We start from the raw sequence: 70,434 nt of genomic DNA, 5'->3' as shown, positions 1-70,434 counted from the left end.
TCTCCCTGTTAAAATTCATCTTGTTTGTTTTGGCCCAGTTCTCTAATCTGTCAAGGTCGTTTTGAAGTGTGATCCTGTCCTCTGGGGTGTTAGCCACCCCTCCCAGTTTGGTGTCATCTGCAAATTTGATCAGGATGCCCTTGAGTCCATCATCCAAGTCGTTGATAAAGATGTTGAATAAGACCGGGCCCAAGACAGAACCCTGTGGCACCCCACTAGTCACTCTTCTCCAGGATGAAGAGGAACCATTGATGAGCACCCTTTGGGTTCGGTCAGTCAGCCAGTTACAAATCCACTGAGTGGTAGCATAGTCAAGACCGCATTTTACCAGCTTCTTTACAAGAATATCATGGGGCACCTTGTCAAATGCCTTGCTGAAATCAAGGTAGGCTACATCCACTGCGTTCCCTTCATCTACCAGGCTTGTAATTCTGTCAAAAAATGAGATCAGGTTCGTCTGACATGACTTATTTTTCAGAAATCCATGCTGACTATTGGTGATCACAGCATTCCTTTCTAGGTGCTCACAGACTGTTTGCTTAATGATCTGCTCCAGAATCTTCCCTGGTATTGATGTCAGACTGACTGGGCGGTAATTATTTGGGTCCTCTCTTTTCCCCTTTTTGAAAATAGGGACAACATTTGCCCTCCTCCAGTCTGCCGGGACTTCGCCTGTTCTCCAGGAATTCTCAAAGATGACTGCCAGTGGTTCTGAAATCACATCTGCCAGTTCTTTTAATACTCTTGGATGCAGTTCATCTGGCCCTGGAGACTTGAATACATCTAGACTAGCCAAGTATTCTTGTACTATCTCCTTAGTTATTCTGGGCTGTGTTTCCTCTGCTGAATCATTTGCTCCAAATTCTTCAGGTCGGGCATTGTTTTCTTTATCGGAGAAGACTGAGGCAAAGAAGGCATTGAGGAGTTCAGCCCTTTCTGTGTCCCCTGTTTGCATTTCACCATCTTCTCCTCTGAGTGACCCCACTGTTTCTTTGTTCTTCCTTTTGCTACGAACATACCCATAAAAGCCTTTTTTGTTGCTTTTAACCTCTCTAGCAAGCCTGAGTTCATTCTGTGCTTTAGCTTTTCTGACTTTGTGTCTACACGTGCTGGCTATTTGTTTGAATTCCTCTTTGGTGGTTTCCCCCCTTTTCCATTTTTTGTACACATCCTTTTTTAATCTTAACTCAGTTAAAAGTTCTTTAGATAGCCACCCTGGCTTCTTTAGGCACCTTCCATGTTTCCGTCTCATTGGTATTGCCTGAAGTTGTGCTTTTACTATCTCCCTCTTAACAAACTCCCAGCCATCATGAACTCCCTTTCCTTTTAGTATTACTGTCCATGGGATCTCACCCAGCACTTCCCTAAGTTTTATGAAGTCGGCTTTCTTAAAGTCGAGAAATTGAGTCCTAGTATGCTTGGCTGCTCCTTTCCGCTGTATAGTAAACTTCAGAAGAGCATGATCACTCGCACCTAATGATCCTTCCACTTCTACCCCACTAACCAGGTCATCAACATTGGTTAGGACCAGATCTAAAATGGCTGTTCCTCTTGTTGCTTCTCCCACTTTCTGGACAATGAAGTTGTCTGCAAGGCCAGTGAGGAATCTGTTTGACCTTATGCTCTTGGCTGAGTTTGACATCCAACAAATATCCGGGTAATTGAAGTCCCCCATTACTACTATCTCCCTTCCTTTTGCATGCTTGGCCATCTGTTCCAGGAAGGCATCATCTATGTCCTCCGTTTGGCTTGGGGATCTATAGTAAACTCCCACAATGAGGTCACTGTTATTCTTCTCTCCCTTAATTTTGACCCAAATGCTCTCACTTTGGCTTTGAGGTTCTAAATCTTGGATCTCTTGAAAACGCCGTTTACCTTCCCGCCGGAGCGGTACCTATTTGTCTACTTGCACTCTGACATGCTTTCAAACTGCTAGGTGGGCAGGAGCAGGGACCGAGCAACAGGAGCTCACCCCATCATGGGGATTCGAACCGCCAACCTTCTGATCAGCAAGTCCTAGGCTCTGTGGTTTAAGCCACAGCACCACCCATGTTTTAGGATAGCTTGATCCGAAAATTGTTTGTTCAGAGTGAAGTTCCATTCATTTCTATCCAATCTTTTCAAGCCACAAGCATAGCTGGGATTGTAAGATGAAACGGCTGCTACTGGTAATTCTGTGTTATTTAACTATAGTACCCACTCTTATGTGGGTGTTCGGTTCCAAGGGTTCCGCTTATACATTAAAATCCTGTATATTTAAACCCTTGGAGTTGCTCCACAGCTAGTGGGGTGGGGGGAGAGAATCCCCAGTACCTCCAGAGTCTGTGTGCCTAGTGGGCCTTGCCCAGCAACAGAGAAGAGTTGTTCTATGACATGGGCGTTTTTCTGGTATAAAATAAAGAGCACACAAAGCTTAAAAGAAATTAAATAAGAAACTTGTTCTTCTGCAAACAATGCACTGGGTAGTGCCATAAGCATAGAACAGTTAAAATAATTGCACAGTTAACCACAGAGTAATGATCTCCATTTGGTAACGGCACCATGTTAGAGTCAAGAAAACAATATTGTTTGAGCACGAGGTATAGAAACATTGACATATTCAAACACAACCTTTATTACTTTGTTTCAGCAATGCTCTGCAAGCTGTGCTATATTAGCATATTCAGTAACTCCAGAAGTGTCAAGCTGATTTAGGCAGAAATCCTAACCCCACCCAATAGGCATGGGAATAAGTCCCATTGAATGTAGAGGGACTTCCTTCTGAGTGATCTGTTTTAGGATTGCAATATGAGTGAAGATAAGAAGGGATAGTCTGTGAAGCGCATCTAGTGTTGTGCACTGTTTCAGTTTTTTACTCTGAAATAATGAAAGTATTTTAATATTTATGCTTTAAACAAAGGACCGAAGGTGGCAAGTGTTGATTTTGAAAGCCGCTAGAGCTGAATGGTTACTTGTTGGCTTCATCAGTGTAAAAGTTAAAAGGCATGATTATTGATATTTCATTTTTCACTTAGGGGACTGTCTATCTTTAGAGTTATGTTGGCATGTAATGCCAGTGCTATGGTCTTAAGGCCCATAATATAGCAACCTTGGTGGAGCTAATCAGATCTGCATATGGAAACCCTTACACATATCACATTTAACTCTATTGGAGAAAGGTGCCTGATATTGCCATGAAATAAACGAAGACTCCAGATGGATTTGGTGCTTTTCCAAGAGAGGAAAGTGGTACCTCAGGTTACATATGCTTCAGGTTACATACGCTTCAGGTTACATACTCCGCTAACCCAGAAATAGTGCTTCAGGTTAAGAACTTTGCTTCAGGTTGAGGACAGAAATCGTGCTCTGGTGGCGCGGCAGCAGCAGGAGGCCCCATTAGCTAAAGTGGTGCTTCAAGTTAAGAACAGTTTCAGGTTAAGAATGGACCTCCAGAACGAATTAAGTTCTTAACCTGAGGTACCACTGTACACTCAGCTTTTGTCTTTCTCACTACCAGCCAGGTGAGTGAGGGGGTCCACCCATTTGCTCTCTGGCTCAGAGTCACTTCTTTTGTTATACTAATGACAGTCCTCAGGACCATTTACTCACAAAAAAACTAGCCCGACTAGTTCAGTAATGAAATCCTCCATTACATTTTAACCCTTGCTGGATCCAGGACCCCAGGAATGAGAAGGGATTCAGGCATCATACAGATTGACACCCTGCCCACAAAAAACTCCCAACAATATGTTATTGCCCCGAAGATCTTATAGCTGAATTTCTATGAACCTGTAATGGAGAAATTGCAGCTATCATAACTACAGAATGACTTTTCACTGATTTGGCTAGTGGAATTCTGTTCAAATTGCAACATACCACCTTACCTTAACCACGTCTCTTATTACTTGGTTCTAACATGACACAAGTGCTATATTTGACTACACACAAATACACACAAAGTTTTTCCACCATTGTGGTTCTGTGATTGCAAAACTCTTTTCTGTTTTTAGGCCCTGTCATAACCTGCCTTGTACAAATATTTTCTTAATGGTAGGATATGAATAAGTAGAATAAATGTGTACGTACCAGCTCTTCTTTCTAAAAATGATATCTAGCTCACCAGCTACTAAATAGTAATCATATTTGCAAGTGAAAGCTGCTAAAATGTCACTCCCCCTCCTCCAGTCTACTCTACTCTTGCTGGGGTACTGCTCCCATCATATGCAACCATTGGCCATGCTGATTAGTGCTGATGGGAGCTGAGTCCAACAACTTCTAGAGGGCCAGTGGCGTAGCGTGGGGGGTGCAGGGGGGGCCGGCCGCACCGGGCGCAACATCTGGGGTTAGGGCAAATCCATGGGTTAGGGGGCGCAAATCCACGGGTTAGGGGGCGCAAATTACTTGCCTTGCCCCGGGTGCTGACAACCCACGCTACGCCACTGTAGAGGGCAAAAGGTTCCCCACCACTGGTGTTGTCCAACACTAGCCATTTACCTAGTTAATCTGAGAATCTAGGGAATGGAGGGTAAAATTATAAATAGTATAATAAGCTATTTGGTTTTTCCTCCTGACCACACTTCACTTATTGTTGACATTTGAGTCTTCCAAAGGCAACTTGCAAAACAGGTCTCACCATGCTTCAAAGGGCTGTTTCTGGGGTTTGTGCCATCCATTCAGGTGGAAAATTACTGTCGTGCTGTTGGAGTTAAGGCCTTACAGTGTGAGAGACAGACTTTTGGATATTATTTGCAAACAGACGGGCAAGGAAACAAGATGGTTGTTGGAAATCTTGGAAGCCAAGACTCAAGTTTGGGGCAAGTACTCTTTGGTGAGAGAACCCCAGCAGAGATTTAACATTGCAAAACATGCAGTATAGAAAAGCATAGAAATATAGGATGTAAAACCTTAAAATTGACCCCATTTCAGTGAACTTCCATATCCCCAGACCACACATTTAATAAGTTATAGAATGGTTTACTTACAAAACCCTTCAAATGTCAGATTCAGGTGCTTTTCCATACAGGAGTCTGAATAAGTTGCACAGGCAGTAAAATGTAGCTTAGTTACAAAATGGTACAAGTTTCTAAACTATTGGTAGGAAAACTTTAGTTTCAGACTCCATTCTTGTCTGAAACAAAAAAGGCTGACATAATGTTTCATGAACAGTTCATCAAAGGCATTAAGTGCAATCCTAAATTGGCAGGCATTGGGGGAGGAAGAATAAAGAGGAGTGAGATTTGGGAGAAATTAAGTGTGAAGCAAAGCAAGATAAAACCTACGGTGATAATTACATAAAAGCAAAATAGTTATAGTGACAATTGACACAATAATTGTTGGTGATAATGCAAACATTACACTTTATGAATCTGGTGAGAGGAAGTGGGGGGTGGGGGAAACTCGACAACCAGTTCTTAAGTCACCTCCAGACTGTCATTATTTTGCAGGAGGGATTAGAACATACCCATTGAAGCAAATAAAGTGGATGAAAGTACTCCATTGCTCAACTCATTAAAAAACAACTTTCTACAGTTAGGAAAGAAATGCAGTGAAAAATGCAGAAAAGCACATAATGAACAAGAGGACATATAAGCATCAGGCAAGCAAAAACAAGGATGAATGCTCATTGCTGTAAAGGTAAAAAAGGTAAAGGACCCCTGGATGGTTAAGTCCAGTCAAAGGCGCTCATCTTGCTTTCAGGCTGAGGGAGCCAGCCTTTGTCCACAGATAGCTTTCCGGATCATGTGGCCAGCATGACTGAACCGCTTCTGGTGCAACAGAACACCATGACGGAAGTTGGAGCACATGGAAACACTGTTTACCTTCCCGCCACAGCAGTACCTATTTATCTACTTGCACTGATGTGCTTTCGAACTGCTAGGTTGGCAGGAGCTGGGATGGAGCAATGGGAGCTCACTCCGTCGTGGGAATTCAAACTGCTGACCTTGTGATCGGCAAGCCCAAGAGGCTCAGTGGTTTAGACCACAGCACCACCCGTGTATAACCTCTCAGCAAACAAATCTGTACAAATGCTCAGTAAAGGGTGGACATAGCTTAACCTCCAAATAAGTGTTGTGCTAGCCAACTAGGATGAATGTTCAAATAAACAGGTTGTCTAGAGGAGAGCTATTAAATGTTAAATAGCAGTTCTTATAATGACCAGCTGAAATTGAACAGTTAGAGACAGAAGCTAGTTCTTTCAGCAGATGCTTCCTATCTCTTTCACTGCCACAACTTAGTTTTATAGTAAGAAAAATAGCCCATGGGTGGTGGTGGGAGGTACCGGTAAATCCCTCTCTTCCACATGAATTTCCAAGTCTGATTTCAACCTCTGCCCCCCTCTGGGATAACAGTAATACAGCTGAGCATGATGTGCACTTTGGCTCTTAGATTACCAAGTTAAAGTGCAAGGGGATGGCATTTCATTTGGAATATGTCCCAGAGATACAAAAAGTTGGACAAAGGTTTCTAACAGAGTAAAGTTCAAGTGTGTTCAGCTCCATCCTGCTGGCTCGGTTTTTAACACTGAGATCAATGTCCAGCTTAGAGTACACAGGGCATTTCCTCCCTCACCGATAGTTTGGTTATTGATAATCAAGGCTTTGGCCACAAAGAGGAAGGGTGGGTGGAAGGGAGGGAGGGAGGGAGAAAAGCTTAGTCTCTTTCACCCATGCACTGTTAATCCTCCATATTTAGATATCTTGGCAATTCCCTTATGGTAGGAAAAGTAATCAGAAACTTGAAAAAGTAGACACTGATAGACGTGTATGCCTTTCTGCTACCACCAATTTGGCAGTGACCTAGACATTTATAATGGCACCTCCCCTTCTCTGCTGGGTCAGGTCATAGAAGAATCTCTTGACAAGATGCCATTCAGACTCTTCTGATGTATCAGTGCTGAGTTCACCCATCATTTGAGCTAGCAATTTTGGGATGGCTTAATAACTGTACATATATAACCACAAAACTAGGTAAAAGTCCACCAGTCTGATAAGCAGAGTAGGCTGTGCTTAGAGAAAGCTCTTGCTGTACTTCATACTCTCCTGACCACTCCAGATCTGCCCATCCTCCATTTCAATTTCCTGCCTCGCATCCCTGCTGGTTCTTCACTTGTTATTGTTGAGCTCAAGCTAGGGACAGTTAACTGAGTACAATAGAAGTGAAGAAATTGTCTTCTTGTAACTTAGTTATCTGTTCTGAACTCAGTCAAGAGGCTGATGCACTTAAGCCAACATTCTTCTCACACCAGGTCTGGGACCTTGTGAGACTTGTCACACATTTAAAAGATTAGGCTAGTTGATGCTCACACTGGTATCTTGTTCCAGGAAGCCGCCCATCACTGTAACCCATATTCATGTAGACTAGTAAAACATTTCTGGTTAACCCCCAAAAGGGATGATCTCATGATTCTTGTGGTTTTAGAAGCTGCCCCAAGCATTTTATTTGCACCAAATCAGGCACAGATTTTAGACCAGTCATTGTGAGGAAGGAAAGTGGGCATGAACAGTAGAGTTAACGATCATAAACAATGTAAGAGTTTTGTGCTCCATAAAAGACTTGTTTTATTTTTATAAATGTGTGGAAATGATATAGAAATTGTTCCTGTTCCCAGAATTTGAAACTATGGTGGCCAAGTGTGTGTGTATCTGTAGGGGGGGGTAAGTAATTTCCCCTTACATGTTTATTGTGGTAGGTTTATCTCAACGAATGGAGTTGACAATACAGGCTAATCTTGGACACAAACTGCTCACCTTAAAGCTTGAAGATATTAATAATTATCCACTGCCATTTTTCTTAAATGCTGGTTATTATTTCAATTATTGTATTTATATTCCATCCTTCTGTCAAGGGGATAATGATGGCATGCATCCTACCCCCCCCCCCCGGTCCCCCAATTTTATCTATGCAACAACTCTCTGAGGTAGTAGAGAGTGACTGGCCCACAGTCACTCAGTGAGCTTCACAGTGGCGTGATGCCTTGAATCTGGGTCTTCCCAATCCTAGACCAACATTCTGAACATTATGCAGCACCACACTTTACGGTCTTATATTTTGTCTCTTTAGCTCACTGCTAGCATTCTCCTGTTTCTAATGCTCAATAGCCATTTGCAATGGCTCTCTCTCTACTGGGTCAGGTCATCAGAGAAACCAGCCTCTTGAGAACTTGTCCTTTGTAACTGGGGCCATGTAAATAAACCATTGACAAAGGGGCAATGATGATTAATAGTTGCCTCAACTGGCAGATTGGCCGCTAAGACTTACTTGACCTGCTGACTTTTATCTTGTCTGCTCATTCTACCCTATCTGTTGACTTTACCCTGTCTGCTGATCTTACCTTGGCTGTTACAAATTAACAGCCCTTTTGGCTGCTGCTCCCTCCACAGTCTCTACCTTGCCACACTCTTCCCTTTACCCCCACTTCAACTGGCCACCTCTTTAAAGAGACAGTAGGAAGGGCTTCTAAAATTAGATGGGAGGACAGAAGCAGCTCAGTTCCAGTGACTCCTGGTTAAGACCAAGGTGCCCTCTAAGGAGGTCAAGGGGACATTCTCCACCTCATGGATCACATGTTATTTTTCAGGTGCAAAGCTCTGGCTGTTGTCTCTCTACAGTGAATGGTCATTGTTATCAACAATTCATGGTTGCATGCATTAGAATTATTCTTGCAAAAGGCACAAATCTCTTAAATTCAAGGGGGGTGTTTGATATCCTAGATGTTATGAGGTAATTTAACCATGCATTGATGCACTGAATGCATTATGTTGTTGCAACCCATTCTGGGATCTATGACAAAGAGTGAGATGTTATTATCATTATCATCATACATGTTCTTAAGTAACTGTACATATTTGTTTTATAGTTACATTGCTATAATGATTAGTGATATAACAAACACATGCACTTACTTAAGTTGCTACTAATTGAATTGCTCACCCACCTTTCATCCCAAGGTCCCAGGATGGGTTATAGCAATATAAATATACAATACGAAAATCAGTGAAAAGTTCTAAAGAGCTTAATAAGATCAGGGGCCCATCTAGTCTGGCAGCTTGTTCTCATGGTAGCCAGATTTCTATGGGAAGCCCCTCAAGGAGGACATGGCGATGCCTCTGACAATGGAATTTGTCTAAACCCCATTTAAAACCATCCAAGTTTACTTAACAGGCATAATGAAAGGAAGTCAGAAGAGGATGCAAGCCATTAGAAGGAAACTCCTATAAATCCCTGGAAATCTGCAAAATCAGCATCAATAGCCAAGAGGGGAAGTACTCCTGAGCTTGGGTCCTGCTTGCAGGCATCTGGTGGCCATTGTGAGAACAGGACGCTGGACTAAATGGGGCACTGACTTGATCCAGTAGGTTTTCCTTATGTTCTTAACCATTAAAAGTGGCTCCATGCTTTATGTGAGTTGTTTGTCAAAGGTACAATGGCACAATTGTGCCAGGTACACACTTTTAAATGCTCATGTGCTTGGGATGGAGGGTTTAGCACAGCCAGGGCTCTCAGCCCCAAGTCAGCTGACACTTATGGGTGTGCACCTGTTGCTCATACGTTGTACATTTGCCCCAGAAAACTCGTGTAATATAGCAAACACGATTGATGTGTGGAGCTTCTCATAGTGAGCAGATTAGAGACTCAGACAACAGCTGCTTCCTGTACAGCTTTGCTCAGGACTTTAGCACTAAACTGAAAGCGTGGGGGAAAGACCTTAGAAAAGAGAAAGGATGTTTTGGACGGCAGTCAGTGCAACATCCTCCATTGTAGATTGTGGTATCTACACTGTCCTTCTCCTCCCCACTGCTGTATGAAGTAGCAGTGTGTTGTGGGGATCACATTTGCCACACCTATAGAGCAATTCTGTGTGACATCAGTAGGAAATAATCACCTGCCCTAAGGCTAACATCCCTGGTACACTCACCAGGAATCAGAGCATGTTCAAAGGTACAGAGCTCATTGCCAAGTGCAGATAAGTGAATCAAAAGGGTGTTGTAATTTCCATTTTAAATCAGTGGTGTGAACCGCTATGTAAACATATGCAAGATTGTGTTGCCTTCTTCCTGATGCAGTTAGTAGCAACCATACTTGCTGTAATATGCATGGCTGTCAACCTTCCCTTTTTTTGCGGGATATTCCCTTATTCCAGCGCCGTTTCCCGCTGCTATCCCGGATTGTTAGATATCCCATAGACTGTCCCCGGGACAGGTGAGGCTGCTGATCCCTTATTTTCAAATCTGAAAGTGGACAGCTATGATAATATGAAACATCTTAAATAAATGTCAAGTGTGAGGGGAACCCCCCCACCCAATTTAAAATGGATTCCTTCCTTCAAATAAGCAAAAACGCTGAAGCCGAGTTTCCTGTGCTCCATTCATGGTTTTCCTGCAGTCTCTATAGTGGTTGAGAAAGAACATGTGGGGATTACATCGTTATGTAATAAATAATAACTTGCTTAGATGGTAGAATTAAATGGCAGGCAAGCCTCATTGATCCGTATGATAAACTACACACGAACCATTAATTGTATTTATTCCATTTCCTACCGGCCTTTCACCGCGAGGTGCCGGGAAGGGTTGCAACGATGTAGAATAACAGCATTAAAATCAATTAGCAATCAAAAGAATAGGGTGATTTCTCCCTCCCTCTCTCTCTTCCCGTATACATATCAGGCTGCAATCCTGTGTGCATGATACACTTGGGTGCAAGCGCCCCCGAATATTTTCTGACTGGAAAAATGCACGACACGACCTGTATCATCACATTGGATCAGGAGCAACACATGACGATGACGAAAGTAACGCTGCTGCTGCTACTACTACTAATGCAAGAGCCGATAAACCCACGAGAGTGTCGTGTTTATTTGCAATGCAAAAACAAGATATATATAATATTGCACTCGGAGCCTACTTTTCCCCAGCAGCAGCTGTTAATGGGTCTCTTGTGTCATTCACCAGCGGCCCGCCAGCGGCTCCCGTAACCCCAGGCCCGGCGGTGACCGATAGTAACCCTTCGCGCAGCTCCCTCGCGCAACCCTCCTCGCAGACACAGCCGTTTTAGAACGCGGCAGCGCCAGCCCCTCGCGCGCCACCCCTCGCCAGCCAATGAGGATCCTCCGCCGAGGCATATGGAATGAGGATGCTCCTCGGCGGCGGTGGCGATTGTGAGGTGCGCCAGCTCGGAGCGGAAGGAAGGGAGGGAGGGGTCGGCGAGCGAGAGAGAGAGAAAGGAGGCGGTGGCGGGGCAGCTCCGCGGCCTGGGCGCCGCTCATTGGCTCCGAGGGGGTTGGGCCCGCCCCCGAAGCTGGAGCTGCACAGCGCGGCCGGCCGAGGCGACCCTCGGCACACGCGCAGATCCCTTCGCCGGCTTCCCCCTGCTCCGGCCGCGGCGGTGAGTCAGGGCTGTGGAGCCGGTGGGCGGGCGAGGGCGAACCCAGCTTAGCGGGCCGGCGGGTCAGAGGCGGCGGCGAAGCAGGAGGGTCTCAGGCGGCGGGAGCCTCTCAGGCGCTGGCTGACGAACGGGGTCTCCTCCCAAGGGGAGCGAAGCGCGGGATCGGGGCCCACAGCATAGGGACGGGGAGGCAGCCACGGGCCCGGAGGTGCACGTGGGGAAGGGGCCGGGGGTGGGCGCTTCGCGGCGGCGGCGCTAGGCCTGCTGGCTTCGGGACCACTCGATTTCATTCCGGGGCGATTAAATCCCGAGTAACTTCACACCGAGGTTACACGTCGGCTCTTTCGCTTCTTATTTTTTATTTTTTGCTCGGTTGAGGCCCGCGGAGGTGGCAGCTGCGCGCATGCTTTTCCCCCTCCGAGGGTTTTGCTTCCGAGCAGACGTGCCCTGGGTTGCGCCGCGGCATGTACTTACTAGGACGTCCCGCCTTCCAGGCACGTCTCTGCCGTGCCCCGGGTGGGTGTGCAAAGTCGTGCTCGGTGCGCCGGAAAGGCAGCGTCTTTTTCACACGTGCAGATCCGTCGCCTGGAACAAGAGTCCGCTGATAAATAAGGAGGCGGTGAGCTTGTGTCCGCAGGGCCGTCCTATGCAGGAGGCTCCGTTGTGTACAGTGGAATTTAGATCCTAATATGATTTAGGTTTAGGATTGCCTAAAAAAGACCTTTCTTATACTCTCAGCTAGGATGAAAAAATCAAGAGTAGTAGAGCCTACACTCCTGTAAACAATACTCGGGTGCATGTGCACACACAGTTCTGAGGGCTCTGTCACTTCGTGCCAGCTAGAATTACAGTGCTTGTGTAAAGATAGGACTCCAGTTCTCTTTTAGTATGTTAGGAAGCTCTTCCAAATGCACATATAACAACAATTTGATACTGGTTGGTGTACAGAAAATGTATAAACAAGCATGGAAAGAGTAGGGAAAACCCACTTTTACACTGCTTTTCCTTTTGCCATGTACAAAAGGATTATAAGGCTATAATCCTAACCCCTCTTAACTTGGGGTACACATAAATAAATTCAATAGGACTTGCTTCTCAGTAGACATGGTTAGCGTTGTTCTGTCACTGGGTTAGGTTAGGTGGACCGTCCCACCCCCATGTATATGAAGACAACTTTCACTCAGATCCTGTTCCAAATATGCATGTTCATTGATACACATTGCTGGGGTGCATAACATGTTGCCAAGAAATGCAGATGAGGCTGCAACCTGGCATCCATTCATATTAAGTATGTTCTGGGTGTTTAGGGAAGCCGTAGACTCAAGCTGTTATGGATTGGTTCGGTTTGTTAACAGTGAAGTTGGTAGGGATTGGCTAGTGTTACCTACAAGATTCTGATCTCTCACAGATCTGTCCTCTCTGTTGGGTTGCAGCAACCTCTCATGGAGACATCTCCTGGTTTTTGTTTCCCTTTCTGATTCTAAAGAGCAGGGAAAGATATACAATAGTGTTAGTGTGGAGGATGAAAAATGTAGCCTCCCAGTCAGACATAGTTGGCTGCAGCTTAAAACACTGCTTATAAACTGATTCTGAAAAGTTGATAATGAGAAATTGAAATGAGCATTGTAACTAGAGGATCACAGCTAACATGATTGTATTCATACTGGCTGATGAGGTATGCATTGAGTTTGTATCAACAATGTAGAGTAGAGGCCAACCTGTAATGTTGCACTTCTGACATGATACTAGATTCTTTCATCAGAGTTGGAGAGGTGGTTCTTTGTTTTGAAGATGCTAATTGATTGAACTACACTGATACATGATTAATCATTAAGCTACATTGAAATCTTACTAGGGTTAATTAAATATCAACTGTTACGGTAAGCCTGCAACTTGCGCGCATTTAATTTGTGCGTATTCAGCTTTATGCATGTGGCAAAACATTAAAAAATAAAATTAAAAATGGGCAGGGTTCTGGGAAAAATGACTGGTGATTCCACCTACCATTGAACACAATGGGTTTTGACTATGCGTGATTTTGGCTTTAGGCACAATCCCCGGAACATAACTCTCACACAAGTTGAGGGTCTACTGTATTGGTAAAACATAAGTACAGGATGTGCCTTCAAAAAATTCCTGCAATTTTTCCATGTAAGCCATATTTCTGGGTAGTTTTCCCCCCTCATTTTCATTTCAGGACATAATTATGGCATTTTGAATAATTCAAGCCTTTTGTGTACTCACTGGATCTTGTAGATAGGTAATTGCAGTTACTAATTTCAAATGGGCAAAAGTAGGGCTCTTAAAATCATGAGATTTCTCGACATAACTGATAGGCTTTGTTTAGGTTGTTTCTTTGATACACTATAGCTGACTATTCATTGTCAAGCTACCTCTCCATAATACGGGAGTTCAGACATATTTATATTAAAATAAAACATTTGTGTAAAGAAAAATAAACAGACAGACCATGTAGCATAGTTCAGTGGTAACGCTATTACTTTCTCTTTTTCTGGATTGCCAGAATCAGGGATGTCAACAGGATTTTCTTGGCCTAGTGCACTGTATGTAGCTTGTACTTTGTCCCTCACCAAGAGTTATGAAGAAAGACATGAACCTTTTACATAGAACCATTTTAGCATTTATATCAGCAGCAACATTCCCCCTGGAGAATTTCTTTATCCCCTCATAAGTGTGGAAACAGTCTCCATGTTGCTACTACAGTTGTATCTCAGTTTACGAACTTAATCCATTCCAGAAGTCCGTTCTTAAACCAAAACCGTTCTTAAACCGAGGAATGCTTTCCCTAATGAGGCCTCCCATTGCCAGTGCCCTTCCACCATTCGGCTTCCGTTCTTAGACCGAAGTAAAGTTTGCAAATCAGGACACTACTTCCGGTTTTGCGGAGTTCGTAAACTGAATAGTTCATAAACAGGGCTGTTTATAAACCGAGGTACCACTGTATAACCAATAAACACCCCCCCAACATGCCAGGGTTGGGCTACACTTCAGAGCTGTTACTCTATTCCCTCTGCCCCCCAAATGGATATACTAATAACGATATTATTTTCATTGCAGGGAATTAAAATGTTCGTACACTCAATGATTGTTTTGCAAATATTTAAACCTGAATGCAAGAGTATAAAGTCCTTGTTTCTACCTTCTGCCTTGCAGTAGCAGTTGTTTTCACTGGGCAGCAATCACAACTCTACAAGAAAAAAAGGGTGGGGGACAGCTTCAGAATGAACCATGCATTCTCTTCTGTTATCTGAATCCAGAAAAAAATATAATCACACACATCTGAAGGAAGACCCAAAGTCAGCTTCAAAATGAACCAGGGTCTTCCTGGTTTTGAGGGTCTTCCCTGGTGGATGTGTGACTCTAATATTTTTCTCTAGCACTTGTCTGTCACATCTGTTGTTTCAAAAATTGGCTAGAAGCACTGAAAAGCAGGAATAGGCTGATGGCTCACAAAGCAGTTGTTAAGAGGGGTGTCTGCATGTCTTGCTTCATAACTCTTGGTTCGTAAAGGCTAAAGACTTGTTTTTTATTTTATTTTAAAATGAAAGTTCAGAGTCCAAACTCTGCTGGCTTTGGGCCCAGTTTAGCAGTACTCTCCTCCTGCTGGGCCTGGAGAGGTAATTATACAAAACTGCCTCAATCTTGCTCTTCTGGTAGCACACTGAGGTTTGTATTACACAGGTGAATTTTTTGTGGTCAGTGGTTGTGTCATGGTTTGGCAGTGTTCCGCAAGTATATTGAGGCGTACCAGGAGTGTTATCTGTTGTTGAAGTAAACGTAATAATAGAGATAAGTGTAGGCAATGGTGCCCTACAGCATGTGTCTGGATGAGCAGGAAAGGGCATTCACCATAAATGTATGGATGGTATGTGGAAATTTCTAAAGGTTCAGAGCAGTACATTAAACAGCAAGGGTTATTAGCATGACAAAAAGAGACACGGGTGGCACTGTGGTCTTATCCACTGAGCTGCTTGGGCTTGCTGATTGCAAGGCTCGCAGTTTGAATCCGCAGGATGGTATGAGCTCCTGTTGCTCTGTCCCAGCTTCTGCCAACCTAGCAGTTCAAAAGCACACCAGTGCAATTAGATAAATAGGTACCGCTGCAGCAGGAAGGTAAAAAGCGTTTCCATGTGCTCTGGCTTCTGTCATGGTGTCCCGTTGCACCAGAAGTGGTTTAGTCATGCTGGCCACTTGACCTGGAAAGCTGTCAGTGGACAAACGCCGGCTCCCTCAGCCTGAATGGAGATGAGCGCCGCAACCCCATAGTTGTCTTTGACTGGACTTAACCGTCCAGGGATCCTTTACTTTTACCTTTTTTTTACTAGTAGTGGGTAGGCACTTTCTTCTTTATAGGAGTTCACACCAGAGATGATGAAACATACAAAGCTATCTTTTTTCAGAATAAAATTGCATACTCTGGGAGGTAAACTGAGTTTCTTAAATTTGTAGGTGCTATACCACAGAACTATTACCCATAGAGGGTGGTGTAATATAGTGTTTATTTCTCTGCTATCACCTGCATGTGGGCACATTTCATCATGGAAATGCTTTTCTATGTATACCACAAATTGCTTATCCCAGTGCTATGTCTGCTGCAACATGTTCATAATGGTACCACAATTTATGCATGGGGCCTGTCCTTCAGTTTAACCCAGTAGGAAAAGCTTTGATGGTGGAAATGTTTTGTGAGCATATTGCAAAGGCTTCATTAATAAGGGCAATTGCTTATAACAAATGTTTAAAACATCATCATCTTGTTTGTGAAGGAACCCCAGTGTGTTTTGCAGAATTTGGGAAATATTTGTTGGCACATATTGGCCCAGTTAAGATGTAACATTAAACTATGGTTTACCAGTATGTGTTTGAATCTTGGCTGATACCCGCCTCCCTCTCTGTCTGGTAGGGCCACAATGAGATTAAAAGTGTCAATTAATAGCAGTCTGGTGTTGTACCTGCACCCTGAACTGTGATTAAATCTGCGTTATTGAAACAAACAAAAAACTATGGTCAAAAATCACTTTGTCTGGGTTTGTGCATAATGATAAACCACAGTTAGTTTAAAAACAGAAGTGAAAACTTCCGATCTTGTGGCTGCAGCAAAGAGAAGGGGTCAGTGCATGACCCTGACCCTCTTACTCATATAATGATAAACCATGGTTTACTATTATCTTAATATAGTCATAAATGTCGTGTGGAGCTCTAGTCAGACCTCCCAGCCTTCACTGTGGCCTCACATTACTTTTAGAGGTACCTTGTAGCTCTTTGGCTGTTCTCTGTAGGAGGAGACCATTTGTGTGAGCCAGGTACTGTGCAAGAAACCTTAGCCCAGGCATAGACAAACTCTGCTATCCAGATGTTTTGGGACTACAACTCCCATCACCCCTGACCACTGGTCCTATTAGCTAGGGAAGATTGGAGTTGTAGTCCCAAAACATCTGGAGGGTCGAGTTTGCCTATGCCTGCCTTAGTTCCTATTTCTGCTTTCCTTATTGAAGAAGCTACTAAGGCTTCCTAGAACCACCAAGGTTCAGGTGTATAAGACAATATATGTTTTGCTAGGATTTGCCATGGCAAACATGGCTTTTTTGCTTTGCAATGTGTGAATTTACCCTAATTCTCACGTGTGAAAGAATGTAGAGTGCAATAAATGCATATTTAAACAGTACAGTGGAACCTTGTGTTACGTACCGTCCTCCTTGCTAACACTTCAGGTTACGAGCTCTGCTAACCCGGAAGTAGATGCTCCTGGTTGCAAACTTTCCCCAGGATGCGAGCGGAAGTCATGCGCCAGCAGCGCAGCAGCAGCACGAGGCACCATTAGTGAAAGCACTCCTCGGGTTATGAACAGTTTCAGCTTAAGAACGGACCTCCAGAACGAATTAAGTTCGTAACCGGAGGTACCACAGTAAAAGGTTTGCTATTTTTTGTGCATTTTTATAGAATGCTTCACTAACAGTACAGGGTCAACATATTGCTTGTGTGACTTGCCTTAGAAAATAAATTTAAATACAGCAATTAGACTATTTTATAATTCAAACTTTATTCTTGAAATTGAATCATTGTAATTGTAGGTGACTTTTGGGGGGCATCTTATGTACATAGATGGTATTGTATAAAAATGATATATATGACCTTAAGCTAGAACTCCTTAATCCAGGCATAGGCAAACTCTGGCCCTCCAGATGTTTGGGACTACAATTCCTATCATCCCTGGCTAACAGGACCAGTGGTCAGGGATGATGGGAATTGTAGTCCCAAACATCTGGAGGGCTGGAGTTTGCCTATGCCTCCCTTAATCAGTTGATTAAAATATAATGGCATAGTTACTACCAACTGGCACAGATACGTCTTATTTCCCCCTGTATAATCTGTAGCATGAGTCTAACGTGTAGCAAGCAGGCAGGAAGAAATGAGATTTTTACAGATGAGATGTGGGCCTTTTGAGAACTTATCTTCTAAAGTTCCCTGTAGTGTCTTGGAGAAGTTTCTGTTTGTCTGTCTGTATACATGTGAATATCAAAACAGGAATTTAGGATATGGCTGCATGGAACTTATATTCTTTGCCCTGGAGTATATTATAATTATTTTAATTAATTAATTAATTAATTACCAAATGGCTTCTAAGCAGTTAATTAATTTTTGTCTGGATAACTTGAGTGTGTTAGAAAAGATGACTTATGCAGAGGGGTCAACAAAGATGTAGTTTCAGTGAGAAAACATTAAAAATGTGGGTACACTTATCCCAGACCACCTTTTTCTATGTGTTCTATGTGTTCTATGTGTTCCAGTGTTCATGGAGGGCCTGAGCCTGATGAGCTAACAATAGGTGGTATTCAACTTAATTGGAGTAGATGGATTAAAATGAATGAACATGACTAAGTTAGATCCATTAATTGCAGTGGGTCTCCTTTGAGTAAAGCTTAGTTGAATACTACCCAATAGCCTTAAAGATAGGCTAGCTACTCTGCTTCATCAACATAGAGTTCATGATTTGGGGTATTTGCTGTCTTGATTAGCATTGAAACCTAGTCCACTTGCTGTCCTAAGTAATCACTTGTAGATACTTGTAGATCGCTTGTAGATACTTCAGAGATTAAACACACTAAACTTAAATCAAATTACATTTTTCTATTATCCGAGGTCTAAAGCACCTTCTAGCAAGTCCTTCAACAAAATGATGGCATTGCATTTTGCTAATAAGGGAAGAAAGACGAAAATTACATGTTTCGTTTATGGTTTGCCAAAATCAGAAGTGAGGGGAGGGACAGAAGGGGCCTCTACTGCTGGCAGGAACTCCTAAGGTATTTAGGAAAACTGACTTAAAAGAGAAGCTCCTTCAGCCCAAATATTTGTAGTTTGTGCATCTTACTGCTGGTTCACCAAGATCTAGTACTCATTTTGTGACAAGCTTGTATCTGAACTGTACCACTTGCATAATTGAATGCTTTACTGTATGAAATCCTCGAGATAGAAAATGTCAGAGAAAGCTTACTCCTGATAGTCTAATATTTTATTTGTAGAAGTGGGTGCAATATTCAGGTTTTACACTGTGAAATGCCCTGAGATCTATGGATGAAGGGCGGCATGCAAATTTGATTTATTATAGTTGTCGTTAATAATAATAATAATAATAATAATAATAATAATAATAATAATAATTATTATTATTATTATTATTATTCAGTTATGGAAGCTGAATCTGCAGTCTGAAGTGGTATAGTCATGGTGTATCACCTCAGTAAACACCAGGGACTTAGTCTTTGCTTTTGTAGACTGGATAAGTTTGCATCTCACATCTCCCCTACCTGCAGCTTGGTCATTATTGAAGGCAACATGTCTGGATACCTAGAGCTGGTGACTATAGTCTTCTGTTTATCCAATTAATCTTAGTCAACTACCAAGTGGTACTTAGTCACAATGATGCTCTAATTCTGTAGACAAAGGACATCTGTTGTATCTATAGTAAGGAATGTTATCTCTCTTCTTATGTTTGAAAGGCTTAGTAATAAAGGTTTTCATTGTTTCTTAACCATGCACACATGATGCAAAGCCTAAGCAACTTTTTGATCTCACTGGATAAATGAATTTGGTGGGAATTACAAAAGATGAAAGTGTTGGGGCTGCTTGGCATCGTACAGCAATGAATTAGCACTATATACTGACCACATCTTACTGTAACATTTGAGGGTTACTTATGTTTCTGAAAATACAGAACAAATGCCTTGAGGACTTCCTCAAGTGTGCATGCAAGCCTGAAGTTGTAACATACACCCCTGCTCACATTTTTAAAGGCTCTTTTGACATTGAGACCTGAATGCACTCCAGAATTTGGCACCTCAAATGTCAACAAGGATAGCAAAAAAAGAAGAAGGAAAAGACCATTTTATTTTATCAAAAAGAAAATAAGCATTCTTACTAAAAAAAAGTTGAAGAAGCTGTATGTGTGTTAACAATAGGTTGAATTAAAAACCTATAAAAGACTATAATTAATTATATTGAAAAGCATGCCTCAGAACATAGAAAAACTAGGATGCAGTAAAATTGGTTAGGGAAAGTGGAGTTATGTTGGATGAAGGAGATTTGGCTGAAGTTGATATTGGAAGGAAAACTGATACTGAGTAGAACAGGGGTGGTGAACCTCTAGACTAGAGTGCAGGCCAAACTTGACCCAGCAGGGGTTCAGATTTAGTCCACAAGCATCATTTCCCCAAATTATGCCCACCTGCCGTAAAGCAGTAGTCTGTGATCACAAAGTGAGCAAAATAGAATGAGAGATTTAGCACAGGAAAAGGGCAGTTTTTCCCTCAAGAGGAAGGGACCCAATTTGGGGCTTGAAAGCGCAAGATAAAAGGAGCAGGGAGAGAAAGGGACTGGCTGAGACACAGAGAGACTGGGATGACAGAGTAAAAAGCTAAAAGAGAAGGGGCATTCTGCCCTATGGAGCAGAAAGTGGGTGAAGTAGATGGCTTGGGGCTGGTAGAGAAGGCAAGGGGGAAAACGAAGGGTTTGGCTAGCCAATGGACTTGCTTGCCAGGGAAGAGAGGAGCGAGATTTCATATCTGCCTTTATTTCTCATATGTTGGAGTTTGTTGGGGTGGTAGTATGGAGACTTCTGAAGTGAGAAGTAGTAGAGGGTAAAAAAGAGACAAGGACAGTGATGTGTATGTGCTACTGTGTGGAAAGTAACATTTCTGTAGTGGGTTCCAAAGATTCCTAGTTGCTAAGGTGAAAAACATGTTTTATGCTCAAGTTGGGCTTAAATATTAAAATAAAAAAGACTACAAATGTTGTATTCCTGGTAGTAATTGGGTGTTAAAAGTTTTAAAATGGTGCCAGACAGGAAGCTTGTCCTAAATATCTGAGGTATGGCTCCTACAAGTGCATCTTTATTCTGCTGTCCTAATGAGTAGAAGGAAAGGGATTAACTTATTTTGTGGGTTTTCTGGTGGGAGCCTTGGGCCTTTGAAACTACCAGATTAGCTATTGTGGGGAAAGAAGTAAGATTTTAGGTATTTGCATCTTGGCTTCACATGTTTAGAAGGTGTCTGTTGTTCTTTTCTTTAACTTTCAATTTAGAAGTGTTTAGAAAGATTCACAGTGAAGAAATCAATTGATTTCACAGGAGGTGTTGTATCTCTTGAATGTGCTCTGACTGAGTTACTTTAATGGAGATTCTCTCCAGGCCAAATTAACTTCACTTCTCAGGTACAGGCTACCAAAACAAAAGCTGGATTTTTTTGGGTACTTTGTAACAAATTATCCAACATTCAGTTAATAAGTGTTTAACATATGAATGACTGTAGCTCAGTGGTAGAGCACATGTTTTGCATGGAAAGGATTCCAAGTTCAGTTCCTGGTATCTCCAGGCAGGGCTGGGGAAAAAACTTTGTCTTGAAACTCCAGAGACCTATTGCCAGTCATTGTTGAGAATGCAGACCATAAGCAAGCTGGACCAGTGGTCTGATTTGGCATAAGGCAATTTATACCAAAAGCACAACTAGCAGAAGGAAACTCCACATGTTAAAAGAAAGATTCCTTGGAGACTACCTCTCCCCATACATGTACTGATTGCTTCCTTGGCTTCTGGTTTGTGATTATCACAGTGCCTGCAGTGCCTGAGTTGTGCAATTTGGATTGTGACTACTAGTTAATAGTAAGAGATATTCAGCAAGTTACATTGACATGATAAAGCATCAATCAATACCAGCCCCTTGCTAATTTAACCCGAAACCTACCACTAAGTAACAGTACATAATAGGGACAGCACATGAGCCATGAAGAAGCCACTATTTCCTCCTTTCCTCCTCCTTTGCTGCCTTCTGTCATGCAGTTATTTTATAGCCCAGGCAAAAGATGCTCCTGCTTGCTTGCCTAGTCTTCACTATCAATGACTGCATGAACAATTCCTATTCTCTGTTGCTCTGCTATTTCTGTTGTTTGCTACTGGAGATAACCCCACCCCCTGCAAGATTCAGTGTACTGAGGAAAGTGCTGGATTCTTGTAATATGCTTTCAATCCTCAGTGTGCCCTGGGTTGTGGAATTTCTTTCCTATCCTTTCCCAATCTCTGAAACAGTTACAAAAAAAGGGTCATGCACAGTCATTGTGTTGCACAACTAAGTGAGATACTGCTAGCTAAACAGTCAATCTTAAACTACTTCATAAAGTCTATGTTGTTATCTTTATGGACCTTACACTTCTGATTGCCGTACCTCAGATAGTGTGAGACACCTGGAAACCACTGAGCCTCTTGGGCTTGCTGATCGGAAGGTTGGTGGTTCAAATCCACACGATGGGGTGAGCTCCCGTTGCTTGGTCCCAGCTTCTGCCAACCTAGCAGTTCAAAAGCACACCAGTGCAAGTAGATAAATAGGTATCACTGCGGCAGGAAGGTAAACAGCGTTTCCATGGGCTCTGGCACTCGTCACTATCTCCCATTGCACCGGAAGTGGTTTAGTCATGCTGGCCACATGATGCGGAAAGCTGTCTGTGGACAAATGCCGGCTCCCTCAGCCTGAAAAGCGAGATGAGCGCCGCAACCCCATAGTCACCTTTGACTGGACTTAACCGTCCAGGGGTCCTTTACCTTTTTTCTCTCTATATATTATTCATCTGAGGTATATATAATTTTGATTGCCAGCTTTAAGCTGTGGCTTTTCAATTCTCTCAATGCAGAGTTCATCTTTGCAATGAATTGCCATAGATTGTTCTTATGCCCCAGTGCATAAAATAGCTCTCTTAAAACCACTTAAGGGATGACTAATGTGTTTGTGGCCATTAAATCAGTCTTGTATTTAACAACTTGCCAGGTAGCTGTGAGTGATGAGGAATTCTATGCAGGTGAGTACTCTTGCCGCACTCCACTTGGATACCATGTTAATGGCAAAGGATGGAAAACTCCTTCTCTTCCACATTCAACACAGGAGGGACGCCCTCTGCTTTTCTTTCTAATAGAAGACAAGCTTTTTGTTTTGTTTTCACTAGCCTGCTAAGAGGCCACTAAGTTTACATTTCCATACTAGCTGCAGAGGAGGGGGCTTACACTATTTTTTTTGCTGGGGAGTAAGCTTTGTGGGCTTAATTTACAAGGCTATGCTAAATCACAAAACACTATCTTTAATGTAGAGAATATACTTCTGGGTTTTAGGTAGCAATTGACTAACAAAGGGTGAAAATCATCCTGCTCTTGTGAAATCTTCTACAGGCATCTGGCCAGGAATTTTTTTCTAAAGTGAGCAGTGCTGGGGCTCAAGACCCTGTGGAAGTACTAGCCTTTTATATTGGAAGGGTTTATTCTAATTTACAATACAGTATGGTATAATTACTTGGGATAAGAGGGAGAACATTTGTGTGTGTGGTCAATTCTAGAGGTAAGATAGCTATGCTAGTGAGTTATAGATTATGTCAGACGTTTTCAACCTTTGTGAGTCCACCAACTTGACCAGCTACATTCTTTCTGTGGCACCCCTGTGGGGCTCAGGAGCCCAGTTATGTCACCACTTGCCTGCAGAGCTGGCAGCCTCTCACCCATTTTCGAACACCCTCCCTTGTGGAGTTTTCCCTTAGCCTCCTCTACTCTCCCCTCTCTTTGGGAGTCCTCTGAGCGGCTGCCCGTCCCTGGTCTCTGAGCTGCCTCCCCCCAAAGAGAGGTGCTTTCCAAAGGCACCATTCACCTGCACAGCTTATAGCCAGGACTGCTGCAATAAACAGCTGTGCAAGCATCAGAGAGGGCATCAGAGGTAGGACGGAGGCACCAGAGGAAAGTGTGACAGACACCAGTGTTGCCAGCGGCACCCCTGACCATCATTCAAGGGACCCCAGGGTGCAGCGGCACACTGGTTGAAAACCACTGGATTATGTGTTTGTTGGCACTACTGTGTTATAATGTCCAAGGCTAAATCCATGCATTTCCCATTAGTGAGGAGCCAACATTAAGCTCTGCATCTGGTTAGCCAGTACTGCATCTAGTTAGCCAGAACTGCTGACAGAATGCTGAGCTAAGACATCTGCTTGTCTCATTTAATACTCGTTGCCATGTCTTCCCGATACTGTGCATATAACATCAAGCAGTAGTTGCACAGGTAGAGCTTTCCTCATCTTCTTGATGCAATTATGGAAAGAGCTATAGTAATTAACCTATAAAGTGATAGAGAGGGGCAAGGATTTTTTAAAAATCAGTTCACAGGTAAGCAAACAAATGGTAGACATTTAGATTTGCAGTTACTAAACATGAACAATAAAAACCTTATTAATTCACATCATTTTTTATAAAGTATAGCAATTATTTGTTTGGATGTATTAGCAGAATAATACTATGTCTCCTGCAATGCAGAATGAATAAGAATACCCCACAATTGCCACCTTTTTATAGTGTGAAAACTTGTTTTGCCTGAAAACTTGTTTATAATTTAAAAAGCCACCATGGAAATTTTGAATCTAAAGGCGTATTAATAAAATATTTACCAAATAAAATCTTAAGGCTGTTGGTGTGCCCAATACATGGTCATTTCACAGATCACTAGACTGTATTGCTTTTGTGTGGCAATCAACATTTAATGTTTACTATCCTGGTGAGATAATAAAAAGCTCCAGAGTAAAACACCTATGTCATGCATCATGACAGTTTGTTTACCTTCACACACCCCAACTTGCTGTTGACTTGCTCAGATTATATAATTTTGATGACTATCCTGGTAAAAGATTTATTTCACTTTACTTTTGCTGTTTTATTACAAAAATAGAGTTTGAAATCGAAGCAAGAATTCCAGTCCATTAGGCTGCATACGTCCCTTAAGAGTGCAGATTGTCAAACATGGGGGGACAGGACCTGCCCAAGGGATGAGGAAACTGTGGTCCTCCAGACATTGTTGTACTTCATTTCCCAGCAGCACCAGCCAGCCAGGCAGGTGAGCTGCAGATAATAGGAAGTGTAGTCCCAATTTTTAATAGAGTAACCTTCAGGAAAAGTGTTGCATGAAGTAGCATACGAGACCCGTAAAAACCAACACAAGGCAGCTTAATCGACACTCCTATAGCTGCATTGAAACGTAACACATTCAAGGAAGCAGGGAAAACCCTACAAGTTTGTGAGATCGCGCTTAAAGCATGTTGCAGCTCTCCTAAACTCGTGATAGGCTCGTTGGGCGTTTCCCACTACCCGCTCCTGTGCAGAAACATGTGCAACCGGCTTCCTTAAAACTACTGGGAGCTCCATAGCGGAGCTTTTCCTCCCCACCCCCACTGAAACAACCGCAGCCGCACCTTTTGGCTCCAACCCGGCAGCCAAACCTTGCTTATCTTTTGACACCGAATCCCTGTGGAATGCGCGTGAAGCCACGCTTCCCCTATGCGCGGCGCTCCCTGAGGCCCCCCCTCGAGGGGGGCGGAGTTTGCGGACTGGGGGCGTGGAAACAGGCCAGTGCCTGCCGGCTTGCAGCCACGTGGGCTCCTAGCTGCTCCTTTTGTCTGGGTCTCGGATGGGGAGGGGCGGGCTAGAGGGAAGCGGCCGCTCTTCGAACCGCGTCACAAAGCGGATTTTCCGTTTCCACGGCAACGCCGCCTCCGAGGCTGCTCTCAACCCCCGGGACAAGGAATCGGATGGCAGTGGGTGCTGCCTGGTACACCTAGCGGGTGGGGGGCGGGGGGACGAAGGTCGCCTCCCCTCCCTCCCGCCCACCAAGGGATCCCACTTGGCCAGGTAAGGTTTGCACCCCAGCCAGAGTTGCACCTTTCGAAACAGCGCTGGGCCTCCTCCGTCATCCGGGTGACGATGCTGAAAGACGCCAAGCAAGCGTCACTCGGCTCACTCAGCGCTTTCTCTTCGCCAACTTCCACGCGTTTCCCCCGAAGCTATATGTAGATATATATAGATACAAGTTGCCCCAACGCTTTCCTGTTCTGTTAGAAATGAATGGCGAAAGGGCGATTGTTCCGTTCTTTGGTTTTAGCTCCAATTTTAAGATGCCTATATCCACTACTGGTTTTTGGTTTTTTAAGATAGCGAGCCACAAGCACAGCGGAAGAAATAAAAACATTAAGGCACGTGTGCTATCAAAAAGGAAAGAGGCCCCAAATAATCTTTCCTTTAATTCACGTAATTAGTTCCAGATTTGACAGTTTCCCCTTGAACTGAATACTGCTGCCGCATAGCTTTTGATGGGGCTAGATTATCACCAGGCTTCTCGCCCAACACCTGTTACTGCTGCTAGTTGATGAAGTAGCTGAAGATTTAACTGCAGTCCTATGTACACTGACCCAGGCTCCCTAGTAAATGTGCATAGGATTGCAAGCTAAGGTTGCAATCACACACCAGAACGTAAGACCAATTTAACTCCCATCACACTTAGTAGACACACACAGGATTGTATGTGAAGTACATATAAAATAGATCAGTAGCTTAAATTTTGTATCTGGGTGTTTTCAATCCATTATTTTTCTGTATTGTCGCCACCCAAACTGGGGCAGAAGCAAATGGTTTGCTGGTTCACTGTGGAGCCTGATACATGTTGCAGCAAAGTAATTTTGTGACACATTTTTCTTTGTTTGCAGTATAGCCCTGAAATGCAACTGAGCAGTGCACAGAAAGTTCAGCAGGTAGTAAAATTAAAGTGTATAATGTGCAAACAACTTTATGATAAATATGTAAAATTTATAGCAAAGTGCATTTGTTAAAATACTGTTTTTATTTACTACATTTATAGTCCACCTTTCCTCCAAGGAACTCAAGGTGGCATACATAATTATCCCTCTCCTCATGTTAGTCTAACCTACCTCACAGGGTTGTTATGAGGATGAGTGATGGTGACTGGCCCAAGGCCACTCAATGAACTTTATGACCGAGTAGGGTTTTGAACTGGACGGTCTCCCAAGTCTTAGTCCATCACTAACCATTACACCACATTGGCTTTAGCTGATACCTCGTGCATTTATACTTCTGCTCTGCATTATACTTCTGCCCTGTAAAAGGTGCAGGGGAGCAACTGTGAGTAGGATTGTGTTTTAAGTGGGAGTTTCCTTTTCATTAACAGCTATAAATTCATATCATGTACTGTATGGGGTTACACATTGTTTCCCTTCCATGTTTAACTCTACCAAGTGAAACCCTTAAACACACAGTTGACAAACAGCCACAAAATACCCAACCATGTACGCTAGTGGAAGTGCATCTGATAACATATGCAGGCTATTGCAACCAAATAAAAGTATTAGTGAGTATGGTGATACCAAGCCAGAAAAATATATATTCAGGTTTTGTTTCTGGATTAATATGAAGTGTAATATTATCGCCCCTTTGACACCAGCATCATTGTCATATTCTGCATCTGTTTTTAGATATTTAATCATTTTGTGTATGCTTAAATTGTGTATAAATTAAATTGATAATAATAATAATTCTGATAATCATGGGTCCTTGTTAATCTTTTTGAAAATTTGACTCTGTGTAAACAGCCTCATGCACTGTTCTCAGAAAAAAAGCAACCAAGTTCAGGACCAAGTACAGATCTTATCAAACATTCCATAACTTTTCCTTAGGCCATCTGAATGGAATTCATGGATTGCAGTTTGAGAAACTGTGCCCTAGGACTTTACTCTCATATTATCATAGAACAATAGAGATGGAAGGGACCACAAGGGTCTTCTATTCCGACCCCCTGCAATACAGTAATTTTTTTCTCAGTGTGGGACCTGAACCCACGACCCTGGGATTTAGAGCCATATGCTCTACTGACTGAGTTATCTACTAAAATATCATTATTCTATATTAGATTTGACTGTTGTGAACTGTGTTGAATGCTATTGTTAAAAAAGAATAAACCTAATCAAGGTTAGTCAATTGTCAAGGCGATTCTAGTTAATTTTTTAAAAACCCAGACAACCCACCTACCTCTCAAAAATGAAAACTGTACACTAGAAGTTCTTGTAGTTTTAAGCATTTTTGAATTCTTTCGGATTCTCACCTTACGATCTTGGGAGCAGATGGCCTTCCTTAGGACATATGTGCAAAAGTTGAAGAGAGAATTGTTTTGTTAAGCCCATCAGTAATTCTTCTAGCCCAGTCTTTCAGCATGTTGTTCTTGCATGTTTGAAATTTTATTATTGTTTGCAAAGTACATATTTCTGCTATTTGGAGGATACAGGCTGTTGTGACTTAATTCCTCTGTGTGAGATAGTGGGCTTTTATGTTGTCCGCAAGAGAAGCACCTGAAGATGTTTTCTGTTCCAGTTCCTAACTGTAGGCACCTGGTTGTCTGCATCCACTGCTGTGAGCAGGACTCAAATTTTAGAGTACTGGCAAATTGTCAAAAGCAATTGTTCCCTGTGACGTACCAAAAATGGAATACCACACGTGGTGGTAGATGTGCATGATCTGTTAGACATGGGCTAGTAACCAACAGAATCCAGATTTGAGTGGATGGTGCACATCTCATAGTTGGATAAATTGGCCTGTGACTTGGAATCAATATGATGTATAATTGCTTAGTCTTGGATGTTAGGTTTTAGTTTTTTTGGTTGTGAGCCTCCCCGAATGCTGTGTTGGTGGGATACAAATCCAGGAAATAAATAAAATGTGATGCAATAGACTATGGGGTACCATGGCAGTAATTGTATTTTGTCTGTATCTAATTAATGTAGTGCAACTTGGAAAATTTGCAGGTTGGATCTTGCATCTATTTAGGTGAAAGGGCAGCAATTAGTTTTTTATAGTTGCTTTAATTTAGTTTCACATTTTTGTCTTTAGATTTCTGCAACGTTGTGGGTGAAATACTCAGCTGAGACTGAAGCGTCTAGAAACTGCTGTCCCATCAGTAGCAACCACAACAATGAGAAGTCATTTAAGGTTTCTTTGTCTTGACACTTTGTGCTTTATTCTAGTTTAATTGTTCGTCACAGGATTATCAGATCAGCTGGTAAACACATTTTTATCTGGATTTCCCCCCACTTTCCCATTTAAGAACCGTACCTCTGAAAGTAATTATTGTATAATAATTGTATAATGGGATCAGTCAGTGCATTTCCCAGAACTCTGGACAGACTGATTTTGAATTAATCCTAAAACACATTTTCTTTGAAACAGCCTTTTTTATTTAATACTTGAGTGGAACCTGGCAAAAAATTATTTAAAGCTGCATCCATAATATAGTTTGTCACCAAAGAGGTTGTTGGTGAAATAAAGCAAAGAAAGACTATATAAGCCACCTTGCTCCTTGTAGTACCAGGGTGCAGCTTAGAAAGGGTGAAGTGGGGAATCAACCTGCCTTCTCCCTACCCCCTTGTTTTTCAGAGTTGACTGGGACTACTCATTTTATCTCTAACAACAACCAGAGTTAGCAGGTGCTCTTGAAGAATAACTGCTCTTAAATAGTATTTTTTCAATATAATTTAATTTTAGCTGTGCTGAAGAGTGGGCCTTTGAAACTTGTTCTTTGTTATTGAAACCTAAAATGCTTGCCATGATTTGTGTTCTTTCTTCAAGATGGAGAATATAGACCATGTGGTATACTTTCAGGGAAATCAAATTCCCAGGAAAAAAATGCTGTTGGTATCCCACCTCCGCCCCCCGCCCCCAAGAACTCAATATGATATACTTGCTTCTCTCTCTCTCTATTTTATCCCCACATCATCCTTGTGGGATAGGTTAAGAGATGGTAACTGGCCCAAGGTCACCCAATGGGTTTCAGGGCTGGGTGGGGGTTTGAATCCTGGACTCCCAGGTCCTAGTGCAGTATTTTAACCACTGCACCACAGTGGTTGTTACTTAATTACTTAAATCTTGTTATATTTTTGTAAAATCGCCCTATTTTTATCGTTATTGTTATGCCTTACCATGAATTAATGAAAACATCTCATTAAGTTTACAGTAAAATTAAACTTGCACATAATTCAAAAAAAGGTCTAACTATATTTAAAAAGGGGGGGGGACACAGGTGGCGCTGTGGGTTAAACCACAGAGCCTAGGACTTGCCGATCAGAAGGTCGGCAGTTCAAATCCCCACGATGGGGTGAGCTCCCGTTGCTTGGTCCCTGCTCCTGCCAACCTAGCAGTTCGAAAGCACGTCAAAGTGCAAGTAGATAAATAGGTACCGCTCCGGCGGGAAGGTAAACGGTGTTTCCATGCTCTGCTCTGGTTCGCCAGAAGCGGCTTAGTCATGCTGGCCACATGACCCGGAAGCTATGCTGGCTCCCTCGGCCAATAAAGCGAGATGAGCGCTGCAACCCCAGAGTTGGTCACGACTGGACCTAATGATCAGGGGTCCCTTTACCTTTATATTAAAAAAATAGGGTGGTATTCAGCTAAGTTTTACTCATAGTGGAACCATAGGAATTAATGAAGATGACTAAGTTAAGTTTGTTAATTTCAGTGAGTCTACTCTGACTAAAACTTAGCTGAATAATACCCATAACAGCAAATATCATACTACCAAGAACAGCAAAAAAACCACAAATCTTGACCCCAACAAAACAAACAAACACAATATCCGTCGCTGCTAGCTTCTAAGCATCCATAGTAGGAAGTATTTCAGGGGTCACAGGATAAAGGGGTCTCTGGCTGCCGCCACTGCCGTAGCACCACCTCTTGTAGCTGGAGTCAGTCAGGCCCCCCCCCCAGGCCAGGTGAAAATAGGCCAGCACAAAGGGGGCAGTTCCTGCAGGACTCGGAGCACCCATCAGTCCTTCAGACCATTTCCAGTGAAGAGGAAAGACCAAGGTTGTGGCACTAGAACAAAGCCAGTATCTTCTGTTCAACCTAGATGCCCTACTGTCACAGAGAGACTGCAGGAAAGAGAGGCTTTAGAAATTAAGACCTGCGCTACAACAAGTTGGTTCTCTGTTGGTTAGTAGAGGAACTGAACAATGGGGAAGACGCAGCTGATCTTTTTGTCCAGGGGGCCTGTGGGCCTTTTATGACCAAGCCCACAGATACAATCTTCCTGCCCAAATTCTTACTTGAATTGCTTACTAGAAGTATACAGAGATTGCCATCAAGCCTTCTGCTTTGCACTGCATATTTGAGGACAGAAATTGGGGCTACTGGCACTGCTTTCTCTTTACATGAAGAAAGGAATCTTTAATCAACTTCATAAATTTGTTAGTTTTTAAAAGTAAAGTGCCACAAAACTGTTAAATTCATGGATGTTAATTGCTGTCTGAAACTGGTTGGCAGAATTCTCTCTAATGTTGTGCTGGTACCAGGCAGGGATTTTCCTGCCCTCCCGGGCCTTTTAGCATCCATTTAAATATTGATATTAGCACATTTAGCTGCTATTTTCTTTTTTATGGTTATGACTCCTATATTATTTAGGTCTTTTAGTGCACATTGTGCAATGTTCAGTGCTTCAATTCAATTTTATTGATAGCATGACTGTTTGTTGAAGAGTTCTGTGTAAAAGTTTGCATATCCCCTAGTTTGTAGATTTTGACCACAATCTTAATAGCATTAGCCAGACTTGTCTGTAGCTTGCTTACTCCAGAACACATGCAGAAAGGTTGGCTGGGTTGGGTTTACTGAATGTTGTGGTAGCCTTGGTTAATAATTGTGAAATGTAATTGCATGTAAAATATTTAGATTTGTAGTATATTTTTATCTCATCCTTTTTCAGATAGCTTATTGTAGCTTATAGTAAGATTCATTTGAAGTACTATGAATGTAGTATGATAATTTGTGGCGAGAGCATGCCCTTCTATCATTATCTGAACTTTGGTTTGTGAGCTAAAAGCATACCATTTCTCTTGCTTTCTTACAGGCACAACAGAAGGTGTTAATGCAAGTTCTGCCAGTGAATTAAACATATATTTAAAGGCCACATAGCAATATGGCTTGGTAAGTAAGGTGAACAAGTAAGATGACATTTTATGATGTTGTGCCATTTCTCAATGTTCAAAAAACGTTCCTTATTTTTTAAAAAAAGGGTAATTGTAAACTGTGTCATTCATATTCCTTGCTTAATTTAGCTTTAATGTATGTCTATAATTTGCAGTAAGTACTGGATAGGAGGACTGCAGCTAGTCAGTTTGGTAGGAAACTGTGAGCTATGCGGACCAGTGGCAGATTCAGTAGAAATTTCCGGGTTTCCTGTGCCTTTTGAAAAAAAAAAAGTTTTGGGGGTTTTTTGCAATTTATTTTTGAGTATATTTTAAGAATGACTCTTCTAAGTATACTGAGAATTTTGTACTATCCTTTTGAACAACATATATTTGACTTTATGAGGTCTAGACATTGTTCACAGGTATCTTTATACAGTGGTACCTCGGTTTATGAACTTAATCCATTCCAGAAGTCCGTTCTTAAACCAAAACCGTTCTTAAACCGAGGCATGCTTTCCCTAATGAGGCCTCCCACCACCCGTGCCCTTCCACCGTTCATTGACCGAGGTAAAGTTCTCAAGCCAAGACACTATTTCTGGTTTTGCGAAGTTTGTAAACCAGATTGTTCTTAAACCGGACTGTCCTTAAACCGAGGTACCACTGTATGGGCTCAATTCAGATGTCCCAAACACATTCTCCAAATCATGGTTTGGAGGTTCGAGAATGTGATGCAGACTCCTTGTGCCTGAAATGCATCTTTCCTTCTACACTTCCCAGTTTACCTAATCATTTTATCATGATCAACCACTTGGCAGCAGTTTGCCTTTCAACTACGGTTTGAAATAGGTTTGTCAGCCATTGCTTGGAGGCAAAGTGCTAAACATCATTTGTCAATTGGGCTGCTGTTTTGAACTTTGATTAGATGAACCAGGAACCCTTGGAGGAAAGTGCTAACCTTCATTTGACAATTAGCCCCACAATTCTGTGATTTTATGAGTTTGTCGTGAAAAATTTGGTTAAAGAAAACAAGGAAGTGGAAGAGGGACCTGTGTAGAGAGGAGGGGTAGGTAAATGTCTTTCTCAGTTTCCTACCTCAGAACCCTTTAACTGGAGGTGCTGTGAATCAAATATGGGGGACTCATACATGAAAGATGTGCTCAAACATTTAACCTCTCCACTTTTGCTTGGCCTTTTTAACTTTGTTATAGTTCCATAAATGGAATATGAGTTTTAATTATGAAACCTAAGTCAATGCGGTCAATGTGTGATGATAGTTTCCCCCCTTTTCTGTTTCAGGACTTCATTGATCTTTTTGTGATATACTTTGTAAGCTACACAGGAGAGCATGAAATCTTCAAAAATGGACTCTATGAAGCTAAAGCATGATATCAATCCATTGCTTCTTTTTTTTATAAACTTTGTAATCTTGCTTTACACAGTTATAACTTTTATTCCATGGTATTTATTTTCTGGAGCAAGACATGTCATAGCCAAGTCAAAGCAAATTAAAGCTAAACCTGTGAGTTGCAGGCCAGGCAGTGCATACAGATCTGTTAACAGTTTGCATTGCTTAGCATCTGTATTATACCCTGGTTGTGATACACTCGACAAAGCTTTCAAGTATGCTAGGAGTAAATTTAAGGACAGAAAACTCCTGGGAACACGGGAAGTCTTGAAGGAGGAAGATGAAATCCAGCCATCTGGAAAGGTTTTTAAAAAGGTAGGCTATGTTTCCGTCTTTTTTTAAAACATCCCTTTTTAAATGGAATGTGAAGCAGAGGTGAGGAACCTGTAACCCTCCACATATTGCTGAACTACCATCTCCCATCATCCCTGCCTATTCGCCATACTGGCTGGCACTGGTGGCCTTTGGGAGTCTGCCAACATCAGGTTCCCCACTCCTAGTGTAAAATATTTTATGTTGTAAGGAAGGAGTATAGACAGTGTATGTGCAGTCATGGTATGGAAAGCAGGCTAGTGTATGTTTTTGTGGCAAATTTAAATATAATAGTGCTCCTTGGTAAGTTTGATTTGACAGAGGGAAGCATGTCTACTGTGTGGACCTTTTCAGAACAGTTGGCTACAGATGAGTTCTCACAAATCTTCTCCTGGGTCTTGATGGATAATTTGTATGTTTGCTACCGTTGGGTGTGATAGTGCAGTCTCAAACTTCCAGTTTACTAATCAAATTCATGGAGGTGGGTACATTTTTTATGGCTGATGGTCATCTACTGTTGCTCTAGTTTTTCAAACTTTGTTGACTTGCACCCTTGCTGGGAGAAGTTCCCAGGCTTTAAATGGTGGAGGGGACAAGAAGGAAAGGATGCCCGGGGCAGCAATTGCCTAGAATCTTGGAGGGCCCCCACAGGCCGCACAATAGTTTGTGTGAAATAGCACTGTGGGAAATGGCTGGAGACTTCAGACTTGCTTATGATAGTAGAGAATCACTGATGCATGGCTTGAGTGGGTTTTTACTTTGTTTTCATGAACCTAGAAATCCCATTGCCAAGTTACTGATGGCATCTGCTCCTCCCTCTTTGACGCATAGCTGTCAACTTACAGATTTGAAAATAAGGGACCAGTAGCCTTGAAAATAAGGGACCTGCAGCCTCACCTGTTCCAGGCACTCCAGTCTTCCTGTCCTCCTGCAGTCTGGTCAAACTCATGCTGGTAGCTTTGAGAACACTGTCCAACCAACTTTGTAACCAGAGGTTCAACTGAATAGAATCTGAATCACATGCACCACAAGGCCTAGGCAGCCTCAACTTAAGATGGCTCCCCGGCCTGGCTTTGCACTGCAAAGTTTGCAGCAGCACGTGCAACAAAATGGCGTCCAGCATTCAAAAACCCCCTCAGCTTGCATTAACTAGCCACACACAAGGCATGCAAGCTCCACCCCCCAGTTGTTCTTAGACTTCTTATTGGGTGAGTAACACAGCCAAGCAACACAGTTGGAGCCTCCCTCCTCCCTGGCCAGCAGGGAGGGAGGGAGAGGAGCTGCTTCCTTTGAAATTTAAGTGACATCATTTAAGGGACATTTAAGGGACATCCATCAATAAGGGACAGCAGCGGGACATGGCGCTGGAATAAGGGACTGTCCCTTCAAATAAGGGACACTTGACAGCTATGCTTTGACAACTGTCCTGAACGCAAAGATCTGTTTGCCCAAGTTCTCCATACACTGCAGAGAAAATACTTGTATTTGACAGACCAACACCTCCCAACTCCAAGTCCTTTGACTTTTTCTCTTGGCTCATTTTGGTGAAGGAAAGAATCGGTGTAAGTTGTTCATGCCACATCTTTTTCTTCTCCAAAACAGTTCGAGGTGCTCTAGTGGGCATTTTGGTGTTGGTAGACACTTCCATGTGCAGGAGTTAAACTCAACATTCTCCATTTAGTTCCAGTGCTTCAAAAATATTGGCCCAGTGCATATGTAAACCCAAGACATAGTTTGGCTTAGTGCAAACAAGCAAACTGCCACATAAAATAATGGGACAGTTTTGCTCCTCCCTGGTTGTTTTGTCGCTGTACTGAACCAGGCGATGGTTTGGATTAATGTGTCATTCAGACATGGGTTAGTTCTTTTCAGACATGCCAAGAGCTGTGACAAAAGGTTGCCCCAAGATTCACATTTTGTGGTTTGTCTGGAGAGCTAAACTAGGAGACTGGGTTCAAATGACAACACAAAGCCAAAAAATGGCCATTACCTGTGCAGGTAATGTGAACAACGATGCTGTAAAAGGGAGGAGTGCTCTTGTGATTTTAAAGTCTGGGTGATTAATCCTTTCCTAGCATGGAGGTACAGGTTTCTTATAGATCTGTTCAGTAGCTGTCTTTATTTTCTGTCCCAGCAGTCACTTTTAACTGTCCATTTAAAGTCTTCTGTTTCTGGAGAATCACGTAACTGGGATATGGTGTTAAACATAGCTTAAATTGTGCCTAGAGAGTAGCATTATTAGAATTGAGAAGAGGTAGGAGCGCTCATTAGTGCCACAGCTGCCACTCTTATTAAAATTGTTGTTATAACTATTAATAAATAAAACAAACCAAACGTTATACACTGAGCCGGCTTTTGACTTTCCTACCATTTTCTTAAAACAAAGGAAATTGTGTTAATGCCTGGCCAGTCCATCTTCAGGGGTCTTTTACCATCCCCATATAGAGAGACTGGGGACTAACCTTGGACCCTGTATGTGCACTACTGCTGAGTTAAGACCCTCCTTCCCACATTCAGCAGCAGTGCAGGGAGCTCATCCAGTGAACAAATTAGTCATATTGCCCTTGTACCACTGCTCTCTTACCTATTTTTTATCCTCTTAAGTTTCTTCTTGTTGCATATGGAGGATTTTAATGGGAAGCAAGGGCTGTGTGCTCTTGGTTTTTTATATACCCTTACATTCAAGGGTATATAAAAAACCAAGAGCACACCAAGATGAGGAAAAAAGTACGCCCCTTCTTGCTTGCATTCTCTCTTCCTGCCAGAGGTCTTGAGGCAGGAGATGGATTGGTGATACTTGCGGGTAGCCACAAATACTGGCTTCCAAGTGAGTCCAGCTAAAACTTGCTATTCATGAGCAGCGAGGGCTTGTGATTCATAAATGTGCCTGACCCTCATCCTGGTTGGCTTGAAAAGTTACAGAAAACAACTTGTTATTGCCTGCACACGGCTTTTGAGCATAGATTAACATTTTAGCTACTTAGTAAGTTTATTTTCTAAGCATAATTAGTGGAATGAATGTTCAGTATGAGGGAGCTTTAGGCCATTCTGTTATGCAAGTTATTAAACTACTTGGCAGTTGCAAAATGCAGGGATGGAACTGCTTATTCTCCTCTTATTTTTCTTTTTAAGGGAAAGAGGTGGGGGCAGGGAAGAATGATCTGATTAAAATGTTGAGTTTATCCACTGGTGGACCACTTTTGAGTTGTGGGAGCATTGTAGTTTGGCCTTGAAGTGCAGCCCAGGACAAGCTTTTCCAGGACACTTCAGCCCACGTGTCCTTCCTCTAGCAGAATGGTCATCTTAGTTTCCCCACTTTTTATAATAATGTGTCTGGCAAAGCTTTATGAAGGGCTGTCTTCCTTTCTGAGCTTCTGTTTGACCCCCCGCCCAACTGGACCTGGGAAGTGAGAAGAAAGAGAAGTGAGAGCTCAGTTCTTTGCCCCTTACACTCTAAAGCAGCTTGGATAATGTCAAGGGGGGACCATGAACTCCACAGAGCTGACCTCCTCTCCACAATTGTGTGTGCCGCTTTTTGGGGTGGGGAGAACCGATAGAACCTTCCAAGTTGCTCCTGCCCAACCTCCTGCAGAGAAGTGAGTCACATAACTGGAACACTTATTCCTTCAGCAAGCCTCATTCTCCCAGCTCCATGTCAGTGTTAACATGGTGGCTAAAGTAGGGAAAAAGGAGTTGTCAGACTGCATTTGGTACAGCTCACATAAAGTATTTTAAAAGCCATATTGGCTTTTATTGAACGTGCTAGACCACTGAAATGGTGAGCGTGGTGTGATGTTAAAAACAGATTCAAATATGCATGCAGATAAGTCATTGGATAATTTTTGTTACTGCTTTCAGCCTTTTAGCTAAGATCAAGTGTAGAATTATATCATGCCCCGTCATCACCAGGTTTCTCAGGGCAGTTCACAAACACAAATACAATAACCAAAAACAAACAAAAACCAAGCTGTAAAATACAACTAAGTATCATAGCCTCCAATTCATCTGTGCTGACTTTTAGAAACATGCTGAAAACTTTTCTGTTCCTCCAGAACTATGCATGTAGCTAAGAGTACACCCCCCCATGGTCAATTGATGTATGCTTTTAATTTCTATTTGTTTTAAACTAGTTTTTAACTTTCTATAATTTTATCATCTGGTTTTATGTTGTTGTAAACTGCTGCAATATATATATATATTTATGAGACAGCAATATACAAATCTATTAAATAAATAAATAAATAAAATAAATAAATAAATAAAACAAACAACATGACAACGCTGTCCTGTGTCCATAATACTAATGTCAAGAAGGCTCTCTGGTGAATAGCAATCAGAATAAGCACACTTGCTGCTATTCTGTTTTGTTCCATATGATGGCAGTATTGGATATGTTCTAGTTTATTTAAACACAAACAAAAAACCCCAAGTGTAAAATCCTGTTTATTTTCAAGTGCAGAATTGCTGGTGAATTTAACTGCTTGTCTTATTTTTTCCTTCCATTACTGAAATTTAAGAGCTTATGCATAAAAATCTAAAGTTTTGGGGGATATTTACAACAAAATTCTGCATTCCCATCTGAGAATTGTTTATTTCTTTTGTGCTGAAAAATAGAATTTTATACATTTAGGAGAAAATTGCAGTGCAACAAACGTTTGTAATCTTCCTCTGTGTCCTAAGTGGCACATAAGGTTAATAATTTATGTCAAAACTCTTGTATGGAATCTGAAGAGGAGGCTTTCCTTTTAATTCAATGAAGGAATGCAAGCTGAAGGGTGCAAGTTGCCATTTTGTGCATGTTGATTTGAATGCAGGTCTCATTGACGGCAGTGGGGGCTTACTCCTAGCAGGTCTTCTTAGGAGCACAACCTTAGTAACCTCATGGCCACATTGAAATTTACTTCATTTTTGATCACAGCAGACTCGTATTTGTACTTAAGTGTTATAACAAAAAGCACACACTAGAGAGCAGTGTTTATCTTTTTATGCTCACTTTTGTCGAACACTTTCTGCTTGTGCGGTGCAGCACTAGGTAAATAGCCTTCTGTGTGCGAAATTGCATAGATTAGACACTCCAGTCTCTTCCTATTAAAGCTGCTGTCGTGGTGTGAGGCAGGGGGCTGGCGACCACACTCAGTTCCTCAGTGGAGACCAAGAGGAAGGCCGGTCTGGGATCTGGGGCAAACACTGTGCAGCATGGGCCCCTTACTCACAGTTGCTGCTCTGTGTAGGAGCCTTAACAGGAAAAACCTGTTATCTGTTTTGCTGATCTGGAAACCCATAGCCTAGAGCAGCTTTTTTAGGGAAAATGGACCACAGTTTTTGCAATCAACCGGTTGGACATGCCTGGCCTAGATGTATTAGTAACTTCAGTCCTTTTTTTTATAAGCACAAACGTAGTCCAAAGGGCTGGTATGAATCTGAAAATCAAAGCTGTTATTGGGTTTTCAATCTGAAATGTCTAATTGTTGATAACAACGAACACCCTTTGAAATCCCTTTGAAATTTATTTGAAAACCCTCCTGATGTTGTGAGGGGCAAGACTGCTTTTGGGAAACTGCCTGTTGCAGTCCTAGCCCTTGGTTGGCAGCGCACTTGCGCTAGCCAAGGCAGGAAGTGGGGTCCAGGTGGGGTCATTTGTGGGTCATCTCTCTGGCTGGTACAGCATGGATGCTAAGATTGGGCCTGTCGCTATCATGTGGCGGTGGCAGGTCTGCATAGGATCTTCTGTCATCCCATCCCCACTCCAAAATGTCCTGCTTCTGGGGGGTTTCTGGTGGAGATACTACCACTGGTACATTCCACCTGCCGCTTGTGTGGGCACTTTGGGGCACTCCTCACCAGCAGGCATTCCCCGATGTCGGAGGCTGGCAGAGCTTTCCTGATGGTGAGGGCCAAAGAAGCTGAGTAGAGGACCCCTCTGCTCTATGCAGTATCCTTTACAGCATGGTGGATTGGGGCTTGGAGTTGTTTCACCCCTGAATTCTTCTTGAATAGCACTTACAGATAACTGATACAATTCTGATACCGTATTGGCCCGAATATAAGCCGCACACGCAAATAACCCACACCTTTAAAATTCAAAGCAGGGGGAAGACAATACCCGAATATAAGCCACACCCTTAAAATTGGACTGCAGGCTGAAAATTGCTGCGGTTGGTAGAATTGTAACTCTTAGCCAATTTAAGGCTTTGATCTTGCAAGCCCGCAAAAGTTACTGTACAATTGCTAAAAGTGCAAATTGCAATTTAATTGCTACAATTCCGCAGGCGCTCACACCCGCAAATGGCAAATGAACCGTCTTTAGCTCTCAAATAGGCAATGAAACATTTTTTTGTTCCGTTTTACCGTATGTCTGTTTCAGCAGCAATATCGTAAAAGCCCATTTTTGTAAGGTTGCGAATTTAAGCCACACTTTCACTTTTCACGGTTGGAATTTGGGGAAAAAAGTGAGGCTTATATTCAAGACCAATATGGTATTTGGTATAACAAAATTAATCCATTCACTTGATTAGGGAGATAAGAAACAGTTCTGTACTCTTCCTTTCCTTTATTGTATTTTTATTCATACAGCACCACTTTGCACGGTAAGTTTTGGAAAGTAACCTGTGCAAAATGTCATGTCTGCGTCTCATGGGCCTTTCAATCTAAATATTGTTAGACAGGAAAACAAACATGGAGATGAAAGACAAAGGCAAGCAAGTACACAGAAATGCAGTTATGCATGCTTAGGCTTGTTTGTGATTTTTTAAAAAGTCTTTTTTTATTTATTAAGGTTATCCTTGGAAAATATATTTGGCTCTCGTACGATGATGTTTTCAATAAAGCGAAAAAATTTGGAGATGGATTAACTGTGTTGGGCATTCAACCGAAGACGAACATTGCCATCTTCTGTGAAACCAGAGCAGAGTGGATGATCGCTGCCCAAGCTTGCTTCATGAACAACTTCATACGTAAGCATTTTCTTATGGCAATATCAGTTTTTTTGTGTGCTTTTGGATACACTGAGAAGGTTTTCCTAACACTTTTAATGACTTGTGTGGGGCAGCTACTATTGTCCCTAAATTAGTATGATTAAGTTTTGAACATTCTTCCTCTGTCTCCTCCTAGGACTTGGGTTGCCATCTCCATGGAATTGCAAAGATACCAATTCCTAGGATGAGCTGATGGTTAACCTTCTGGCTTTGGGAAGGGTGGGAATTTCCCTTTCTCACACAGCCTTTCTTAGGTTTGGTTTCCTCCAAGCACATGTTTTGGAGGGCAGGCAGTTTTCTTCCAAGCATCACACTTCTTTTCAGCCCGGAAAACCATCGTTACAAGTCCAATTCCAGTTCATTTGTGCAAGAGCAGTGCTAGAGCATTAGGAAGAAGGTTGTGACAGTAAGAACTGTTTGACAGTGGAACGGACTACCTTGGAAGGTACTAGACTCTCCTTCATTGCAGGTTTTTAAGCCGAGGTTGGATGGTCATCTGTCAGGGATTCTCCACTTATAATTCCTGCATTGCAAGGGGTTGGACTGAAAGGCCTTTTGGGTCTCTTCCAGCTCTACAATTCTGTGATTCTAAAGGACACCAATAAAAGCATCTTTCTTGGTAAGAGGCAGAGAACAATGTCTGTAGAAGACTGAACAATTATTTCCGATTTTTATATATTTGTATTGTATGTTCTCACCTAAAAGTTAATAGGAGCAATTAAAAGACCCATTTCATGGTAAAAACAGCAAACATATATGAATGAAATTTGTTTCATTCAGAGAGCAGTTTTGCAGAATGTTAAATTACAACTCAAAAGAGAAATCACATAAAGCCCAAGTAGAAAAAGGAACTGAGACTGGTATAATAGGCCATTGTAAGCAATTGCAAAAAGCACTTTGAAGATTTGGTAATTCTTCCTTGACAGATTATTATATATAGCTTCTCTATAGCTGTGGGAGTAGCTTGTTACAGCTTTTCTTTCAACGGAAGCTTTGCTGCTTCTGTCTCCCCTCATAGTTTTTGCTCTAATTACTGCAGTGTATTCTGAGGAAAATAGAACTGACACCCATTTAAAAGGAAAGCATCTCTTTGAATGTAAGTTGGACATGTAACATGTATCTCTGCAAAATCTCCACAAGCTTGGCATGTAATACTTTTGCTACTTTCTGGAGCTGCAGGGCTTGGCCAAAGCATGGCCCGGGCTTGGGCAGTAGTCCCCTTCGCCAGTGTAAAGCTGCAGCTTCTTTAGCTAAGCCAGTGGCAGGCAGTGGCTGCTGACAGGAGGGCTGCCTGCTATCATTTCTAGACCAGGAATCAATGACATCATGCCCTCCTGATGTTATGAACTGTGACTCCTGTCACTCCCAATTATTGGCTGTGCTGGTTGCAGCTGATGAGAGTTGTAGTCCAAAATTCTGGAAAGTACCAGTATCATGGCTACTTCTGTTCTAGATGATGGAATAAAAGAAAAGCTGGCACAGCTTCCATTATTGTACAGGCTACGCAGTTGTAGTTGCTTCATTCTTCTTCTTCTTCTTCTTCTTCTTCTTCTTCTTCTTCTTCTTCTTCTTCTTCGTATAACACCCTATACCCACAGGTCTCAGAGTGGTTCACAGGATAAAACCACAAAATATACTTAATCAAAATAAAGACAAGAACATCCCAATGGTAGGGAGATGGTAAGCTTAGAGGAAGTTCAAGCTTGAGATTCCTGTCTTCCATTTTTTGTTGTTCTTTTCCAAATGATACTTGGTGTGTCTTGGTTACTGAGCATGCTCAGTCCCCCTTTTTTTGGCGGTGGGGAGAGACTCAATATGGCTCTTTATTTTTTAGGTTTTTAAAAAAAGGTAGTTTATAAAACCTTTGCCTTCCCTTGTTCCTCAGCGAATGAATGTTTTCCCCTCCGAGTTCCATTTCTCTCAGCACTCAGCAGCTTAGTTCACTACTAGATTGAGTGATGATCTTTGCTTCTTTTTTTATTCATTAATCTCACATCTTTATTGTGTAGCCAAGGGCTCTCAACAAATCATACAATACTACAATAAAAAAGTACACCGCTTATAAAAAATTGCAGTATCTGATATCTTTTACAACAATAAAAACTTCAACACTCTTAACCGTAAACATTTCCTAGAAAAAAAAGGATTTTACTCACTCGCAGTCGTATTCTGCATTTAGTTTCAGAGCCAACAGTTCTCTGCTATCTGTGACTTGCTTCATCCACCTTGATTATTAAATCATTCTGGCAATCAAGCATATGGGATTTCCATGAATCACAAATATTGGAGTTGCAAGGAACCCTGAGTGTCAGCTAATCCAACCCCCTGCAGTTAGGAATCTCAATTATTTTAATACTAGAATCACAACTAGAAAGCTAGCTGAGTCAAATATGATCTGATAACTACTAGCTGACTTGGCTGCTTCTGCTCTGCATCTTCCTCCCCTCCATGTTCATCTCTGTGGTTCCATGGTAAGTTCCTCCTCCATCACCGCCTTGTTCACCGGTATGCCTTTACCTGGCCATGCCTGTCATCGTTATGTAGAGAGTGTTTAGTTCCCTCCTCCAGAGATCTGTGGAGCACATGGGGCATGCACAATATCCTCGGACCTCTTGGAATATGTTTATGAAAGTAATGGAAATGCTCCTATACTCCATTTTATAGCTGCTTGTAACCCTGTAATACTGTATACAAATACAGCACATAATGCATTTCCAGTGCATTCTCTCCCTTGTCAAACACTCAATAATTCAAAGCAACAGCTATCCACATCACATTTGCAAATCCTTATTGTGAATCAATAGAGACTTAAGTATCAACACAAGTAATATCTACTTTGGTTCTATGGCATACACAAATTATGGTTTGCCTTGGTTTGGGTAAAATTGCAAATCATTGTTTGCTGACACCTTGGAGCTAAGAGATGTAATCAGAATTATGGTGTGGTAATAAAGCTCATAGTCACAAAGCCATCGTTCATAATTTGGCATGACATCTGAACTAGCTCAGTACTTGCCTGCAGGGGGCGTTGTGGAAAACACTGCTGCAAAGAAATAAATTACACTGGAAGGCAGCATTATGGATAATTCCCCCCCCCCCCCCCGCTGTTTGTCTTAAAAAAAAAAAGAGAGTTATTAAAGTACCCAAAAGCTGTATGTATAGATAGATAGAAAGATAGATAGATGAAAAGCACTATCAGAAATACTGCAATTCTGTGGCAAGTTCCACTTAGATCTTTATAAAACTTTTAAGTTTTAAAAGGGTCAGTTTAAGGTAATGTGAAAATGTAGGGAAATGCTGAAATATGTGGAATCAAGAAATTTGCATTTGAAAGGGGGGTTGGTAGGAAGGGAGATGGTGGGGATTTAAGTGGATGTTTCAAGTTTCTGAGACGTGCTTCAGCTCACAGTGTGACACAGCATTTGGTGATGTCAAATGAATGAACTTGGCTGACTTGCTTGCTGGCAGATGGTAATATTGTCATATGCTTTTCACGTAGTCGTTTCTGAAACTTGAGTTGCAGGCAGTGAAACGCAACGAATTAAATTTTGTTTAATTTTTCAAGGAAATATGTTTGCTAATCTAGATTTGGCCAAGTACTGCTCTTCCTGAATAGGCCTGATTTAACTGTGCTTATTTTTTTAAATCTTCATTCTTCTGTGGCACATGTCCCCTCCATCTACTAACTGCATTTTAAACTTTACTGTTATTTTAAAGGATTTTTCTGCCTGATTGTTATGGTAACTTATGTGCATATTTAGCCAAAACTGCCCTGATTTTTGTTCTTGATAATATTTTATTCCTTGGAGATAAGTGAATGAACATTGTTCATGGTCCAATGGGACAAACAGTAGAGCATGTCCCTTAAATTAGCCCCCCCCCCACCCTGCCCAGAATTAATTTCTTTAAGTAATATATTTTTTGCTCCATAAGACGCTCTTTTTTCCTCATAAAAAGGGGAAATGTGAGTGCGTCTTTAATGAGCAAATGATGCTGCGCAGAGAGGGAGAGCTGCGCAACGCCCCTTCAGCGAAGCGGGAGGAGAAATGGATCCCCTTCTGTTCCTCCTCCCGCTTCGCTGAAGGGGCGCTACGCAGTTCTCCCTCTCTGCACAGTGCCTCTCCTGGCAGGGCTATCCCAGAAGCCAGAACAGCCAGAGGCTATCCCAGAAGCCAGATCCCTCTTGCTGTTCTGGCTTCTGGGATTCAGAATATTTTTTTTCTTCTTTTCCTCCTCCCAAAACTAGGTGTGCCTTATGGTCTGGTGCGTGTTATGGAGCAAAGAATACGGTATTTGAAAATAGCTCCATAACAAGAATTGTCTTGGAAAGCTTTTTCTGCTTTCTCATTGCTAGAAAGTAACAAATCTACACCTGGCGGCTTTTACTTTACAGTTTGTAACACTATAATTTTTAATCAGATTTTATTTGTGCATGAAGAAGTGCTATACACAGTGTTAAGTGGCAACTCGGTGGATCAGACTGCACGATAATCACTTGCAGCTGCTGTGGCTCACTTCATCTCTTTCTCCATGACATCAGTGCAGCATTTTGTAAACTGGACAAGCTTCTTGACTTAATTAACTGCCTAATTGTTTTTCACTTCGTTCATCTCCCCACCCCCCCACCCCATTTCCCCCTCCAGTTTTTAGGTGAATAATATTTCCCCCCTCCAGTTTTTAGGTTTTTTGAGAGATTATACTCTTTCTTCCTCGGCTTGCTGAGAGCCTGCTAGGGAAATCTTGTGTTTATATAATGAGGGTCATTGGACTGAGCACAGAGAGCACATGGGAACTAATAAAGGCAATCTTTTGTACTTTGCTCCCACCAAATTAAAGAAAACAATGTACATGTGTACTTGCTTTGCAACAGTTTGGAATTGTGTTCCTTGTTAAATACCCTCATGGCAACCATTCAGATTTCTGAATCAAGGAAAATGGTTTTTGTTGTAACCAGTGACTCCAAAGAACTGCATTGCAACTAATAGCTGAATTGTATGCCTGGGACTATCAATTTCAGGACCTTGTATCTGAGTATAAGGCTGCAATTCTACAGCACACTTCCCTGATGAAATGTCCTGTTGAACTTTGTTTAGGATTACACTACATGGTTTTGATTTATCAACATACAAGGCTGTTTTTCAGGTGCAAATGCACGTTTCAAAATCCACAAGCAAGCAACAGCAAATTCTTTCGCAGCAAATATGTGTGCATATCTTTTAAAAAGCACTTTACAATCCCATACCGTATAGGTTAATTGCTGTTGATATATATAAATAGTCATCTTAAACATGTTCGCTGAGATGTATGAGCTGATATGCATGTTATAGCTTTAAGCTGAGACTACTGGAAACCGTTTTGTTGTGTTAACGTACTTCTGCCAAGCCCAGGCTTTCATTCTGACACTGAGAATTCCCAGGCTACTGCTATGGCTTCTGGGAAGTGGCTGACACTGACACAGAAACTCTCCATGCATAGGACCAGAATGATGAGATGGCTGGCATTACATAGCACAGCTACGGTTGGGGTCAGAAAAATGGCAGAGGCTGCTTTTTAAAGCACTTTGCACAATAAACAGGATGTTATAGCAGTTATAGCAGAACTTGCTTTCAAGTGAGCAGCGTAGATACACAGCTCTGATGTCCATAAAGCAAACCCATTTATATTTGTAGAATTCCCAAATTGATCCAGATCCTTGTGCACAACAGTGAGTTGCATACAGAGTGCTATGTATGAGGTCCTTTCCTGCCAAAGTAATAAAGCCACCATCTGTTTTCTCAGTGCTGAGGAGACTAGCTGAAACCAAAGTCCCCAAGCAGGTGATCAGAGTGCCATATTCCTGCAAATATTAGATACTCCTTCTGCCACTGTTGGGCTAGATGCCCCTCATGGTCCTTTCCAACTCTACAGTTCTATGATCCTATGATAATATGGGAGGGAAGTATCTAAGGTGGAAGTCCTTTCTGTGCTCTATTCTCTCTTATTGTGTTGAGAGTGCGGTGTAGAACTCAAAAGTCACATTACCTCTTCTGTAAAGAAAAGAAGAGGGATCCTGCTAGTGTGGTTTGGAAAAGAAGACTGCAATTCATCAGAAGACAAAGATGCATAGTGAAACCAAAGTACATTTGCATTTTATGTTTCTCAAAGTTTGAAATCTTGAATTTGAAGCAGCAGTGTACTGAGACGATTTCAGCATGCAGTGTATCTTTTGTATCTTGGACATTTATAGTATATGAGTCTAATAATAATAATTACTAATAGGAAATTCATTATTCATTTCCTCCCCAGTTGTTACACTTTATGCCACTCTAGGAGGCCCTGCGATAGTACATGGGTTAAATGAAACTGCAGTGACAACCATTATTACCAGCAGGGAATTGATGCAAACAAAACTGAAGGTAAGGATTCTCCTTGAATAGATAAATTGGATGCATGTATACAAATGTGGATTTTGTTTGTTTGTTTATGCAATTCAGTAGAGGAAAATGTGATATATAGTGCAGGTTTTTTTCTCGCTCTACAGATTTATGTTCTTATGTAACAGAAAATTATGGAAGTGTAAATGATTTGGATGCACCCAAGGTTCCATTTAAAAAAGGACTGTGATCCCCGCCCCCACAATGGTGCTTAACTCAATACAGTGGTACTTCTGGTTGTGAATGGGATCTGTTCCGGAGCTCCAGCCGCACCCCGAGGAATTCGCAACTGGAGGTCCCGCTTCTGCGCATGGGCGTGGTGCAGTTTAGTGCTTCTGCGCATGCGCACGGCAAAACCCGGAAAAATACTTTTGGATTTGCCGTGTACGTATCCCGAAGGAGTCTGTTCCTGAGGGATACGTAACCAGAGGTGAACGCAACTAGAGGTACCACTGTACTAGATAGTCCTCTGACACTGACACACACTTCAGGGAATGTGGGAAATTTTTCATTCTTGCAAAGTGTCATGTACATGGACGATGTGCTATGTATAAATGTTTCATTTCCTAGTATTGTGGTAGTAGTAGTAGTAGTCGTTATATTTATTCATATCATACCCTTAGTAGGGCTATGCTGCCCCATATCTTCTATTTGTGGCCTCTTGGCCCTGGATCAGGCCAATCTGCCCTGCTTGTACCAACCTACCACCCTGTCCAGGATCTGTCCCCAAAGCAAGTCAGGAGGTGCAGCTCAGGTGGAGGGTGGGGTTTGTGTGCCTCTGAATTTGTAATCTAGCTGCCACAGTTTGATCTTATATTGTAAAAAGCTGTGTACATCAGTTAGCCAGTAATACAGCCTAAACAATTTTAACAAGATTTGCGAGGGGGGGGGGAGAGCCAGCAAACTTGTCAAGACGTGATGGGTTGCTCTCTATTTGCTTCTAATTGAACGAAGCATGGAAAAATCATCGCAAATCTGAAGTTTCTTTCCATAAAAGGGTTTGTTAAATATCCTGTTTTTGAGCATTGGCTTCATAGGCCAACAACTTGACTCACAGTGTAACCATAAAAGCACTTTGGGGACCATATGTCTCCAAGTGTAATCTATATTATAATTCACTAAAAGTATTTGTAGCAGCAGAGCCAGGGAACCAAAAGATAAGATGGCTAGAGGAAGGAGTGGACAGAAGAAGAAGAAGAAGAAGAAGAAGAAGAAGAAGAAGAAGAAGAAGAAGAAGAAAGGATATATGGAGAAGAATTCTGAGGGGAAATGACAAGTGAAATGGGCAGCTGAGAAAAGCCATGCCTTTTTAAGTTCATCATTAGAACTTTAATGCACACCGTTTTTAGTGTCAGCAAGAATTGTTATAAATTACATTGATACTGTTTATTCCAAACATATTGAAATTTCACAACTGGCTGCTTGTGGTAGTAAATAGTAATTAATCAACTTGCCCTCTTTTTACCCACCCTTCACCATAAGGTTCCAGGACTAGTTAAAATGTGAAAATTAAATCTTAAAATTGGTTAAAACAATTTGCAACCAAAAGAATAGGGTTAAAACAAGTTACGACTGAAAGAATATACCATAAAAATATATTAGCACTGTTAGCAGCTTAAGGTAAAGGTAAAGAGACCCCTGACCATTAGGTCCAGTCGTGACTGACTCTGGGGTTGCGGCGCTCATCTCGCTTTATTGGCCGAGGGAGCCAGCGTACAGCTTCCGGGTCATGTGGCCAGCATGACTAAGCCGCTTCTGGCAAACCAGAGCAGCGCACGGAAACACCGTTTACCTTCCCGCTGGAGCGGTACCTATTTATCTACTTGCACTTTGATGTGCTTTCGAACTGCTAGGTTGGCAGGAGCAGGGACCGAGCAACGGGAGCTCACCCCATCACGGGGATTCGAACCGCCGACCTTCTGATCGGCAAGCCCTAGGCTCTGTGGTTTAACCCACAGCGCCACCTGCATCCCCACCTAGCAGCTTAGATGACATCAAATTAGCTTTTTTGAATGTGCTCTATTTACAGCAGGTTGAACTATTAAAGTATAGAATGCAAATGTAGGGCATTATGATTATTATGATGGAAACAATTAAACTGTTTGCCCCATCTTTTTCTGCAGAGTATTGCTTCTCAGATTCCTCTGATGCGCCATATTATTACTGTGGATGGCACACCAACAACATGGTCGGAATTCCCCAAAGGGGTAATCGTTCACACGATGGCATCTGTTCAAGCTATGGGAGAGAAAACAGAAAACTGTACGTATACCTTTTCCTTTTTCCTAATGATAGTATTTTCTTGAAAAAAGTGAAGGAAATCTAAGACATGATAATGCTAAATGTGGTTAATATCTTGCCAGTTATATTCTGCCCAGGGTATATGGTGGATGAGTGTTGTGTTGATAACTTACTATTTTTAGTGTATGTTTGTTTAATCAGGATACAGAGTTTGCGTAGCAGTATTTTTTTAAGAAAATAACTTCTAAGGAATACCTGATATCAGGTGAACCTACCAGTGGAAAGGTGCATCCTGGTTGCTAGTAAAACATGAAGGGCAAACGAAGATTCCAGAGAGTACTAGAAAATAAGATGGAAGCAGGAAAAGTGTATTGTAAGGTAGCAGGAAACAGCAGCACTTTAGGACTCCCAGGGTTCCTGTTCCCTAGTGTCCAGAGAAACCACTTATCAGTCCAGCCCTGACTTCACTCATTGGCTTAAAATGGTGACATATAAAAATGTAGAACACATTAAGGTTTACAACAAGAATAACTTAGTAGTCAATATTTTAGATTTTCAGAATCTTTCAATTTTGCTTTCTTTCAAATTGTTTTGACGTTTGCTTCTTTTTTGTTTTAAGTTCCAGCCAACAAGCAGAAGCAGAGACCGTTGCCGTCGGACATTGCAGTAATAATGTATACCAGTGGTTCTACAGGTGTCCCAAAAGGCGTTATGATCTCGCATTGTAATCTTATTTCTGGCATAACTGGGATGGCTGAAAGGATTCCTAATCTTGGGTATGTAACACACGTAATCCTAAATGACGCTTTTATCGCTTTATCTCTAAAATTATTGAAATGAACACATTAGTGTATATGTTGTTAACGTCCTTAGAGAAATATAGTACAATGCTGGCTTTAATTAAACTTCTGTTGCACAAAAAGAACCCCTACTGTAAGAACTCTTCATGCTCACCTAAAATGTTGGAATATATGTGGTCAAATTGTTCTGGTTTATGTTCTTTAGTATTGGATATTCAGAAAAGAGAAGTTCTGCGACTGTTTTGGAAGTCTGGCAAGAGTACCATTTTCAGTACAAATAGATTGTCAGGAATGATAAATCACAAAAAAACCCAGACCTTTTTGCACTAGTGTGATTGTATTTTGCAAAGACAAACATGTTTATTGAAACCTCAAAGCTATTTGGAACAAGGGCTTTCCTGTAGCTTTGTTTACCCTTTGATAGTTGAAGCTTAAATATACTGCAGAGACAGCCATCCATGGCCAAATGGGTGGGGGCGTCTACTTGCCAATACCTGAAATTGCAGTAACATCAAGTGACCTCTTTTTGGCGAAGCAGATTTTGAAATGAAACCACACCAGAAAAGTCACAGCACCAGTTCCTGCAACCTCCCTTTTGGCTTAGCCCTGTATTTACCTTCCCCGACAACTGATGTCCTATGACTTGGGGCTAGGGCAGATGAGTGTGTGACTTGGCCAAAACTGCCTCATAGGCCAAATGGGGAGACTTTGTGGACCAGAGGTCCCCCCCCCCCCCGCAATGGTGCTGCATTTTATGTTAATTAAGTAGGGAGATGAAATGTTCTGACTGATTTAAGAAGAAGAATGGTTAGTAGTCTTACTTCTGGTAAATCATGCTGCCAGAATGCTTTACCACATGCATGAGGAGAACGTATAATTCAGCCTGCTCTTGTTTAAATATGACAATATGCCAGCATTGCAAAGTTGTTGGGCCAGGATGCTCTTTAGATTATAATGCTGCTGCAGTCTCAAGCAGTGGGTTGACACAACTTGGCACAGAGCTTACCATAATCTCTCTCTTATTCCTCTAGAGAGAAAGATACTTACATTGGATACTTGCCACTTGCTCATGTTTTGGAGTTAAGTGCTGAACTTGTTTGCTTGACTCACGGATGCCGTATTGGCTACTCATCACCTCAAACATTAAGTGATCAGGTAAGGTTCTCCCACTTCCAAACAAATCAGACCATAGCACGGTTCTTAAAAGCACGTTTTTCTACTACACAAATTCCCCTTCTGACACTCCACACTAATAGGGGAAAAAGCTGAACAAGCACACAGTCTGCTTGGCTTAGACCTTGTATCAATGGTAGCTTCTTCACGGCAGTCAGTAGTTCTGATCTACTATGCAGCAGTGATTCATTTATGAATCTGCCTCAGTTCAGCTGAAAAAGCACTTTTAAGGGTATTTACAATTAAGGGTTGCCTGCCCAAAGATGAAGGTAAAGAAGTGGTGTTTCTGTCCTAAAAGAAGGTTCTTTGTATGGTTTGGGCAATTTGTTTTAAGCATGGAAACTGAGTGCATTTTACCCTTATAATTTGTGCACATTCTGCCCTAATACTGCCTTGCGTGTAAGTGCTTAATAAACACACAAGCATAATGTGACTAATCCCCCCCCTTTTTTCAAAATCTGCATCCACTTTCCAACTGTACACATAACATTTTGTGTCCAACTACCCACTGAAAACAACCTTGGACCATAGTAACAAATTACACATTTTTAAACTTGTCTAAAATATATGTGAAATTAAGTATTTGTCTACTTAACAGGATATCTGTTTCAATATCTCTTGACGAAAATATGTCGTAGATGCTTTCTGACCCAGCGCTATGGTGAAACGTGATTTTTTTTCAGTGTGTGCATCTTTTACGCCGGGCAAACAAGAGGATTTTTGATGAAGACTAACTTAAGGTTACATGTTGCTTTCTTCACTTCTCTTTTAGTCCTCTAAAATAAAGAAAGGAAGTAAAGGTGATGTTTCTGCACTGAAGCCAACTCTAATGGCAGCTGTGCCGGTAAGTTGTGCATTTGAAGCCTGCCTTTTTCACGAGTTACATACGATGAGATGATGATTTGAAGGTAGTTTAGTACCTTAGGAATTTCTCTATTGCCCGCTTAAGCGGTTCCCAGGTAATGCTTCATTCACTATGGCAGTGCATGGGGATAATATGTGGGATCTCATGGCAGCTCTGTTGTTGCTTCACTAAATGCCTCCTGCTTCTGGAACTTCCCTGAAATATCCACATGGTTGGGTGAATTCATGTTTTCAATAAACAACAATGATAAAACTAATCCTGCCAATTTATATTATTAATAAACATCGTATTAATATTTACTATGACATGTTTCCTGACAATCACAAGTGGAATAAAGCTTATTTTCCTCTCGCCTCCTCAGTGCAGCCCCCCCTAAAGTAGTATGAGCAGATAGATTTGAGGGGAAAACAGTTAACGTTTGAAGTTGTTTTATGCCAAGCTTTCTGTTATGGTTCATGCTGTGTATCGGGTGGGGAACTGCTGGCCCACAGGCGAAACTTGGCTTGCCAGGCCTCCCCAATTGTCCCACCAGGCCATTTTTTAGGAAGCTGTGTCCACCCACCCTAGACCTGAAGTTGTCCATGATGTTGGTAAGGATGGGGCTTCAGAGGAACAGTTGGGAGCTTAAAGTGAGCTCTGGGTTATTTTTCTGGCGTTGATGGGTGGTGAGAGCACACCTTGCTGAAGGAGGGGGAAGCTGTTTCCATTCAGTTGAAACTACTTCTCTCTCCCAGTGCTGCTCTTTGAACCTCCAAAAGCTGGAGGTTAAAGTGTTGCACTGTTTGAAAGCCCTTTCCCAAACAGTCCTACACTGCTCTTTAAAACCTCTGTGCTGCTCCTCAAACCTCTGAAGACTGGAGATTTCGGAAGCAGTGCAGAATGGTTAGGGAAAGGGCTTTCCAACAGCCCTTTGTAAACAGCATGGTACTGCTCCTTATGGCCCTGTTTTAGGAGGTTTCAGGAGCTACGTGGAGATGTTTGCAAAGGGCTTTCAAGAAGCCCTGCACTGCTCTTTGAACTCCTGAAAACCAAAGCCCACCTGTCAAATTTGGCCTGCCCCTTCTAATGTTCTCTAATACTAATGCCCTCAGAGACCTGTGCAGTAAATCGAAATTTATCGCCTGTTGCTGACTTGCTTTGATACGCCTAATTCATTTCTGTAACTAGGAAATCATGGATCGAATCTACAAAAATGTCATGAATCGAGTTAACGAAATGTCCAATTTCCAACGTAATCTGTTTATATTGGCTTATAATTACAAGATGGAACAGATTTCAAAAGGCTACACTACTCCATTGTGTGACAGGTAGGTCTGAGGGAGTTTTTCCCCTTAAGGGGTGAAGATTTTACTTGGGGAGATGGACGGATGAAGAGCGGCCTGCATGGCTTAATCTGTCACGGAACCAGGACACTTTTGCTGGCTATTAGAAGACAGGGCTAGGTAGCAATACACAAATCTGGTAGTCTGGATGGGAGGATAGATACCTTAATTAATGATCAAAACCAGTACTTTGAATTGAGCCTGGAAATAAATTGAAGAGTATTGCCGTTGTTTTCCGAGTGTCTTTGGGCATATTTATGTGGGAAAGCAGCATGCAAATAGTAAAAATAATAAAGTATTTAAAAGAAAGAAAAAACCATTTATATTACTCTGTTGCCTAGTCTGTATTGCCCGGTCTGTATTCCCTCTCATCTGCCTTTGTTTATAAACTTACACACACACTTTCTAGGAGTACGGTAATTCCCATTAAAATCAGTGGGACTTACTTCTCAATAAGCATGCATAGAATTCAAAGCATAGAATATGATGCCTTTCCATAGAAAAGCCATGCTCAAAGTGGCTAACTACAGGAGTAGCTATAAATAATAAGCAAAACACATCAAAAAGTATACAAAATCGAACAATTTCCACATAAATTGTGCCATATATGTTGCAGAACTTGCTATGTGCAGTGATTTCCGATTCTTTATCATTGATATTATTTTTATTGAGCAATAAAAACATACTCTTAACCTTTTTAGACTTATTTTCCGGAAAGTCCGGATGCTGCTGGGTGGCAAGATTCGGGTCTTGTTGTGTGGAGGAGCTCCACTTTCTGCAGCAACTCAGAGATTCATGAACATCTGTTTCTGTTGCCCAGTGGGACAGGGCTATGGACTAACAGAATCCTCTGGGGCTGGAACGATAACAGAAGGTAAGTGGCGGGTTTAGGTTGAGGTGCCAATCCAGGTATAGAGATATAGTTAGGTGTTACCAGTAAAGTCATAGTACTTTACTCTCTCTGTAAAGTTGACATGTACTTTAATATGGAATTTTCTTCTATATTAATGTATTTTTTAACTGCTGATTTGTCAGTCTTTTAGGTCAGCTTGTTTTTACACCTAACTTTTCTTGATAATTATTAATGTCTAGTTTAGAGGTTTTTATGATTTAAGTGGTATACAAATTCTATTAAATAAAGAAAAACAAATGGTGCATGGGATATTCAAAGAAATATTTAGATGGTTTCTAAGCTGTACCTCTTGAGTTCCTAATGGTGTCTTACTTTCCAAAATTTCAGTTTGGGACTATGCCACAGGCAGAGTGGGAGCACCCTTGGTTTGCTGTGAAATCAAGCTCATGAATTGGGTAGAAGGTAGGAAGTTCTTAATTCAATGTGTGATTATTATCCTTTTGTTTGAAGACAGACTGAAATGTTTTGTTTAAATAGAATAATGTGGCAGTGATCCAGTGAGCTCTTTATTAACATGCTTCCAAAGGCTGGCTTGCTGGTGGCTGGACTAAAAGCAACTCCCTCTGGTGTTTCATAAACTACCTATGAGAGCAGAACTAGTCCTAACATCAGAGATCATTTATCAGCTTTCCCATGATGATATTTCCCCCGCATTAGCTTTAAAAACAGCCAGTGGCACCTGATTTGGGTTGAAGATGTAGCCCTGCATTTAATGATCCTTTTCCTTTGACTATTTCCAAGACTGTGAAGCAGCCCACTGAAACTCTTAGCAACAGGTGGAGGGAAGGAAACAGTGATGTCTCTGAGAGAGAAAATTCGGCTTGGGAGGACATGCGTTAGGAGCACAGTACCCCAAACGCAGGTCCCTTCTGCCACACATTCTTCCATGCCTTATGTTCCACAGTGAAAAGCTTGAGGTCAAGAGGCAGGTTGCTTGCTTTCCTCCAGCCTCACTGCCAGCTGAATACCACCCATGATGTGGGTTCCATGCCATCTGAGGAAAGAGAGTTCTTAGCTAAAACCCCTCTGCTCAGCTCACCCTTCCCTTTAAACCTCCCCCCCCCGCAAGGTGCACGTTATCAATTAGTGCAAGGTTTTGTTTGTGTCTTCTCAACGACATCTCAAAAAGTAGTAGTCGGTGGAGAGACAGCTTAGTCAATTCATTGAGCAGAAAGAACAAAGGGTTAAACACAATCCTTTTTCCCTGTCTCTAATTACATTTCCTAAGGCTGCAAACTTATGGTCTCTTGCTATTCTGCACAATATCGTACTGCTGCCTCTCTCCCAGGTGTGAAGTGTTTTAAGTCTCCATAGATTTCCCCCTTAAATTGCCCACACGTAGCTAGATACTGGTAGGTAGCCGTGTTGGTCTGACGCAGTAGAAACATATATATATATAATGTCCAGTAGGACCTTAGAGACCAACTAACTTTGTTCTTGGTATGAGCTTTCGTGTGCATGCACACTTCTTAGTTGATCTCTAAGGTGCTGCTGGACATTTTTTTTAATTTTTTTAATATATTTCTATAGTGCTAGTCTTCCCCTATCTGCCCTGTGTAGGTTATAGGCACAAGGGGTTTTTGGAGCTCTTATTTCCCATCTTTCAGACAAGAGAAATGTCAACCTAGGAACATAAGAACCTAGGAACATCTACTCCATCCTGTTCTCATGGTGTCCAACCAGCCACACATGCCAAACTCATAAGCTGGACCTGAGCACCAGAGGACTCTTCTCTCCTGTGGTTTCCACCAGTCGCAACTTATGGAAGGCAAATGAGTATGGATGCATTCCATAAGAAATAGGAATCCTGAATTCATGCTGGGAAGAAATGATACATTGGTTTTCTTGCTGAACATCTTGTGTCAATTTTTCAATAAATCACCTGTCGTGTTGTGCACAGAAATGTTGGAATAAATATTCTTAAAAGAAAGCGCAAGAAGATCAGCAATATTTTCAGCGTATTTGTTCTATTTTCAGCAGTCTGGATAAATAATCCAAGCACTATATATTTTTGTTTCTCTCTTAAATTATATTATAAAGATAAAGAGAAACATACACAAGGACTTGCAATGCTTCAAAATGCTGGATTCACTAAAGTTCAGTGTAAACTGCATTTGATTTGTTTCCCTGCTTACTTTGAGCCTCATGATGGAAACTGTGAGTCATTGTTAATGAGATAAATGTAGACAACTAGGTCTATAAAACTGGCACCCTAACAGCTGTGTGTTAGAGTGGATTGTTTGGATTCAGATGTGGAAGACTTGGGCTCAAAATCTTCTTAGGCATTGCTTTCAGGGCCACTGCACATACTAACCTCTGTGTTGAGAAAAGTAATCTGCATATTGGAAGAGCACATGTTTTGCCCCATTGCATCATATATCCTCTTCCATTTTGCTAAGTATGTGTGAAGTGGCATCTCATTTCATCTGTTATCTAAATAAGCTGTACAATCAACTAATGACATCTCTAGACAGCTTTTGAAGTTCAAATTGATTCATTCGCATCCCGTGCTCCCTGAAATTGGCTTGTCTGGGGTCAGGAGACACCCCAGAACAGCACACAAGGGAGGAAAGGGGGATTGTTCTATCTGGCAAGCTGTAATACTTGTGCTGTTGGAACATTCATCACAGTGCAACAGTGAATTCCACCCAAAGTTCTCTTCCTCTGCACATCCTCAGTGGTTTGGGCATTGTAACATTCTGAGGTATTATTGCTTACGGTTTTCAAATTTATGTTGCCTTGAAACATAGCATAACATATTTTGGAATGTGGCTACTCTGTATTTTAAAAATATACGGTAATTATTTACACATTAACACCCGCCCCCCTTCATGGAATTGATATTATAGGTGGATACTTTAACACAGACAAACCATATCCTAGAGGTGAGATTGTTATTGGAGGTCAGAACATAACTATGGGCTACTACAAAAATGAAGAACGAACCCGAAGTGATTTCATGGTGGATGAGAATGGACAGAGGTGGCTCTACACTGGTGACATTGGGGAATTCCAGGCAGATGGTTGTCTAAAAATTATTGGTGAGTTAATCCTGTAATATTTGACTGAGCTAGACTGTTGCAGTAATACCATTTCATGCCATGAACATGGTTTTTCTATGATTTATATGAGCATGTTCAAGATTTAAATGCATGTTGTAGGACTTTATGAAGTCACTAGACAAAAGGTTTAATGCAAGATCATTTTTTTAAAAAGTCCAGCCCATGATTGATCTGTTGAAGGGCTAAGCACATTAGCAGAAGTTAGCCACAGAAATCCAGTCTAGATAATTAAATCTCAAATTTCCCTGAAGAGGGAATGATTACGGAATTCTGTGAAGCTGGTCCTGAAGACCTTCGCTTCATTACTGTATTTTAGTTTTTACTATTATATTGATGATTAGGCTTTTGGTGTTAGGAAATGGATATCTTAAATGGTTTCATATTGTATAGGATTTGGATGGTTTTGTATATCTTTGTGAGCTGCTTTGTGGAGTGTGGTTCACAAAAGGCAGAATAGAAATCCGTTAAGTAAATAAAAATAAAAGAAACTCCACGTCTGCAGTGAGTCTCCTCCTGTACACCTGTGTTTAATGTATTCTGAACTTTTAATGAATATCACGTTAATTTTATTTCCCCTTTTTATAGATCGGAAAAAAGACCTTGTAAAACTTCAAGCGGGAGAATATGTTTCTCTCGGTAAAGTTGAAGCTGCTTTGAAGAATCTTCCACTGATAGATAATATTTGTGTATATGCGAGCAGGTAAGACAGCCCATGTAATCTTGCGTTTGTGCTAGAGCAGTGTTTGCATCTAGAAACTTTTATATGCTTTTAGCTGAAAAGTTATCACATGCCCTTTTGAATTTGCATAGACTTGATAGGAGAATAAATTCCTTCTGATCCATTCATCACCAGCTGGTGAATCAATGGCAAAGAAGAAGAAAAATTAAAGCTAGCTGTGAGTTACTGTCCAAAAACATCCATATTTAATTGTCTTTGAAGGGAACTGCTAATAGGTTTTTGTCCCAAGACCAACTGCTGAATTGGTTTACAGAACTCCCATAAGCTTAGATCTTGGCTACATGTTACAGCTGTTCACACTGGAAGCAGATACTGGAATCCTGAAGCTCTCCTTCCCACATCTTGTCCTGTCGGGCAAGGAGAAATGGAGTGTCTTCAAGCCCCGACTCACCCATTGCCTTTCCCTGATCTCCTAGGAAGGAGGAAGGGTACCGAGCAAATGAAAAGAGTAGGAAATAGCTTTTTGCCTGACAGAGGTGTTTTGTTTTTCTTCATTTTAATCTAGTGCGTCCTGTGGAAAGTGCAATTGCAAATCTTCATTGTTCCCCATCAACTCCTACTGACACTTAACAAACAAGATTTAACTAATCAGTAAGATTTAACATCCTGCCAACCTAGCAGTTCGAAAGCACCTCAAAGTGCAAGTAGATAGTTAGATACCGCTCCGGTGGGAAGGTAAATGGCGTTTCCGTGCGCTGCTCTGGTTCGCCAGAAGCGGCTTAGTCATGCTGGCCACATGACCCGGAAGCTGTACGCCGACTCCCTCGGCCGATAAAGCGAGATGAGCGCCGCAACCCCAGAGTCGGCCACGACTGGACCTAATGGTCAGGGGTCCCCTTTACCCTTTTAAGATTTAACAATTGTCTCCTTGCCTGAAAAAAAGTATTTCCTGCTCCTTTGGTTTCACAGGGGCTCTGTTGCTGACGGTCTTTAAAGGTTTGTTCCTGTAATGTCAAACCATGGTTTTGGTTTTATGTCTGAGCAAGTCTGATACGATGGCTTTACAGTGTAAACTTGCCATGGTATGTGTAAACTTGCCATGGGGTGCACACTGCAATAGTAACTCTCTGGCAAAAGTAACATGTGCTCCACTCTATACTTGGGCATAAGTTTAGGAAAAAATGTGATCCATGTACAGTGGTACCTCGGGTTAAGTACTTAATTCGTTCCGGTGGTCCGTTCTTAACCTGAAACTGTTCTTAACCTGAAGCACCACTTTAGCTAATGGGGCCTCCTGCTGCCGCTGCGCCGCCAGAGCACAATTTCTGTTCTCATCCTGAAGCAAAGTGCTTAACCTGAAGCACTATTTCTGGGTTAGCAGAGTCTGTAACCTGAAGTGTATGTAACTTGAAGCGTACGTAACCTGAGGTACCACTGTATAGTAAAATACAAAAAGTTGCATAAAGCCAAGAAGAAATATAAACATCAGTCTGAAATGGTGTGCATCTCTCTCGCTCTCTCTTTTTAGTTTCCAGTCTTACGTCATTGGATTTGTTGTGCCAAACCATAAAGAACTTAAAGAGTTAGCACGAAAGAAAGGATTTAAAGGAACTGTGGAGGAGATATGTAACAGTCCTGAAATGGAAAAAGAAGCACAGAAGATTATAGCTGAAGCTGCTCACATAGGTAAGCAAAATTGGGAAGTAAAATGCAGAACAGCTGTTAATTAAAGAAAGGTATCAGAAAAGTGATAGGATCTTATTGAAAATATTAGATTCATTTTCATCACCACTAGTTGTTGAGGAATTGCTTAAAAAACAACAATTAAAAATTACAGAAGAGTTTCATCTGCTTTCCCACATCCTGTTTCCCACACTAGCCAACCACATACTTCCAGGAAGTTCACAATCAAGGCATTAAGGCAACAGCTCTTCCCTGCTATTGCTGTTCATATTCCCCATTCACCTACTCATCTTCCATGAATGTGACTAATCTCCTGTTGAAGACCTCTAAGCTCATGTTCATCACCACATCTCATTGCATGGGATTCCACAAATTAATGGTTCATTGTGTAAAATACCTCATTTGTCTGCCTTGAATTTGCTGCCCATTTCTTTTATTGGATGACACCAGCTTTAGTATAGTATTGTCAAAGCGGGAAGAACTTGCTTTCTGCACCCCATACCTGTTTTTCAAAACCTCTGTGATTCCCATTCTTCTAAGCTAAACACCCAAAATGTTTTAGCCTTTCCTCAGAGGGGATGATGCTGCAGTTCCTTGATCGTTGTGGTTGACCTTTTTCTTTTTCTTTTTCTTTTTCTTTTTTAATAATTTTTATTAACTGGCCAATCACATCAAATTAAATCACATCACATAATTCCAAATTACAAAGCCAAATTTTTAAATTTTGTTGGGGGAACCCATACTTCAAGATCCAAAGGGGGATTCAAATCATCTTCTTATTACTGCGTTAATGTCCAAATCAGTCCCAATCAGTCCAGACAAAGTTCATAATTCTATCCAGTCTTATCTTGGTGTTTCCACATCATATCTTGTTCATATGATTTCTATTTTTCCTTTACGATCTCTTCTGTTAGTCTCCTTAAGCCGATAAGCAAAATAATAATCCTGTGTGGATTTCCCGTTCCTCCACTAAGTCCAGATGGTTTCCATATATCTCCTTCGTAGATACCATCGCTCTTTCCATCATGAATTTGGCATTTGTCGCTCTTAAGTCCCACCGAGGAGTTGATCCACGATATGTAAACAACTCTATTTCTCTCTTTCTCCTCCCAGACCCAAGAGCTCCAACAATGCCTCCCAAAATGGCGACGGCATTTTTAACTGCGTCATTCCAAAACTCTTAGCTTTCCAGCTTCATCTTGAAACATTGCTTTGGTTCAAAAGTTTATCTCCACACAGCCTTAAATCCACAGCTTAAGTCCTTAGTTTCTGACTCATTAGGGGAGGAGATTCTTGTTAAATCACATAAGAAAAAGGAAGGCAGGTTTTTCCCCCCCTCCCCCCTCAGTCATTTACCATATCTTGACGTATCTTCTCATATTTTATTCTTGTCTTGTTATCAGAGATCTCTTCTGTCAGCAGTCTTTACTCCCCTTTTTCCTTGAAGCATGTGCAATTTATCTCGTCCAAATTGTTTCTTTTGAAGATGCTTGTAACTAGCGGCGTGAATCAGGGACAGCGTCCAGGAGTGCCGGAATCCCACAGGAGGGCTTTGTGCCTAGTGCCCCCACCCCCACAAATTCGGGGGTGGTATAGGGCACAGCAGGCAAGGGCCGTCCCCCCCACAATCCTGGGGGGGTTAAGGAGGCTAATTACCCCCATCATAGCCTCCAAATTACCTCGTGTGGGTCGGAGAGATGTTATTGTCAGCCATCTTCCGATGCGCCACCTAGTGGCCCCCCGTGGTTGACCTTTTTCTGCCCCTTTCCCAGATCTGTGCTTTCCTCCTTGAAATACACTGTATAATTTCATGTTTTTTATTTTTCTGCTGTTGTAGCTAATCTGGAGAAATTTGAAATCCCACTCAAAATTCGTTTGAGCCCTGAACCTTGGACCCCAGAGACGGGCTTGGTGACCGATGCCTTCAAACTAAAACGGAAAGAGCTTACTGCACACTACCAGGAAGATATTAATCGAATGTATGGAACAAAAATAAAATAATGGTTGTTTTTTCTTGCACCACTTTGCTATGGTGAGCTCAGATCAAATAGGAAATACTTGAATCACATGTCTCATCACTTGGGACCAACATTAAAAACATCTTTATTCACTCTCAGCTTATGCTGTTTCTTCTGATAATATCAGCGTCTTTAACTGGCAGGATTAGTAAAATGTTAAGGCAGAAAATTGGTTGTCTGTCTCCTTTTTCCCTCCCTTAGTTTTTTTCTGCTACCTTGTCAGTGAGTGGATTTTCCTAAACGTCCTTTTGGGCTAACCTGATTTTGAAGCCTCAAGTTTTTAAACCTGATTTATAAATCCTGTATAATGTTTCCATTCGTAACTTTTTGAAGTTTGGATATATAGAGGGAGAACTTGGCTATATACAAAATGATTAGTTTGGGGGCCTTTTTTTACGTAAATATTTAAATATTAAAGAGGTATCAATGTGAAATTATGTACAATGAAATGACTTATAGGTGAAAATCATTGTTGGCCAGAACACCAGATTATTTGTTGCTGTGCAATTGTTTTGTATAAAATTGCAAGAGAAATAGTCTGATATTCTGACTTATAAAGTAACAGCTGAAGTATGTGCCTGACAATTTCCTCCTACATATATATTTTATTTTTATCTGAAATAAGGAAAAATGGTCATGGCAAAGTGCTGTATATAAGCAGGCCTTCCTGCAAAACAAGGGTGAATGAGGCTTGAGTCATGCAAAGTATGTTCTAACACAGCAGATGTGACACCTGTGAATAATCTGTTTAACAGACATAGTTCAATTTTGAAAATATATTGAGGCCATTTTATAAAGAAATTGACTTGTTAAAACTAGTGACAACTCAGTTTTAAATGAATTGCATTCTGATTGACAATGTCCTTTACTAAGATGGGACTTTTATGTGTGTTGATTTTTATCTGCTTTACAATTCAGGCTGCTTCTCTCTTTTATTATTATTATTATGTGCGTATAAATCAGCAGTTACAGTCCAGTTCAGGTCTAGCTGAAGCCCAAATGTTTTAAGAACACAGTCGATTGTGACGTTCTCCTGCACAAGCCTAGCCAAAATGGATTTGAATTGCGTGTGTGTGTGTGTGTGTATGTGTGTGTGTGTAGGGGGTTTGCACAAGATAAATTCATGGTGGATTGTGCCGTTGGAGAACATTTTCAAATGTACTGATGGTGATTTGTTTACTATTGTCTGTCTCAATGTCATGGGTGCTGATGGAAATGTCGTCTTTAATTACCCCATTCTTGGTACCTTACTCCTGAACGCAAGTTACTTGGGCATATCATTTGCTGTTTCGAAAGAAAACATTATTCCAGATTAACTGTATTTGAGATAATAACCTTGAGTCACATTTTTTTTTGGTCATTGTTGTGCCCAAAATCTTCAATTTGAAAATGTGTTCCTTTGTGTGCTTCATTATAAATACTACCATTGGGCTCCAGTCCACATGCTCTGGCACAGATACCTGTAGAAGCAGAACATGATGAACTGCAGAATTGGGGAAAGCAGTGTACAGGCAATGGCATGGGCATGCTGTGCTTTTCCTGACATTGAAGTGGTGGCGCAGCCCTTGCTGATTCAGTTCTGTGTGGGCATCTGAGGGTTAACTGGAGTTCCAGATTGTTATGATGTGTTGAGAAAGTTTTAAGTGCCACATAAGGTCTCAGTCTGGAAAACCTTTCAATATTTGGTTAATCTACTTACCCCCCCCCCGGCAATATTACAAGTATAATTGCTATGGTCAACTTGAGAATATAGAAGATGTAGAGTAATTGATATCCAATTGTGACATCCCACAAATGAGATTTCTCCTTCCTTTCCTCTTCCTTACAGCCCCCTTGTGCCCCCCCAATTCTACTTGGTTGGGTGATCCTCTGGAGCAGGTTGGGGGCTGGGGGAGGCACATCTGGTGCAACGGTTGATCTCTCCCATACACGAGTAAGTCTGAAGTGTGGAAGAGGCTTTAATTTGAAAAGGTTTACTTTCTTTTCTATCAAATTACGAAAACAGTGGCCTTGGACCTATATCTTGGTTAGTAGGGCATTGGATATTCAGATTTTGGACACTATCTGGCCAGCATTAAGCACTTTAAAACCCATTGATGGAGAATGAAAGCTTGCTTCTCTCCCACTGAAAACAATGGAGCTTACAAATGCTTAATTTTGGTTGAATCATGCCCATCCTTTACTTGAAAAAAATCTGTGGCCACAGATTCTTAAAAAGCTTTAATTGGGGAGGCAAATTAACTATTGCATCTTAATTAGAAAAAAATTCAGAATGTGTATAGAGTGATATGTTCTCCTAATATATGGAGTTGTATTGCAAAGTGTCAGGTAGGTTTCTATAATTAAAATGAGTTGGCTCACTAATTGAAGATACTACTGTATTCCTTGGGAACTCAATTAATGCATTAGGACTTTGCATTTGGTTTATTCTTTTTATGTTATGAAACGAAATAGGCTGGTGGAATTATCTAAATCTGCCTTCCCCAACCTGCTGTTCACCTGATTTTCTGGACTACAACTCCCATCACCCCCCAGCCAGTAGGGCCAGGATGGTCCAACAATGCCTGGAAGGCACAAGGTTGGGGCAGCCTGATCTAAGCTAAGATACAAGATCCCACAGCTGCAAATGAGTAATTGAAGTTCATTTTTTTTAATTTTCAAAATCACTTTGGATATCATTTTAAAAATTACGGTGTTTAAGTTGCCTTGGCCATGAAAACTCATTTGGAGAAAAATAAGGTAGATGGGTGTTAAAAATATTTCTTTCATCTTGAATTGCTCAATTTCACATTTATCTAGTTCCTCTATTGTGCTTAAAAATGTTACATACCTTCTTTAATAACAATTTGTGGGAATAGCATTTGTGACACAATCCAGAACTAAATCCATTGTTCTATTGAAATCAATAGACTGATCAGTCTATTGAGTCCAGTGGGTCTGCTCTGAGAATGACAAATGTTAGATACTGCCCTCCGTTTTTTAAAAGCATTAGATGACACATTTCTGATTGTATGGGTTCAACTTTGTCATTAAAACTGATGGATTTTTAAAATCATTGCTAACATATCTCTGAGAATTCTCACAAATTAGTTTTCTGAGCATCACTGTGCTCTCTTTATTGGAGAAATGTTGTATATGACAGCTATTGTTTGCAGTGAAGATACCAAATGACCTAACATGTGGCTCCATGGAATAGCTTATTTCCATTGAATGGTTTTCATGCTGGAGGGTTCTTTATGCTTTTTTAGATTCAGGTACTAAAGCAAAGAACCAAAGTGAAAAGACTATGGGCCATAAATAGTCTTTGATCACCAAAATTAAAGGAGTGGGGTTTTTTGGGTTTGTTTTTTGGCAGTCTCTTTTTTATTTTCCTTGTTTGTGCTGCAGTATCTTCTAGGCTGTTGAACTGTGAGCATTCTTTCATCCCTCTGGCTGCATGCCATCGTGGCTGCTCTGCAGCAGGACCAGAAGTAGAAGTGAGCACAGGCAGTAGGCCTTCCTTAGCAACCAGACCTGGAAACGCAGTTGTGTAGCTTCAGAAACTTAAAGAGCCTTGCCATTTTTAAAAAAGCCATTGCTAGACATTGCATGGCAACTGTGTGTAAACATCTTTTTGAAAAAGAAAAGAGCTGCAGAGGAGAAGTCCTTCTTGAGCTTTGGCCTTCAAGCAGTTTTCTGCTTGCCTCTATCACCACTTTTCTACCCACACAGCAAAAATATATTTTGAAAAGCAGTTGAGAGAAGCAGTCCTGAATTAAAGAAATGGGCTGGAGTGAGACAGGGTTCAGCAATTCCTCCCTCTGCTTAAGAGTACAGCTCCCATAGCTGCTTCCCCACATTTTCCAAAATAGTAGGGAGATTGTTATGTAGCTATATGCTACTCTAGCTTTGACCCACAGGGACCATTTGGGACCATTCGCTTCCTGTCCCAGTGAAAAGATGTAGTTTTGAAAGATGGATTTCAGCATTAAATGTGATTAAGATATTCCTGCTGCCAAGGGGGGATCTGCCTTCCCATAGGATTCCACACTGCTGTGGGATCTAGTGAGTAATGTGACCACCTGCATGTGAGTGATCCTGTGGATTTTGCCAGCTTAAAACCACAAAGGTTCAAGCCACAAGAATGTGATTTCCACAGGACTGCAGATGTGGGAAGAGGTCCATAGTTATTCAAGATAGGAACTATGGGGAAACAGAATGAACTGTAAAAGTGCCACATTTTTTTTAAAAAAGTTCAGGGTTTAAAAAATCAATACATTTTGCCCCAGATACTGCATGTATCCTTGAACAAGGAGAAGCAAAGCTTCATGTGGAAATGAATGTAAAAGAAATTGCCCAAGCACTTCTTCCTGTCATTCATTTCACCAGGTCTTGTGATGGAGCCCCATGCAAACTCTGTAGAAAAGAATAAAGCAGCAGTGATTGTACCCTTTTATGTCAGGAAACACTTTTTATGTGGTTTTACTGATGCTGCTGCTATTGCAGTTTACAATTAATACATCTATTTACCTCAAGGGGAAGCTGTCTTTTTAGCAGTAAAATAATTCGCTGAAGTTAAAGCTAAAAGCAGTGTGCAATTAAAACTCAAAATGAAGCCTACAAGTGTTCTCTGGGCTTTTGCTTTTTAGCAAAGATGAGAAAAATGTATAGAGTTGAAATAAAAAACTTCCTTGAGCCTATAATGCTTGAGAATTTATGCAGCAAATTCAGCAGAATAGAAACCCTTAGAAAATAACTGTTGGCTGCAAAAATTCCACAAGGTGGGTTTTCTTTTTTCCTGCTTTAAGACTTCCACTTCACCCATTTGAGTAATTTTTGAAATTTTTAAAGTAAATGTAATGTGTGTGTTCTTCTGGGCTTGTATGAAAATTGTTTGCATTTGTTGTCTTCTAAAGTGGCAAAAAGAGAGAACTGTTTTAAAAGGCTGTACACATATTAGACCAAGCTGAAAACATAACTGGATGACCAGTTCATTGTACTAATTGATTATTTAATGTAAATTCATTCATCTTGGTTGTTATTCTGAACTGCCTGAAAATGTGTCTATCATAACTTGAGTTATATTGTATGAATTATTTATTTGTAATTGGACATTTACACTTCAAAAATAAAATTAAAATTGAGTTTCACAAGTTAATTTGCTTCCTGTTTTGTATTTTTCTAGAGAGTCACCCTGAAGGGCCTTTAACCCTATTCCTTGCTTCATAGAATTAATGACAGTGCAAGCTTATATATTATATGCCTGCTCCATGGGAATTACCTTCAAGTAAGTGCATGCCTAGGACTTGCTGATCAAAAGGTCGGCGGTTCGAATCCCCACGACGGAGTGAGCTCCCGTTGCTCAGTCCCTGCTCCTGCCAACCTAGCAGTTCGAAAGCACGTCAAGTGCAAGTAGATAAATAGGTACCACTCCGGTGGGAAGGTAAACGGCGTCAAGTGCAAGTAGATAAATAGGTACCGCTCCGGTGGGAAGGTAAACGGCTTTCCGTCCGCTGCTCTGGTTCGCCAGAAGCAGCTTCTTCATGCTGGCCACATGACCCGGAAGCTGTATGCTGGCTCCCTCGGCCAATAAAGCGAGATGAGCGCCGCAACCCCAGAGTCGGTCACGACTGGACCTAATGGTCAGGGGTCCCTTTACCTTTTTACCAAGTGCATATACCAGCCTTTCTCAACCTTGGGTCCCTAGATGTCAAGACCCCAAGGTCTCCCTTTATGTTGAATAATAACACCTGCACACAGTATATTAGGGTAAATGGGCAAATTTGGGCCACAACTTTATTGGTTACAGAATGTGAGCGGCATTGGCTTAGGCACTGGCACTGAACTGACTATATCTGACTCCTACCCGGGCTTCGGACAAGATCCACGCCCCCAGATCCCTTTAACGAAATACCCTTAAAATGGAGGGGCAGATGATGGCCACATCTCCCCTCTCCCAAACCAGGCTTTACCAATGCCTAACCGCCAAACCTTCCAAAAGTTGTGACGATTGCTACAAGGTAGGCAGAAACCAAATGGCCAGTGCCAATTTGCCAAGTGGAAAAATTCCTACCAGGCCCCCTCAACAGGCGAACAACCGAGGTCCATAGCAAGGCCAATATGTTGAACGCTTGAAGGGAGGGCGGGAGATCTGCGGAAGCCGGAATGAGAAGGGAGATCCCCTGGCCACGTGGCAGCTTAAAAGCACTAAGCCACACCCTCCGGCCAGGGTCTCCCTGATGACACGGGGGCTTAGCAGGAGGCCACATGGCCTGTCCGCAACACCACCCCATCTGGAAGTGGAGCGGCCTTGTTGGACTACCATTCTCATCATCCCTGACTGCTGCCCCTGCTGGCTCTGGATGATGGGAGTTGTAGTCCAACAACATCTGAGGACCCAAAGTTGAGAAAGCCTGGAATACTGTATATCATTGCATCCAAACTCAGAATTGGGAATGCCTTCTTCAGTTGGAAGAGGAAGCAGTGTCTGCAACCCAAGACTAAAACACTCACTTTGATGCCTTTATGACTGATATTATGACTTTGATGCCTTTATGATGTGCCAGTGCTCCATGCCCCCTGTTCCTGTGATCTAGTCTGTCTTATGTGAACAGCAGCATCAGCAGTGGAGGGGACAAACAGGTGTGTCTTGAGGCATCCTTATCTAGTATAAGCACCCAAGAGCTAGAAAAAGTTTGCTTTCAAAACCAGCCCACTGTTCCAAATTCCTGTGAGCAATTGTGCATTTTTTGCATTTTCTTAAATGGCAAAGCGCAGTATTAGGTGGAGTTGTATCCTGCTGTAGTCTCGCAACTCCTTGGACAGTGTTTAGTCCCCTTTGGGTTTCTGGGAACATTTTGGCAAGAAATACAGAATGTGCATATTTCATGTGAAGAAGAAAAAATCTTGAGAATGTTACATAAATGCCAACACTGAAAATGCCAACATTGATGTAGACCAGATGGTCCAGCAGCTCTACTCTTTTATAGAGGGTTTGGTCCCATTGGAAATGGTGCTTATTTCCTGATTCTGATTCCACAGCACTTTCTGAGGTTTAGTATACACTGCCGGCAGAAGCTGGGATGCTGTAATTGGACAGGAGTTGTCTGTTTAAAAGCCCTAGTGAACACACAGTGATTTGTACAAGCGGCTACATCGCTCCTAACATCATATTGCTCATTGATGCTTGGCTGAACTAGAAACACTTTCCATTGAACTATAGTGCGTTTGAGGTAATACAAAGCTTTCTGCAGCATTTGATCTGTGTCTGTTCTTGCATGTCATTGCTTGTTGTAGCAGTTGCCAAATGATGCACATTAATTTTATTATATTTCATAACATTTATATACAGCTTGATTGTCAAAAAAAGGAAAAACTCTGTAGCAGTTTGTAGGTTCTATCTCTGCAGCCACTCCCATAATAACGTGTAGTGCAGGCATAGGCAAACTTTGGCCCTCCAGATGTTTTGGGACTACAACTCCCATCATCCCTAGCTAACAGGACCAGTGGTCAGGGATGATGGGAGTTGTAGTCCCAAAACATCTGGAGGGCTGAGTTTGCCTATGCCTGGTGTAGTGGGAGAGATTAATGAGTGGGGTCCTACTTTGGAGTTCTTGAAGAAGCAGAAGCCCCCTGAACTTCAGCAGTTGACCACAATTTTTCAATGAGAGAACCTAACTTGGGTTAGTTAAGGTTGTGCCTTCCATATGTTGTTGGTCTGCAAATCCTAGCAACGTGACTCAGCCTAGAGAATCATCTGGGATGATGAGATTCTGGAGGGGCACCACATTGACTATCCCAATCTAACTTCTGGGACTGGTGATTTCAGAACTTGTACATTGTGCCGTTTTAATAGGATTCATTCCGTCATAAACTAGCAAAGTTCCTCAAACGACCTTGACCCAATCTGACATGGTTACTCCCACGCTGTCAATACTTTGGGGATTTCATTGCTTTCATCTGTTTGGTTCTTTTCCCTCTCTCACTCTCCTTAAAGAAAAAAGAATCCCCCCCCAAATATTTCAGCAGTTGTGAGCATAGCTTTCATACTTTCTCTGAAATAGCATACAAACGACAGTGTAAAGTTTGTTGTGGACAGTCGAAGCTGAACTTGCTGTGTGAGGCATAAGACTAGTGTTATTCTATCTGGACGGGTTACTGTTTTTGGACCCAGCTCAAAAGTTCTGCATTTCACCTTTGGAATCCTATGCTACAGGGACCAGGATATCCAAAATACCTTGGCTCTTATGTGTGCCTGTCACTTGGGTCCAACATCTGAGACCCTGCTCCATGTTCCTCTGCCATGGGGGTGGTGGGTGGGCACACATGAGGCAGGGTCTTTTCAGTCTTGGTACTGCAACTCTTGCTTGACCTTCCAAGGAAGGTCTGTGTGGCATAATCAGTGCTGCCTTTTTTTAGTGAATGGTGACTACTTGGCTGTTTAGGATGGTCTTGTGATACAAATCAGACTGGTATTCTGCTGCTGTTGAGGCAATATGATTGTCTTAAACGGCATTGAGAGTGGGTTGGTTTTTTAATGCACTTTCTTTTTCATTTTTTTTTTGGAAATGTTTTAACAGTTCAATTTTTTCTTAGGAATGTTCTTGACTGTTGTTAATTTACTTGGGCATCCATTGAGATCCCCTGAACTAAGAAATACTGTAAATATGTAATCACTAGGGGCTACCACCACTGATCACTCTGCTCACCAACCCTCACCACCTCTTCTGCTACCTTTAACATCTGGAGGGCCACAGGTTCCCTACACCTGAGGTAGAGGTTGCCTTCACATGTAGCAACACCTGCTTAGGTCTGATACATCTATCTGTGAATCTTGCCATTGGATAAATATGTAGAAAAGTTGCAGCTCATTTAAAAGAATGCAACACTCTTTCTGTACAGTTCTAATT

The 70,434-nt window shown here is 41.7% G+C and overlaps 1 protein-coding gene and 1 long non-coding RNA gene across 11 annotated transcripts; one reads left to right on the top strand and one right to left on the bottom strand.

The window, feature by feature from the left end:
* The first annotated feature begins 10,775 nt into the window (after positions 1–10,775).
* Positions 10,776–66,683, top strand: ACSL3 (acyl-CoA synthetase long chain family member 3). Of its 10 annotated transcripts, none has more exons than XM_083613793.1 (18): positions 10,825–11,361; positions 26,436–26,475; positions 28,622–28,720; positions 31,626–31,702; positions 32,983–33,406; positions 40,179–40,356; positions 46,663–46,772; positions 48,914–49,052; positions 49,651–49,807; positions 50,863–50,986; positions 51,777–51,848; positions 53,037–53,176; positions 53,893–54,065; positions 54,432–54,506; positions 56,954–57,145; positions 57,752–57,866; positions 59,374–59,531; positions 61,366–66,683. In XM_083613793.1, the coding sequence occupies exons 5-18, from the start codon at positions 33,032–33,034 to the stop codon at positions 61,527–61,529; spliced, it is 2,172 nt and encodes a 723-aa protein (XP_083469919.1). In that variant the 5' UTR covers positions 10,825–11,361; positions 26,436–26,475; positions 28,622–28,720; positions 31,626–31,702; positions 32,983–33,031; the 3' UTR covers positions 61,530–66,683. The 10 variants fall into 10 exon arrangements, with proteins under 10 accessions (XP_083469917.1, XP_083469919.1, XP_083469922.1 ...); XM_083613792.1 differs by having other exon boundaries at positions 11,130–11,361; positions 26,431–26,475; XM_083613789.1 differs by having other exon boundaries at positions 11,196–11,361; positions 28,622–28,790.
* On the bottom strand, positions 12,330–25,176 carry LOC310762655. Its single transcript, XR_014548111.1, has 3 exons — positions 22,095–25,176; positions 14,522–14,569; positions 12,330–12,841 (listed from the first exon to the last, which is right to left on the bottom strand). It is a non-coding gene; the product is annotated as an uncharacterized lncRNA (long non-coding RNA).
* Positions 66,684–70,434: the final 3,751 nt, after the last annotated feature.

Source organism: Podarcis filfolensis (assembly GCF_964270895.1).
Source record: "Podarcis filfolensis genome assembly, chromosome: 5".
Lineage (NCBI taxonomy): Eukaryota > Metazoa > Chordata > Lepidosauria > Squamata > Lacertidae > Podarcis > Podarcis filfolensis.
This window is presented reverse-complemented; position numbering and strand designations above follow the sequence as displayed.

Coding starts and splice junctions, on each gene's coding strand:
- ACSL3 (XM_083613791.1), top strand. CDS start 33,032: ATGAAATCTTCAAAAATGGACTCTATGAAGCTAAAGCATGATATCAAT. Junction 33,407..40,178: donor CTGGAAAGGTTTTTAAAAAG/GTAGGCTATGTT, acceptor TTATTTATTAAG/GTTATCCTTGGAAAATATAT. Junction 54,507..56,953: donor GCTCATGAATTGGGTAGAAG/GTAGGAAGTTCT, acceptor TTGATATTATAG/GTGGATACTTTAACACAGAC.